This window comes from Benincasa hispida, chromosome 5 (genome assembly GCF_009727055.1).
Source record: "Benincasa hispida cultivar B227 chromosome 5, ASM972705v1, whole genome shotgun sequence".
NCBI lineage: Eukaryota > Viridiplantae > Streptophyta > Magnoliopsida > Cucurbitales > Cucurbitaceae > Benincasa > Benincasa hispida.
The window spans coordinates 59,440,924-59,513,012 of record NC_052353.1 but is presented as its reverse complement, the minus strand read 5'-3'; the positions used below and the strand labels follow the sequence as shown (position 1 = coordinate 59,513,012).

The window sequence follows — 72,089 nt, the reverse complement described above, 5'->3', positions numbered from 1 at the left end:
TTTGTAGGCTACCCCAAGGAAACAAGAGGAGGATATTTCTATGATCCGAGTGAGAACAAAGTGTTTGTCTCCACTAATGTTATCTTCTTGGAAGAAGACAACATGAGGGATCATAAGCCACGAAGTCAGATCGTTTTACGTGAAATCTCTAGTGAGACTGAGACTGCTAAGGGTTCAACAAGAGTTGTTGAACAGACCGACAGATCAACAAGAGTTGTCGAGGTCGGAACGTCTAGTCAACCAGCTCAAAAGTTGAGACTGCCTCGATGTAGTGGGAGGGTTATCAACCCACTGGATCACTACATGGGTTTGACTGAAGCCTATAAAGTCATTATGAATGATGTGGTCGAGGATCTGTTGTCTTTTAAGAAAGAAATGAAGGATGTTGACAAAGATGAATGGGTTAAGGCCATGAACCAAGAAATGGAGTCTATATACTTCAATAATGTCTGGGAGCTTGTTGATCCACCTGATGGGGTAAGACCTATTGGGCATAAGTGGATCTTTAAGCGAAAGTGAGGTGTAGATGGAAAGGTGCAAACCTTTAAGGCTAGGCTCGTGGCAAAGGGTTATACCCAGGTTGAGGAAGTTGACTATGAGGGAACTTTCTCACCTGTTGTCATGTTGAAGTCTATCCGGATTCTCCTGTCCATAGCCACATTTTATGATTATGACAAGTTCAAGGAGTATAAGGCTGATGGTTTGGGCTCTTCCTAATGCAACGTAAGTCTAAAGCCCTTGATAAGTTCAAGGAGTATAAGGCTGAAGTTGAAAACTTGTTAAGTAAGAAGATAAAAACACTACGATCTGATCGTGGTGGAAAGTATATGGACTCTAATTCTAGAACTATATGATAGAAGCATCCCAACTCTCAGCCCCTGGTACACCTCAGCAGAATGGTGTATCAGAAAGGAGAAATAGAACCTTGTTGGACATGGTTCGGTCTATGATGAGTTATGCTCATCTTCCAGACTCATTTTGGGGTTTTGAAATGGAGACTGCATGTTACATTCTGAACAACGTTCCCTCGAAAAGTGTTTCTGAAACATCTTTTGAGCTATGGAAAAGCCATAAAGGTAGTTTACACCACTTCAGGATTTGAGGTTGTCTGGCACATGTGCTTGTGACTAACCCGAAGAAGTTGGAACCGCATTCGAAGGTTTGCCACTTTCTAGCCTACCCCAAGGAAACGAGATGTGGATACTTCTATGATCCAAGTGAGAACAAAGTGTTTGTTTCTACAAATGCTATCTTCTTGAAAGAAGACCACATCCAGGATCATAAGACACGAAGTAAGCTAATTTTGCGTGAGATTTCTAGTCAGACTGAGACTGCTGAGGATTCAACAAGAGTTGTTGAAGTCGGTACATCTAGTCAACCAGCTCAAGAGTTGAGACTGCCAGGGTTATGAACCCACCGGATCGCTACATGGGTTTAACTAAAGCCCAGAACGTCATTTCCAATGATGGGGTCAAGGATCCATTGTCTTTTAAGAAAGCAATGGAGGATGTTGACAAGGATGAGTGGATTAAAGCCATGAACCCGGAGATGGAGTCTATGTACTTTAATAACGTCTGGGATCTTGTTAATCTACCTGATGGGATAAGACCTATTGGATGTAAGTGGATGGCGAAAGAGGGGTGTAGATGGAAAGGTGCAAACCTTTAAGGCTAGACTCGTGGCAAGGGTTATACCCAAGTTGAGGGAGTTGACTATGAGGAAATTTTCTCACCTATTGTCATGCTCAAGTCTATCAGGATACTCTTATCCATAGCCACATTTTATGATTATGAGATATGTCAAATGGACGTCAAGACTGCCTTTCTTAATGGTAATCTTGAGAATATCATCTACATGACTCAACCAGAGGGGTTCATAGTTCCAGATCAAGAGCAAAAAGTTTGCAAGCTTAATAGATCCATTTATAGGCTGAAATAAGTGTTAGATCATAGAACATTAGATTTGACACTGCGATCAAGTCATTTGGCTTTGATCAGAATGTTGATGAGCCTTGTGTCTACAAGAAGATCATCAATAGCTCAGTAGCTTTCCTCGTACAGTATGTGGATGATATCCTACTCATTGCGAATGATGTAGGGTATCTGACTGACATTAAGAAATGGCTAGCTGCCCAGTTCTAAATGAAAGATTTGGGTGAGGCACAGTATGTTATAGGGATCCAGGTTATTCGGGATCGTAAGAACAAGAGGTTAGCTTTGTCTCAGGCATCGTACATCGATCAAATGTTGATCAGGTACAGGATGTAGGATTTCAAGAGGGGTTTGTTACCCTTCAGGCATGGAATCGTTTTGTATAAGGATCAATTTCCTAAGATACCTCAAGGGGTTGAGGAGATGAGACGGATTCCCTATGCTTCAGCTGTAGGAAGCTTAATGTATGCAATGTTGTGTACCAGACCTGACATTTGCTATGCTGTAGGGATTGTCAGATGATATCAGTCTAATCCAGGATTCGATCACTGAACAACTGTCAAGATGATCCTCAAGTATCTTCGGAGAATGAAGGACTACATGCTCGTGTATAGAGATAAGGATCTAATCTTTATAGGATACACGGATTCTGAATTTCAAACCGATAGAGATTCTCACAAATCGACATTGGGGTCAGTGTTCACCCTGAATTGAGAGGTTGTAGTGTGGCGAAGCATCAAGCAAGGATGCATCACGGACTCCACTATGGAAGCCGAATACATAGCAATTTGTGAAGCAGCTAAGGAGGCTATTTGGCTGAAGAAATTCCTTTCAGATTTGGAAGTTGTTCCAAATATGGATTTGCCAATCACTCTTCATTGTGATAACAGTGGGGCTGTGGCAAATTCGAAGGAGCCTCGAAGTCATTGTCGGGGCAAGCATATAAAGTGGAAATACCACTTGATTAGGGAGATTGTGTATCACAGTGATGTGATAGTCACAAAGATCGCGTCAGAGCACAACGTTGCTGATCCCTTTACAAATGCTCTCACGGCTAAAGTGTTCGAGGGTTACTTAGAGAGTCTGGGTCTGTAGGACATGTGGCATCTTGTCTAGGGCAAGTGGGAGATGATACTGGGGTATACCCTAGTTTATTGTATTGTACATTAGTCTCCCGAGGCATTAGGACAAGTGGGAGATGTATGATACTAGGGTATGCCCTAGTTTATTGTATATTGTACATGTTTTCTCTTGTATTGTACATTAGTCTCCCGAGGCATTACAAGTGGGAGATTTTTGAGATTGGTATCCTAATTTTCCCGGAGTCTCGTTGTTTGTAATTATACACATTGTTTATAAATAAAATAATTGTTATTTCATTCTGACATTTACTCATATCCAATAAACTAATCTCCATGGTTATCTTATGTAAACTTAAGCATGTATATGAGATATACAAGTGGATCATGCCTTAAGTGATAACCTAAATAGGTCCGTAGTATAAGGATTAAGGTGGGATACCTGATCTTGGTGACACTACGGATATGACCCGCTTTGTAGGAGTTTATTTATTAGATATGAGTAAGTGCTAAAATTCAAAAGGGCATCCCTTGAAGAGCCAGAAGATTCTTCAATCTAATGAATTATCATGTGATGCTCGCTCTTAAGGCAAATTAATAATTAAACCATCACTAGCCAAAGTGGGAATTGAATCCCCTACATTTTTAGAACGAATCCGTGGTGATATATGTTGAACTATTAACCCACCAAGTGGACCATTTAGATATTTTATGGTATTAATAGATGCGTTCAACAGATGATCACACATGTGCTTATTATCAAGTCAAATCTTGCATTTGCAAGATTACTTGCTCAAATAATTAAGTTAAGAGCATAATTTCCTGATTATATAATTAAGACAATTCGTCTTGATAATGGTGGTGAATTTACATCCCAAGCTTTTGATAATTATTGTATGTCAATTGAGATAGTTGTTGAACATCTTGTAGCTCATGTCCATACACAAAATGGTTTAGCATAATCGTTCATAAAACATTTGTAGTCAATTGCTAGACCATTGCTTATTAGAGCTAAACTTCCTACATCTGAATGGGGACATACTATTTTCAATGCATTGTCACTTGTACGCATTAGAACAGTAGTTTATCATAAGTATTCGCCATTACAATTAGCTTACGGCCATAAGCCAGATATTTCCCATCTGAGAATTTATTGATGTACATTATATGTTCCAATTGCTCCACCATAATGTACTAAGATGAGTTCTCAAAGAAGGTTAGAAGTATATGTTAGATATGATTTCCCATCGATTATTAAATATCTTGAACCCCTAACGAGAGATGTACTGCACGATTTATTGATTATCATTTTAATGAGACAAATTTTCCAACATTAGAAGGAAGAATTAAGAAGTTGGAAAAAGAAATTACATCGAATGCATCATTATTATCTCATTTAGATCCCCGTACAGATCAATGTGACCTTGAAGTTTAGAAGACAATTCATTAGCAAAATATAGCAAATAAGTTACCGTATGTATTTATAGATGCAAAGAAAGTAACTAAGACACATATACCAGCAGCAAATGTTCCATCAAAAATTGATATCCCAACACAACAAGTTGTCACTAATGAGTCTAGAACATGCCAGAAGTGTGGTAGACCAGTGGGTTTCAAAGATAAAAATCCTCGAAAAAGAAAATAATTAATAGTCAAGAAGACTTGGTTGAGGATGTAAATACCCATGAATCATGACATGATTAATGAGCTATTAGGATTGGTGTCCTAAATCTCTCTTGTATTCTCGTAGTTTGTAAACTGTGTATAAATAAATTGTTATTAATAAAATAATTTTTATTTTATAAACATACACTCAATCTAATAAACAAAGATCCTAGGTATGTAACTTAAACACGTATGTAGAGATGTACGGGTGGATCGTGTTTAAATGATAACCTAAATGATTTGTAGTAGATGGATAAGACTGGGTACCTTATCCTGGTGACACTACAGATATGACTCGCTTTATAGATGTTACAAGTGTTGTAAAGTGCTATGATGATTTGATCCTGATCATTCATATGGAGGCATGTGAGTTAGGGTATCCTATACAAAGAGTTATATAAGACCGAACCACAAAATGATTAATCTCATTATATAACACCATTAATAATAGAGACTTACATTTCACCAGGATGACTATATGTGACATGACCTGAATTCTGAATGAGTTTTGAGCTCCTGCCTATGAAGGCGGTTCTTTAATTTGTATGAGTGAGAGTGGCTAGATCGCCAACTCAATATGCCTACCATTTTGGGATTCGTCTAATTGGGAAGCTGGGAACACAGCTACATAAAACAGAATTCACTTCTTTCCTGATGTTGGGGTAAGTAGATAAATTGTTCCATTCAGGGTTGATTCCAAGACTTGAACGATGTGGCTACACCCTCTCTTGGCCTGAGAGGGATTTGGTCATAATTGGACTATGACTTATTGTTCATTAGAAGGATCAGTGGTACTTAAAGAGTTAGTTGTAAGTATAGAGGTAAAACGATAATTTTGACCCAGTTGTACTTACGAGCAATTTATAAAGGGTTATCGCACTGTTGACTGGTTATATCCAATAAATACAAAAATATGTTTGTAGTGCAAAGAATGCAGTTGTCGGCCTTTAGTGGAGTGACCGACAGTTGATGGATGTTGGGTAATTTATTTAAAGAATTTAATTAATTATCCAAGTACTATTGGAGCTTCAACAGGTCCATAAGGTTCCCTCTGTAGCTCAACAAAGATTATTGAGAATTAATTTTGGATTAATTTGAATTGTTAACATTAATTGAGAGAATTAATTATATGTAATATATTTAATATAATGTATTCGATACATTATAATATAAAGTTTATTTTGAGAGAAATTAAATATTTGAATGTGATTCAAATATTAATATATGGATGAGATTCATATAATTAAATTTAGTATAAGTATGATCTATATTAAATGTCATGTATTATTGAGATGAATAAAACTATAGGTTATATTATATTTGATACAATATAATAACTATAGGTTATGAGTTATATTTGATATAACATATAGTTATATACAATAAGTTAGTTATTATATATATTATTATTATTAATTAAATTAAAATGTAAAATTAAAGGAAGGGAGTTACAATTCCCCCCTAATTTTCTCTCCATCAATCATGTGGCACAAGGGATGAGAAGTTTGGTTTTGACACCTTCTTCATCTAACTCTCCCCTCCCCCATAATTTTCTCTCCATCAATCATGTGGCAGAAGGGATGGGGAGTTTGGTTTTGATGCCTTCTTCGTCTTCTTCACAGAGTGTGTCTAAGAAGAGATCCTTCTTGTAATTCCAAAAGAACAATGAGAAGAAAAGTTTGTTTTCATATTCTTCTCAATTTTATCTCCCTCTTTCCAAAGATCTTAGCACAACCCATACCTCTTGCTAATTCTCAATTTCTAAAAAGAATACAGAAGGTTCATTTGTGGTAATGGCCATTTGGGATTTCAATTTTGTAAATCAAGTTCCAGACGAAAGTTCGTGACCAGATCGAGGGAATACATGAAGACCTTGTGGCTTCAAGGGTAAGTGTTACTTATTCCTAATTTCCTCATTAGCATGTTGTAATTTTTCTGATAATGCATAATATTTTATGTTCTGTAAATTGAGATTATGTGAAAAAAAAATTGGGAACGATCTTACTTTGGTTGCGGAACTTCACTGTTCCTTTACGAGAAAGGTGGAATACATAAAGATAATAATGAGATGTCAATAAACTGGGTCATGACAAGAAAAAGATGGAACCAAACTAATGTAGTTAATGACAACATTTTTGTGTATGATGTTGCTTTTTATATGATATCTAAAAGTGAGGATCCTAAATCAAAATTTGTTGAAGAATGTTGACACAGAAAAGATTGGCTTAAGTGAAAATAAGCAATCGAGGCAGAATTAAACTCATTTCCAAAACGTCAAGTTTTTGGACCAATAGTCCGAACACCAAAAGGTGTCTAACTTGTGGGATATAAATGGGTATTTGTGAGGAAAATAAATGAAAATAATGAAGTCATAAGATATAAAACAAGATTGGTTGCACAAGGTTTTTCACAAAGACCTGATATTGATTAAGAGAAGACGTACTATCCGGTGGTGGATGTAATTACACTAAGATATTTAATTAGTTAATCTGAACATGCATCTTATGGATATAGTCACAGCATATTTATATGGATCTTTTAATAATGAAATTTATATGAAAATCGCAAAATGATTTAAGGTACCTGAAACATTTAAATCAAATTTTTGAGAATTGTATTCGATAAAGTTATAGAGATTGCTATATGGACTAAAACAATCAGGATGAATGTGGTACAATCGCCTAAGTCGATATTTGTTGAAAGAGGGATATCAAAACAATATAATATGTTCATGTGTTTTATAAAGAAATCATGGTCAAGATTTGCTATTATAACTGTATGTGTTGATGATTTAAATATAATTGGAACTCTTGAAGAGCTTTCAAAGGCAATAGAATATCTTAAAAAATAATTTAAGATGAAAGATCTCAAAAAAAAAAAAACAAAAAAACAAAGTTTTGCTTGGGTTTGCAAATTGAACATTTAACATATGGGATATTTGTTCATCAATCATTTATACAATAAAAGTTTTGAAAATAGTTTTGAAAATATTTTATATGGACAGAGCACATCTATTGAACATTCCAATGAAAGTTCGTTCATTAGATGTGAGGAAAGATATATTTCGACCTCGAGATCATAATGAATATCTTTTTGGTCTTGAAATACCATATCTTAGTGAAGGAACTCTTATACAAGAGTACCTCTAAGTAGAAGCGGATCTTTCCAAAACATTGTGATAGAATTTCCACATTTATATTTACACATACAAATATGCATTAAACAACTAAATTACTGGCATGATTTCAGATACATACATAAGAGAACGAAGACTTACCAGTTGAATACTTTCTTCAAAACAAAACTCGCTCTCACACGAATGGACTCCTTGAGCGAAAAGGGTTTTCCATGAGATAGGAAATGAAAACTATTAGCCCCACACGAGGAGACTCTTTCAACAAGGCTACGAGTTCTGGCATACTTTACTTTAGATTGGCTGTCGTACTTTCCTTTATAAAAGATGTCCTACTTCTATTTAATATTTCATCGAACCCTACTTCACTCAATCAATCTCCTAATCTTAATCCTACCACCCTTACTACAACTAAACCACCAACAGCGGGAGAGCCCACATTCTGACTATAGAATGATAGATGTTCAGTGCATTCAGTAAGGCTAACAACTCATTCTCTAACAAGAAAAGCAAAGACCTCTCACTAGAACGTCAGGCAGTCGTTCAGTGACACCCTGGTCATCTACCATGAACGGCTTCGCACGAACAACAGGAAATGGGGATGCCATCACCACTCGAAGCCTTCAGTATTCTCGGAGTGAGAATCCAAAGGGTGGGCTCTGTTCGGATTTTGTAGAGGTGAAGAGGAAAAGAGATCGTGTAGAACGATCAAGCGAGTGGGAGAAGACAACGACTATCGTATAGTCAAGATGCTTGATCATTTAGGCGAGGTACACGATCATGTAGGAAAAGCTAGGCGATTGTCTATACAATCGTTTAGAAGGCTCGGGTGCTAAGCGATCGTTTAGGTAAATGTGGACAATCATTTAAAAAATGCGCGCATGGGTGTGCGATTGTTTAGTAAATCATGCACTATTGTATAGGTTCTGAATTACTATGCGATCGATTGCTAATCACACAGTGAGCAATTATGTGTATCTCATGCAAAATGAAAACCATTTTCATTTTATTCTTCAGTTACGAAAACCAAATTGAACTTCCCACTAACGCATGATTTCGGAGAAAACGTCGGGCAATTATCTCATAACTGTCCAATTAATAAAATAATAAATATAATCATATTATATTCATAACCTATAGTTTGATATCATATATCAACCGTAGTGTTTTCTCCTCTATTTGATATAAATCATATTTATATCCAATTTCCTTCAAATTAATGTATGTCATACATTTAGTCAATCATATCATATATAATTAACCAGTTCAATTATATCATATATAATCGACCCAAAAACTGATTCTCAACTTGTATCCAAGCTACCAAGGAGACCTTATGAACCTATGGCTCGAAGCACCAACGGTATGTGAATAGCTGACTAAACTTTTTAGCCACGAGATCCACCATCCGTTAACTACCAGGCATTCCACTAAAGACCGACAGCTAAACTCTTCTTACCACAGATATATTTCTGTGTCCATCAGATATAACCAATCATGAGTACGATAACCCTTCACAGATGCTCGTAAGTATAGTTGGGTCAATTTACCGTTTTGCCCCTATAGTTACATCTCACTCCTTAAGTACCACTGATCCCTCTAATGAACAATACAACATAGACCTACTATGTGTGGACACCTCTCGGGCCATGAGAAGGTGTGTGACACCACATCGTTCAAGCCCCGGGATCAACCCTTAAGGAAGTAATCTATCTACTTACCCCTGCTTCAGAAAATGAGTGAATTCCATCTTGTGTAGCTGAGTTCTCAGCTCCCAAATCAAACGAATCCCCAAAGTGGTAAGTTTGAGTCGGCGACCTGGTCATTCGCACCCATGCAAATCAAAGGACCGCCCTCAATGGTAGCAATGCCCAACTCACTTAAGATTGAGGTCATGTTACCCATGGTCATCCTAGTGAAATGAAGTCTCTGTCATGAACGACATTATAACGAGACATTAACACTTCGTGGTCAGGTCTTACAAACTCTTTGTATAGGACGCCCTCACTCGCATGTCCCCACACGAATGATCAGGATCAGACCATCTGTGGCAAGTCACAACATTTGTAACCATTCCACAAAGCGAGCCGCATCCGTAGCGTTACCAAGATAAGGTCTCCCTCCTATATCCATATATTACAGACCATTTTGGTTATCACTTAAGACATGATCCACTTGTATGTCACCACATACATGCTTAAATTACATAATGACAACCATGGATTTTAGTTAATTGGTTTGTGATAAAGCAAATAAAACATCAAATGTGCAAAGTCATGAAGTGAAGCAAATATCATATATTATACATCACAAGCGTTCGTACAAATTATTTACAAACTATAGGACACGAGACTTTAGGGCATCATCCCCGATACTTAGTGCAATTGGTGCACTTTTGTATCTTGTTAATGATACAATACTAGGTATTGCATTTTCAGTAAATTTATTAGCAAGATATAGTTATTCTCTAACAAAAAGACATTGGAACAAAATTAAGCACATACTCTGTTATCTCCGAGGAACTATCGACGTGAGTTTGTTTTATTTGAACATATCAATTTTGATCTAGTTGATTATGCAGAATCTAGATATTTATCTAATCCACATAAAGTTAGATCTCAAACAGATTATTGTTGGGTTTTATGTCCTAAAACTCGTGGTTTGTAAACAATAAACTCATTCAGTAAATCGATAAAATTATTATTCAATATATGAATTGCTTATTTCGTTTTAGAAATAAATCCAATAAACTAAAAGATCCATGACTATTACATGAGTGCTTGAACTTTATGTGGAGACATAAGAGTGGATCAAGTTCGAGTAAATAGTCAGAATGATATATAGTATATGAATAAGGTTGGGTATCTTATTCTAGTAACACTATCGGATGCGGCCCATTCTGTAGTTGTTACAAGGAGTTGTAAAGTGCTATAAATGAAGTGATCCTGATTTGTTCATGTGGTGATAAGGAGTGGGGGCGTCCTGTACAATGAGTTTGCATAAGATCAGACCAAGAAATAAGTTACTCTTACTTTATGACGTTGTTTACTATTTAAGACTGACTATTTTATAGTGATGACCTAGGTAACTTAACCTTAATCCTGAGCTAACTATGAACTCCTGTTTATTTGGGATTATCCTTAGATTTTCATAAGTGAGGATTGGCTCAACAGCGCCAGCTCAATAAGCCTCCCATTTCAGGGGTAAGACCGAGTAGATAGCTAGGGATATAGGGTGCAAGATAGAATTCACTCTTACTCGCTTTCAGGGATAGTAGAGAGGTTGTTCTCTTAAGTGCTAGTTTCAGGTCTTGAACAGGGGGTTCAACCCTCTCATTGGCTTGAGAGAGATTCAGTTTGATGATTGGATCACAAACCAATTGTTCATTAAAGGATCAGTGGGACTTAAGGAACAAGAGGTAATCTCGGGGGTAAAACATCATTTTGACTCAGCCGTTATTACGAACAACCTGTGAAGGGTTAGCTTACTAATTATGTTTATATCGAGTGGACACGATATATCTACAGTGAGGGGAGTGCAACTATTAAGCTTTAGGGGAGTGACCCAGTAGTTAACGAATGGGGGTTAATTCGGTGTAAAGAGTTTAGCTAGTTAATATTGGATCGTTGAAACCCATGATCTGTTGGTCCATTAGGTCCCCTTCTAGCTCACAAATGAATTAGCCTTAGAATAGCATGATAAGTTTATTTGAAACGTTCACATTCGAATTAAGGAAACTAGTAATTATATATGATATAATTACACGTTTAATTTAGGAATTAAACGTAATTGGAGAATCGATTAATTTATAAATATGATTTAAATATTAATTTCATGAATAGAGATTCATGGTAATGGAATTGGTGACAAATTAATTTAATAGTTGATATTAAATTAATATATTTAATTAAATTGTTTAATTAATTATTAATTTTATTAGAAAAATTGATTATTGAATTAATTCTGTAAAATTAATAAAATTTTAATTTTAATTAAGGAATTAAAATTGGAAAATGTTTGATTTTGAAAATCAATTTCAAAATCAAAAGGGAATTTGGAAATTGAGAAAAATCCCAATACGGGATTTTCCCACTTTCAAGCAATAAGGTTAGTCACCTTCTTATACATAATTCCACCACCAAATTCAAGGAGTAGTTGAAATCACTTCAAGCGATCAGTTTGCATGAGAGTCATGTAATAAAATCACTCTTGGTTAAGTGGAAAAGGAGATGTAATTGATGAATTGCTGATTTTTTGAAAGTTGAAGAAGTTGTTCTTCAACAAGATGAAAAATCAGGAAACCTCTCCTCCAATTTCCCTAAGTTCAAGCTTGTTTTGAGTACCACAACTCAATATATCTAAGGTTCTTAAATAATAGTAAAGAAGCTCTAGTGGTGGTCCACGGCCTGAATTAGAGAAGATTGTAATTGTATTTCGTTGAAGAAGAGGATCTTCAAAGGTATGTAATGAAACCCTCTTAATACCCCACGAACATACTTAATTTGATGTCAAGATTGAGGAATTAGAATGCTTAATGATCATGTTTTCTTCCGCTGTATGTTTGTATAAACCAACAGTTATATATTCACATGTGGAGGGACTGCTATACCATGGCGATTTGTGAAACATACCATAACAACCACTTCCTCAAATCATGTTGAAATTCTTGCAACCCACGAGGCTAGTCAAGAATGTTATGGCTAAGATCAATGACTTAGCACATTCGTGAAACGTGTGGTTTATCTTCTAATCAAAATCTTTCGACAATATTATACAAAGACAACACAACTTGCATGGCCAAAATCAAAGGAAGATATATTAAAGGAGATAGAACAAAACATATTTCACCAAATATTTTCTACACTCATGATCTTGAAGAAATGGGACATCACTGTACAATAAATTTATTTGAAAGATAACATGACATACTTATTTATAAAGGCATTACCTACCACAATCTTTGAAAAGCTAGTGCACAATATTGGAATGTGGCGACTCAAATATCTCAAGTGATGTTTCTACGAGGGGAGTAAATATACTTTTTAGAAGTATAAATTATATGAAATATGTAATCTTTTTCCTTTACTATGATTTTTTTTATTGGATTTTTTCCTAGTAAAGTTTTAATGATGCATATTTCATATATATAATAGGCGTCTAAGGGTAATTATTATAAATATTATAATAATAGATGTTCATTAGATGCTCATGCTTAGTGTTCATTGACCATGTGTCATGCCTTCATATTCCCAAAGTGTTGTCTATGTGTCTCAATATTACACATTATTAGTGTCTATGTAATTGATCTCATACTTGCCAAGTTGCCTATAACTAGTGGCATTTGGTAAATTTTGGAAGACACACATTGGGCAAACTCCATGCAAATTGGAGAAAGTGGAGAATTTAGAGAATTTCTTATTTTATATTTTGTTAATTTATTTTATTTTGTTTATTTATATATCATGTTTATTTTAATATTTATTTTATTTTACTATTATATTATACTATATTATTTTACTATTTGTTTTATGATATTTGTGTTCCCATTGTGTTCATCAAATTTACAATAAAAGAGTATTTTATTGGATATTTGTAATATATAATAAAATAAGGGAAAAATCTAAAATATATCACATCTGTAAAATATTTGCAAATATATAACTGTTGACTAGTCAACCTTTCAATTTTTTTCAAATTTCCAATTTTCGCCCTCCCTTGGTGCATACCTTATTTTCTTTATTTTCTTCAATTTTTGCTTCTTTTGTTCTTTTAATATATATATATATATAAATCTTTCTTTCATTTTTCAGTTTTTGCTTTTTCCCTTTTTTTTTAAGTTTTTTTCTTTCTCTGGTTTTTGCTTCCAGTTTTTATTTCTTCCCTCTTTTTTTATTTTCTTCCATTATCTGGATTTTACCTTTTTAAAAAAAAAAAAAAAAAAAAAAAAACTTTCATTTCCTTCTTCTTTCCTTCCTTTTTTTCTCTTTTTTATTTTCTTTCCTTCCTCCCATGTTTCCTTATTCCTTTTTGTTTTCTTTCCTTCCTCGACTTGGGCTTCTCACTTTTTTTTTTTAATTTTTTAATTTTTTTAATTTATTTTTTCTAATTTTTGCTTTTTCTTTTTCTTTTTCTTTTTTTTTTTATTTTCTTTCTTTTCTCCAATTTTTACTTCTTCTCTTTCTTTCTTTCTTTCGTTTTTTTAATTTTCTTTCCTTTATTTGATTTTTGCTTCGTTCTTTATTTCTTTCTTTCTTTTTTTCATAAGAGTGTCCAATTCATAAGTAACTTAATATCAACGAACCCAATCATCAAATTTGATTATTATGATGGAACATTAAATATAAATAGCAAATGAAAATGGATTTGAAAGAAACTATTTTTTTAGTCCACAAATTTGCACCAATTTTAGAAACATTTCTTCAATGTTTGAAATAAGAAATGAAAATGGTCATTAAACAGGTATATTTCTAAAAAATGAGAAATATGAACGATACCAAATATGTCAATGATTATTTTTTCTTTTTATAGGATTTTAAGAATATGAATTATATCAGAAATAAACTTGAAAAATGGCATAGACGACCCAAAATGAATGACACAAATTGAAATATTTATGTACTGTAATATTTGCGTATTGATAATAACTATTATTAGTAATATTAATTATAGAACTTAGATAGATATCAATCATATTAATATTCATGTATTAGTGATATTGAATTTAGGTAGATATCAATGGTAGAAGTCTATTAGTGATAAAAGTCCATTATTGATAATCATGATAAAAGTTTCTCAATAATAGCTATTGATAACTTTGAGTGTTAATCTTTCAAAATTGATAGTCACTAATGAAAGTTTATAAGTGATATTCACTAATATTTTCTATCTTTGATTATTTTTTTTCACAGTTAATATCCACTTATAGAAGTCTATCATTGATAGCCAACTTAGTGAATTTAATTAATAAAGTTAAATTTCAAACTAAAGTGTAAGTAGAATACCTAAAGTTATTATTAATAGCATGTTGTCAATTATAGAAGTTATCAACGATGACATGTTATTTGATGGTCAAAAAATAAATGATGGAATTGATCTCTGATGGCAAGTTATCAATGATAGAAGCCATCACCGATAACTACGATATAAGTGATATCTAATGGCTTGTTATCAATGATAGAAGCCTGTTGAGATTGGTGTCTTAATTCTCCCAGAGTCTCATTGTTTGTAATGATATACATTGTTTGATGAATAAAGTAAATGTTATTTCACTATGGCATTTACTCATATCTAATAAACAAAGCTCCATGGTTATCTTATGTGAACTTAAGCATGTATATGTGATATACAAGTGGATCATGCATTAAGTGATAACCTAAATAGGTCTGTAGTATACGAATTAAGGTGGGATACCTGATCCTAGTGACACTACGGATACGACATAATTTGTAGAGGTTTGCAAGTGTTGTAAACTATTACAGATGGTAAATCCTGGCCATTCATGTGGAGACTGCGAGTGAGGTGTTCTATATAAAGAGTTTGTATAAGATCAGACCACGAGATGATTAGACTCTATATATAACGCCGTTGATACTAGAGACTTACATCTCACCTAAACGACCATAGGTGACACGACCGCAATCCTGAGTGTTTTAGGAACTCCTGCCTTTGAGAGTGGTCCTTTGGTTAGTATGGGTGAGAGTGGCCAGATTGTCAACTCAACATGCCTATCTTTTTGGGGACTTGTCTGATTTGGGAGTTGGAAACTTAATCCACAAGATGAAATTCACTTTTTTCCCAAAGCAGGGATAAGTAGAGAGGTTGCTTCCTTAAGAGCTGATTCCGGGGCTTGAACATAATGACCACAGCTTCTCTTTGGAAAAGAGGACTCAGTCATAGTAGAACTATGACTTATGTTCATTAGAGGGATCAGTGGTACTTAAGGAGTTAGATGTAACTATAGGGACATAACGGTTATTAGCCGAGCTGTACTTACGAGCGATCTATGAAGGGTTGTCGCACTGCTGATTGGTTAAGATGAACACATAATATAGCTGTGGTAAGAAAAATTCAACTGTCGGTCTTTAGTGGAGTGCCTGGCAGTTAACGGATGGTGGATCCCGTGACTAAAGAGTTAGTTAGTTATTCACGTACCATTGGAGCTTGATAAATTCAGTTGAGGATCAGTTCTTAGTGTTGATTTGAAATGTTCAGATTGACAAGAGGTAATTCGATTATATATGATATGATCGATATGATGTATGAGATACATCTAGTGGAGGATTAATGTAAATGAGATTTACATTAAGTACCATGGAATAGAAAAAGAGCTAAAGAAAAAAAATAAAAAAAATATAAAAAAAAAAAAAAAAAGAATAATAAAACTAAATCTAAATTAGAAAAAGAAAAAAATAAACAAAAAATAAAATAAACATAAAAAAAAATAAAATATAAATGACATAAAAAAAAAAAAAAAATAGTAATAAAAAAAAGAGAATAAATAAAACAAAAAAAAAAAATGAAAATTAAAATAAAAGAAAAAAAATAAAATATAAAAAATATATGGTTTATATGTTTCATGAGATGAAATATTTAAAACTATAGGTTATAAATATAGTATGATAAGTTGGTTATCATTTATATTTATAATAATATTAATATTTGATAATTAAATTTTTTTTCTCTAATAACCAATTAAGTGGGAGGTTATTGGTGGTTTCATGGTAACTGTGAGATAAAAGAAAATTGTTTTCTTAATTTTAGTAAGGTTTTACAATGTTGACAAAATTGAATTTGAGATTTTCTCTCTCGGAAAAATAATCTCACAGAAGTTGTCAAGTAAATAGGATTTACTAAGCGACAACTTGGAGCGAGCTAAACGATCGTGTAATGTTTGTAGACAACAGACACGCAACTAAGCAATGAGCTAAACGATTGCTTAGCTTTTTGCTAGATGATCGCTTAACTTTTGATAAACGATCGGGCATCGACTTATACGATAGGTTCAGTATTCTCCCACTGTCTCAATTGTTTACATGATTGTTGATTCCTCCATCTTCTGCCTCAAACCAAGTCCACATAGAGTCCACCCTCTGGATTTTCACACCGAGAATACCAAGGTAGCCTTCTTGGTGGTGTCATACTCAACTCAACGCCATCAAGGTTCTGTGGAGGCCATTCGTGCTGTTGGGGTGTTCGTGACCGAGGCGATTGCTGAGTTCGAGTGCGTGATGTTCGTGTTGTATAGCGGTTATGCTGGACGAGCGTTTAAGATTGCTGTGTTCGAACGTTCGTAATCAAGGAGCTTGGGGATAAGTCTACAAATGTGTGTAGATTTCTCCTTGATTATTTATTGTATCATGTTGTAATTTCTGTAATGAATGCATAACCGTTTGTTTCTGTTTATGACTGTAATTGTTAAGTTCATATATGATTGTAATTTGGAATGATCTTTTTGCTGCTCGTGGAAATCCTCGTGATCGATTTCCTTCAAAGCCATCATCGATAACTACAGTACAAGTGATATCAATGATAGAATTTAGGTGATATCCATATATCGATGACATTGATAATATAAAAGCCAATTTCATTTGATGAAAGTCAATCGTTGATAGCCATTGCTAAAAGTTATCAGTGATAGCCACTGGTTGAAGTTATCAATGACAACTATAGCTATCAGTTATATCCGTATATCAGTGATATGACTTAGGTATATATAAATAAAATGAATGATATTAATGATATTGGTGATATGACTTAAGTAAATATAAGAGCTAGTCACTTATAAATCTCTTATTAATTGACTTCTATCACTTATGCTTTAAATGTTAATTTTTGAAAGATGATAGTTTCCTTTCAAAAGTTGATAACTACTTATAAAAGTCTATTATTAATATCCAATCCACCAATAGCCCCAGGTGTTAATATTTTAAGTTTGTGATGAGTGTATCAATGATAGCTATTAAAAACTGATAGCAAATTGAAAGATGATATTTCAAGTGTTACTATTTTAAGGTTGTGTTAATATTTTTCAAATTGAAAGCTATCAGTAATAGTTCTCACCTTGAGATAATCAAAAGAAGTGCGAAATGTTAGGTTGCGTGTGGGCTTTTTAGTGATTTACCTATATAGCTATCATTGATAGTTACTATCATTGATATCTGATTCTAATTTTATACCATATCCCTAATATATTTATCTCTGTTCTACATTTTTATGGTCTAATTAACCCTATTTTTATTAGAAAAAGAAAGAGAGGAGAAAAAATGGGCCGACTAAAAGCCCGATTTTGATCGAAAACACCGATACTCCGTGCACTTCTCGGTAACCTTAGAGTGAAGAGTACAATAATTTTCTTTTAATTTCTTTTTATTTTCATATTTTGAAAAATAAACCAGGTGAAAAAGAAAAAGCTTTTTCTCCCTGCGTAATCAAACACTTCTCTCTCTCTTCTTCCCGACGCATCCATAGCCGCCGCGCCGCCTCCACTTCCGCCAGCAGCTCCGCCACATCGCCGTTGTCACTGCTGCTGACGCTTCCGCGTCTGGTGGCGCTTCACAACTTTCCACCTCCAAATAGAATTGAATAATCCCAAAGGTCAGTTTCTACACCCTTAGGATTCCCGGTCGATTACCTTCAATACCACGATATCACCCTTCATTCGTCGTTTCTTATCTCATTCTTTCACTGATTACTACTTACTTTTACACTCCGAAAAACGCTTTGTTTTGATTGTATTTTGCGTCTCTCAGTGTATAACAAAATTTCATTGGATTTGTGATTTTTATTTTTCTGTCTTTTTTGAGGTGTTGAGGAATCCGATTTTTTATAGAGATAGCTGGATTTTTTAATTTTTGTTTTTATGGTGTTGATGTTTTCGTTATCTGTTTCGACTAAATTCTCAAGTCACTGAAGGTTGTTTTGGGATTTCGCTTCTGCAGTTTTTAGACTTCCGATGGCAAGAACGCCGGCTAGTAATGTACACTCTGGTGGCAAGACCGAGGTTCGTATAGTTATTGCCGGGGACCGTGGTACTGGAAAGTCGAGCTTGATCGTAACTGCTGCGGCGGACAATTTTCCAGTGAATGTTCCCCCAGTATTGCCACCGACGAGGCTGCCTGAAGACTTTTACCCGGATCGTGTTCCCACCACAATCGTCGATACTTCATCACGGTATTAGTTGCTATGTTTGTTTTGTTTGTTTCATTCTGTCCGGATACTGGGACAATAGATGAAAAGAATGTACTATTGGAGCCGTAAATACTGCCTTTTAGGGTTATGGTCTTGAGGTAACTAGTTTCCAACTTTAATAATAGGAGAATTCTGCTTCCTACGGCAAGATATCTGTACATCCCTTTTTTTTTTCCATGTACCTTAATGGGTGAAAATTATATAGAAAAAAGAGTCCAGAGAATTGGCACTTGTTCACTTTTCTTTCTGCTTTGCTGCTTCTGTATTTAAGCACGGCTACTGCTTCTGCCATTCTGTGAGAGATTTGATTGGTAAGAAACTGGAAAAGTTTTGAGGACTTTACTTGTGATATTGGTGAAATTAGTTATTTCCCTATTTTCTTGTTGCTAGTTGGACCACCATTTTCTAGTTTTTAGCTTTCTAGACTTCTAGTCTACCATTTCATTCTCGTATTTTATATGCAGCTTTAAAGAAAATCCCATCCCCCCCTCCCCCACACACCCCCCAAAAAATTCCAATTGGAAAATAAAGTTCAGTATTTCTCGCTAATGCAATTTTCCGCTAGGTATTCAATGGCACTTTTGAAGTCTCTAAGGTTCTCTTTTTGTTTATTTGTTTTTTGTCCCAGCACTGAGGATAGTGCAAAAGTTGCTGAAGAACTTAAGCGAGCTGATGCAGTGGTGCTAACTTATGCTTGTGATCAGCCTCACACCCTTGATCGGCTGAGTACTTTTTGGCTTCCAAAACTTCGTCAATTGGAGGTTAGTTTCCTCCCTCCTTTTACCTTGGTGGATGGAAAATGACTCCATAATAAAATCACTGATCTTGTTGCTAACCTAACAAGTATATCTAGATAAGTTTCTTTAATCTGAAAAGCTAAGGCTCCCTTTGCCTAGATAAGCTCAGTATTTCATATGTTATGTTGATTATAATGGTTTAAATGAGCAGGTGAGGGTTCCAGTCATAGTAGTGGGCTGTAAACTGGATTTGAGAGATGAGAATCAGCAGGTGAGCTTAGAGCAGGTTATGTCCCCAATAATGCAGCAGTTTCGGGAAATTGAAACATGCATCGAGTGTTCAGCTTTTAAACATATTCAGGTATTCATCTATCAATGAAATTATTTTCATTCACAAAAAAAAAAAGAAAAAAAAAAGAAAAAAAGAAAAGAAAAGAAAAACAGGTACATTTGTTGCTCCCTTACACATGATTGTATGAAGGAAAAAAACCATCCGACTGTTTTGCATCCAATTTCATTTATTGGTCCACCTAAATTCATTGCTGAGCAGTTTTTTCATGCTTATATGAAAATCTTTCCATCCATACCTCGTCGATGTACATTTTCACTTCCACATTTTTGCGTTGTTCATTTTAAGGCAATAGAATCACATGTTCTCAACATCGTATTATTTGATTGGCAGATCCCTGAGGTCTTTTACTATGCCCAGAAAGCTGTACTTCATCCAACAGGTCCACTTTTTGATCAAGAAACTCAGACTCTAAAGCCTAGGTGCGTCCGGGCATTGAAACGGATATTTATTCTTTGTGATCATGATAAAGATGGTGCTTTGAGTGATGCGGAGCTGAATGATTTTCAGGTCTTCCTTTCTGTCCACAATTTTTTTTGGCAAACACCTCATAAATTTTTTACTGATATATTGTTACATTTTCTGACTTCTGTAATATCTGTGCCTGAAATGGCTGACTTGACTCTATGGAGCTCTTATTATCGTTATTTTTTTTTTCTTTTGTTAATCTTGTAATCAGGTCAAATGTTTCAATGCTCCTTTACAACCTTCTGAAATTGTGGGGGTTAAGAGGGTTGTGCAAGAAAAACTTCCTGAAGGAGTGAATGATCGTGGGCTCACTTTGACAGGGTTCCTCTTTCTTCATGCTTTATTTATTGAGAAGGGGCGTTTGGAGACAACATGGACTGTGCTCAGGAAGTTTGGATACAATAATGATATCAAGCTTGCGGATGAACTTATCCCAGCTCTTGGAAAGAGAGCTCCAGATCAGGTAATGAAAATCAAAGAGCAGTCCTCTCAACTTCTGTAGAACAGGCCAACTGCACCACACTGATAATGACGTTCCAAATTGTTCTTAACATAATATATATTTAGTTTTTACATTTTATACAATTTTGGATATTTGTTCTCTCCTGGATTTTTCTTGAAACAGTTCTTTCTTTCACTTTCATGGAGCAGGCTCTAAATTATGTGGTCCATACTTTTTGAGTGGAAACAATTAACTTTTCCTGGATGGATGGTTGACTCTTGGGATGTGAAAATTTTCACTTTCTAGTGGATCGATTTTCTTTAACTAGGTTTAGGGAGGATTTCTTGTTCTCTTGTTGTTTTGTATTTATCATTTCGAGGTATGATATAATATTATTAAAAAATATTAGGATTTGGTTATTTTTCTCTCATCGGGCTTCAATTGATTTTGTAAAATCATATTACTGCATTTTGTAATTGTTTCTCCTGAAGTGTTCCATATTATTCTAATTCTAGTTCAAAATTTCTTATTTGACGGCTGTTCTTTCTGTAGAGTGTGGAGCTGACAAATGAAGCCATCGAGTTTCTAAGGGGAATATTTGAACTCTATGATGGTGATGGTGTACGTCATAGTCTGTAACTTCCTAAATTCTTAGTTTATTTGTTGATTTCTCAACCGATGGTTTGTTTGTTTTGTTGTTTCGTTGTTGTTGTTTTTTTTTTTTTAATTGTTTGAGTATAATCTAGCTTATAGATCTGTTTTCATAGCCAAGTAATTATCACAAAAGACCTGAAACTATTCATCACCTCCATACCTTTTCTTTACACACCAGGATGGTGCCTTACGGCCTCGTGATCTTGAAGAACTATTTTCTACAGCACCCGAGAGGTATTGGCTTCGCAGCATTTGGTAGTTTCCTTCATGTCAGTTTGGCATGTTAATGAGCCTCCTTGATTTCTTATGCAACATTTTCTTTGAAATGCCAGTCCTTGGAATGAATCTCCATTCAGAGATTCTGCTGAGCGAAATGCAATGGGAGGATTGTCAATTGATGACTTTTTATCACTGGTATGTTTTTTTACCAATTTTCCAGATAAGCTGATGTATTCCATATTTCCCGTACTCTTTATTACTTAAAGGTCAATGCGTACAATTCTCATTTTAACCTCCCCATCCCCCTCTCCTCCACCATGCATTTCTGAGCCAGACAGTTTTTTCTTCTAAAAGAAGTGTATTATAATTGTCTGCTCTTCTTGAATTTCTGCAGTGGTCCCTCATGACTCTTCTAAACCCAGTTTACACCATAGAGAATCTGATATACATTGGTTATTCCGGTGATCCTGCATCTGCTGTTCGTGTGACAAGGAAAAGGCGGTTGGACCGCAAGAAGCAACAGTTAGACCGAAATGTTCTTCAGTGCTTTGTTTTTGGGCCTAAAAAGGCTGGAAAATCTTCTTTATTGGATGCATTTCTTGCAAGGTTTATTATCAACACTCTATTTATCTAGTTTTTGGAGGCAATAATTCTTTAGTACTTGTTATAGAGCATGTCACATGTTAAGAAAATTTGATACACAGGCCATTTTCTGAGACTTACACTCCTACCACCGAAGAACGCTATGCTGTAAATGTTGTCGACCAACCTGGAGTAAGTGCTGCTATGTCCTTGTTTTGATTAATTGATAGAGCATGTATTCAGATTTCAAATTTAAGGTCTTAATATATCATGTGTCCACAAGTTGTGAATTGGAAGCAATTAGACTTGGAGAAGAGAGTTCATGATGATTTTTCAGATGTTACATGTTTAAAGTTGGTGAAATATGGTGTAGCTGCCATATTATATGCTTGCGTTTAGATAATTTTTGTAATTGATTGAATAACTAAAAGTTGTCTTAGAAATGGACGCTTTTTGAGAATATATTTGGTTCACACCTTTGTCAAAGATTCACCTTCTATTTAATTTTCATTGACCATTGAAGTTGTTGCACTTCTGATTATTTTTCTTTACATAAACTCAAATATCAGTTAAGTGATAGTCACTTTTTGGGATATAAGGTCAAATAATCAACTTCAGTTTTATTGTTAAGAAACTGTGATGAGACTGCTGTTATCTGATAGTTTCTGTCTGTGTACAATTTTTTATTTGGTTTAAAGGGAACAAAAAAAACCCTTATTTTGAGGGAGATACCTGAAGATGGCGTGAAAAAACTGTTGTCTGGCAAAGAGTCTTTAGCTGCTTGTGACATTGCACTATTTGTGCATGACAGGTAACTTCTTTTCTAATGGAAACGGCCATTGCTTATTAACAATGTTATGCTATATTAAGACAATAATATGTTTTGTTTCTGGATTATAAATGGCATTTGCATTTGGAAAAAGAGAAAAGCCCGGGTGACAAATTTATATAAGCTTGTGCCATAGTCTTCTTCTTCTTCATCTTTTTTTTCCCTTTTCTTTTCTCTTCTTTTCTTATAATTTCATTTCTGAGCATGTAAATTTCATTGATATGAAGAATTTGAAAGGAATGGGACCCTCACCAACCTCTTAAGGGGGATTTCAGAAAGCTAGAATCATAATCACGAAAGCACTTGGAATAAGTACACCAGGAAGAGCCATTTAATGAACTCCTAAGAGTTCAAAAAATCTAAAAGCAAATTTCTAGTCTCTCTCCAACCAATGTATTTTAATAAGGGGCTTAACCTCCGATGCCCTAGATTTGTATGTCATTGTATGTAGTGTTTACTAGTTTGCTTAAATCATTAATCTAAGAATGGTGTGCCCTGAGGTTTCAGTAACAAATTAATTCGAAGTTTTACTTCTTTTCTTTTTAATGACTGGTTATCTAGTTTCATGGACTACCAGTAGTTCTTTTTCCCCTTTTTTCTTAATGATCGGTCATTTAGGGATTAATTGGTTAGTAGGGTGGCAAGCTTCTACTTGCACTGCACATCACTAAAATCCTTCCAACACCGTGATTGATGTTTGGGATAATGATGATTTGAATATGGTGGTACCCAATGTAACACAAATAAAACATACGTTGAAATATTTTATTATGAATTCTCTTAGATCTTTTTATGGCATACCTGTTTCTATTAACATAAAAAGAAGAATTATGTATTGCTAGTATGTGTAATTGCTTATATGTTTATGCCAATGAACATTTGAATTCCTATTGTAGAGCACTAACTTTGTTTTTTTTTTCCAGCTCTGATGAGTCGTCTTGGAAGAAAGCAACTGATTTACTGGTTGAAGTCGCAAGTCATGGTGAGGATACTGGCTATGAGGTGCCTTGTTTAATTGTTGCTGCCAAAGACGACCTCGACTCATTTCCTTTGGCCATACAAGATTCTACAAGGGTAAATTTTTTTTTTCTCTTATGTACCATATATATTCAATCGTTCACATGACATTATTAACGTTTTGATAGTTACACTGAATTCCTATATAAAAAAAAATCCACTGAATCAGAATGTGATTACAGGTTTACCATAAACTTCTCTCTGACATTACTATTTTGATGAGAAAAAGCAATGTTATGTTAACATTACAATTTTTTTCCCTTAATAAGAAACTAAGCTTTCATTGAGTAAGAGGAAGGGATATGCAAAGGCAAGCCCCCAAAACGAACAGCTACCCACTCAATTACAAAAAGAGGACTCAATCTGAATGAATAATACTAAGCTGATAATTACAAGACACCCTATTAATGTTACATTTGTTTAGGGCTCATATTCAATTCCTCTCCTATAGAAACGATCATTAATTCACTATTAGAATCAGTTGCTCAAATTCTGTATTTAAACAGAAAATGTCCTTTAGTAAGTTGTATACTTATATAATTTCATTCATTTGAATGTAAATAAAAAAATAAACAATACAATTTCCTTAGCAAGTATTGAATCTGTTTATGGTTTTTCTTTGTGATCTATATTTTGCTGGGTCCATTTTCTAATAATTGTCTCTATTGGCCTGTTCATCCACCGGAATGTTGTATTTTAGTGAAATCCTGTATCTTTTAATATCACAGTCCTCATCATTATGTCCCGTTGCAATTTGGTAGGTGAGCCAGGATATGGGTATAGAAGCTCCAATACCTATCAGCACGAAATTGGGTGATTTTAATAATGTATTCCGAAGAATCGCATCTGCGGCAGAGCACCCTCATTTAAGCATCCCTGAAACTGAGGCGGGCAGAAGCCGCAAGCATTATCACAAGATCATAAACCGCTCTCTAATGTTTGTTTCAGGTATGTTGATTTCGGTAGTTTTTCCCTCCTCTCATGAAAACATAAAAACCTAATTGAGAATGAACATTGGCATGACGGCTGTTTCTGATGTTTTGCTTCATTCAGGTTGCATAAATGAGTCTGTCATCCCATGGATAACTTGTTTTTCAGAACTAAAATTATTTGTTCTTTCAAAATCACGTGTTTAAATTTTACAAGTTATTTAATCACTGTTTCGAAAGGATGTTTACATGTCTAATACCATAAGTAAACATTTCTGAAAAAAGAAAGCTCAGGCAACCTCCCTACCTGATTCAAGTGTTAATAAGTAAACTTTTCTGTATAGTCATAATCTTGTTAATTCTGGGTTCAATACGCTGCAACCTGATGGCAATGACCTCGCTCCCAGATGTCTTGGACAACTGTCTTATCTTTTCCTTTTTCTCTTCTTGGTGGTAGTGAAGAACTTTATTCTCTTGGAACATCCTCAAAGAGGATGTAATCAAGGATTCAGTGATTTTCTTAAGAATGACATTCTCGACTCAGTGACAAATTAGTAAACCTTTGTTTTTGAAAGAAAAAACTTCAATTCCATTTTAATTGCTAATGAGGTGGTCAATGAGTCGAAGTGCAAAACAGGGACAAAATTGGATTGTGAAGAGTGTTTATCTTTCTGAAACCTTGTCATGGAGAAGATTAAAAAACGACCCTCTTGGATAGGACCTTTCTCTCTAAAAGGAGGTTGGCTCTCTGTCTCATCCGATGTGTGTTGAGTGGGATTCCAACTTTCTTTCCTCTGTTTTAGTTAGTAGTTATATGTTCTACTTCACTGAATGTCATTCTTAAGAAAATCTCTTGGAACATCATTAACCTTCTCTAGATCCTTTCTAAGGGAAACAACTTGGTGAAGATTTTTGTTTCCCTTAGAAAGGATCTAGAGAAGGTTAATGATGTAGTAACTCTCTGTTTTAGTTAGTAGTTATATGTTCTACTTCATTTACAGCCTTTTACAACTGGTTAAATTGGTGTAAAACAGTACACTGCTTGTAAAACAGGGTACCTGTTCAGCAGGTCACCTTTTTGTATCCTTGACCGGCTGCCTTCCCTATAAATAGGGCCCTCTTGTACTCATTTCATTATCTTTTGAATAAAATTTCCAAGCACTCCTCACTTGTGTACATCAAGTGGTATCAGAGCCCCATCGATCCAAGGCTGAAATTCATTCAAATTGGATCCTCACCCCTCATCAACCATGGTTGCGGAAGCTTTCTCCACCTTTGAAGGTCGTCTAAATGATGTTGAGTTGGCGGTCGTTGACATCAACAAACAGCTATCCACTATCACAAGGGCCATTGAGAACCTCACGCAACAAGTTTCATCCCTCACCAACTCCAATCAGCCCGTGCAAAGAGTTCCACCTGAGAGAAGGTACCCACTGCAAGATTACTCTAAAAAATGAAGGCAAGAAAGATCAAATGACATCACTCGCAAGAAAGATCAAATGACATCACTCTGCTCGGATTTGTGGTAGACGATTCTGATTCCTCGGATGAAGAAGTCAAAATGATGGAAGAAACTCATCCAAGAATTCCAAGAACCGTGGGAGATCAAGAAACTCAAGAACCACCCAATTACAAGATCAAAATGGATCTTCCTCCATTTAATGGCCGAATGGACATCGAGAGATTCCTAGATTGGGTCAAGAACGTGGAAAATTTTTTCGCCTACACCAATACTGTTGAGAAGAAGAAGGTTCAATTGGTAGCTTACAAGCTTCTTCAAAGCAGAGCGTCGGTGTGGTGGGAGAAAATTGAAAACAATTGAAGGTATTATGGTAAACCTCCTATTCGTAGTGGCCCACAATGCTTTGTCTAATGAAGAAGCGATTCCTTCCGATGAACTATCAACAAGTGTTGTATAGTAAGTACCAACAATGTAGACAAGGAGACCGCTCTATTGCTGATTACACCGAAGAATTCCACCGTTTAAGCGCAAGGAACAATCTTCCCTGAGGACGAACAACAAATTGCAAGATTCGTGTTTGGTTTGAGAGAAGACATAAAAAGGGTTGTAAGTTTACATCCCATTGCTTATCTTGCTAATGCCATTTCTTTAGCTACCAAGATTGAGGAAGAAGAAGATTCAAAACTGGCCAAGAGCTTTCAAAGAAGGAACACATGGGAGAAACTGTCGAATACCTCCACAATCTTGATTTGAATAAAACCTCCACCTCCCAAGAAAGGAATTCATCTACTTGAAAAGAGGACTACCCTAACAAAGGAGTATCCTCGAGCAAAACCAATGAAGGTACTCACTATAGAAAAAGTACTAACCCTTACAATTGCCCCTCATTGAGAAAGTGCTTTAGGTGCGGCCAACAAGGACACCTATCCAATGAGTGTCCTCAAAAGAGAACGTTAGCCATCCAAGAAGAGAAAGAATCCGACCAAGAGAATCAAGAATACCAATATTCGGATGAAGATGCCAAGGTGTTACAAGCTGATGATGGGGAGCAGCTTCACCTTCTCTCCTCCGCAGGCGTCCATTATCCTTTTCTTCCGAAAAAAGGGAACCAACTATCTTGCATCATCCAAAAAATTCTTCTTGCCCCAAAGACCGAGAGGGACCCCCAAATAAATGCTCTTTTTAGAATCTGCCGCACGGTTAATGGTAACGGTTATGATTGGTCTTCTTGATTATTAGACCTTGCGGGTTTGGGCATCAATAACGAGGGATACTAGGCAAGTGGTTGTGACATTTCTTTTTGGATGCCTACATTTTGTGGCACATGGTCATTGTGAACAAGTCTGGCCGTGTACTTTTTTGGATAACAAGTATGGTCGTGTTACCTCATGTTGTGAAGGCACATTCAGAAAACCCTTTGAAAGCTATTTCTTTTGGTTTACCTCTTGTCTACAGTTTATGAAATACTCTGTTGGGGATAACGTCAATACTAAGGAGGATTGCCTATAGTCCTCTTTGTACTCTATTCACGCTTGGATCATTTGTCCTTTATGAGATTATTCTATATGGCTTATTTCTTGCTTTCTCAGGGTAATTCGTCATTGTTCTCTCGTCCTTTGATGGATAACAATATTTCAATTGTTTTGTTTCCTTTTCACTCCTAATTCTTCCAGGAGTTTTTTTTCCCCTGAAAACTTACCTTTTCGTCCACAAGTTTTCAAAGATAGGTTTGTTTGCATTGAGTTTTGAGAAATAGCTTTAAAAGGTCTTGCCTTTGTTTGTGACAGCCATGGAGTATATTATTTATTTATTACTTTTAATATTGACGTGACATTTGAGATTTAAAAAAAAGAAAAAATTCTCCTCTCCCTTCTCATTCTCTCTCGTTTCTCACTCATTTTGATAGTATCATATTAGATAACATGACTTCCATCTTAAAATTAATTGGCAATAAGAGTAGTAGTTTCCTATAAATATTGTAAGGTCTTTAATCTTTCCGTCTGATTTTGCAACGTGCTTACTTCAGTCGGAGCTGCTGTAACGATTGTTGGATTGGCTGCTTACCGTGTCTACCTTGCGAGGAAGAATTCTTCCAGCTAAACGATGAAGGGAAGAACGCATCGCTTTGCTTTAGATATGGTTGGTATCCTAAATCTTTATACTTTCTGCTGTTCAATGCTCAACCCTTTTGTCATATTTATCTGAGTCCAGTGGGTTTCCTGAGTTTGGGTTATTAGATATATAATAGATGACAAGTTGCAATTTTCAATCAAAAGAGCATGGTTGTAGTTTTAGCTCTCTGCTTTTTCTGTATAATAATTTTAATTTGTCAAACCCTATTCTGCTATAGGGTTCCCTCCAATGCTAGGGTTTATGGTTGTACAATCAGACCAGTTATTCAACAAGGGAAATGAAAAGTTTTTGCTAGAAAATATTCAATTGTTTCTTCATTTTTTGTTTGTTTGTATGTCTTGGCCTGTGCATGTGTAAAGTCTAGTGAATTTATTGATGGGTTAAAATGGTTTTAAAAAAAATTAGATCAAGCCTTGCTCTTCACAATCCTGACCTTGAATCTCTCTGAAACAAGGAATCTGATGGATGAGTTTGTCGAGGTTGCGAGTTTGCTGGGTGTTGTTAGATCTTCCCCTAAATGTTTTAGGAACTGTAATTTTGTTGCTCACACCCTTGCTAGGTTGGTTGATTTTGTGGATTTCGCCTCTTGCTCTAGTTTTTAGAGGTTGCGTTGTACTTTTTTGCCTTTTTCATTTTTTCTGATTGGTTGTCCCATGCTTATTGAGGACAGTTTTTTTAGTCTCTCTTTAACGAACATTTCTTAAAAAATTAAAATATAATTATAACGAGCCAATTGTGTAAAAGTTTACGTGATGCACAATATATCTTAGCTCATGTATTTCCTTTAGTAGTTGATATTCTAAACAATTTATAACATGTTATAAATATATATATTTTAATTAAAATTTTAAAATTCACATCCAAATGCAATCCGTTTCCTCTGTCACCTTTGGAAGTTATTCGTCTTTTAAGATGTTGGTTTTGACATTGATTAGCTTGTTTAGCTATCATATTTTGTCAATTGTGTAAACTATGTGGATTAAATAGAAGGATAAAATTAATTTATTTGGAAAGTTCTATATTTATGGTTTATATTTATTTATGCTCATAGCGAACATTTAAAATGTGACTTTTGGTCAATTTTTTTTGGATAATTATTTTAAATAAAAAATATCGAAAATATTTTTAAATATAGTAAAATGTGACTGCAGTTAAAAAATACAAAACAATAAAAAAAAACTAGTGGAAAACAGAGGGAAGTCAACAAATTTTAAAGGAGTCAATTTGAAAAGTAAAATTAAGATTAAACAACATTGTGATTCTACAAAAAGTTTTAAACTAATAATTAGTTGATTCGAAAGGTATAATAGCAAATTTAATCTAGTGGTTTGGAAAAAGTTAGAACTTAGTCCTTATAGTTTGATAAAATCCTTTAGAACTATGAGAGTTTTATTAAATCAAATATACTATATATGATATTTTATCAAATCATAGAGTTTAAATATTATTTTATTTTTTAAATTATAGATATGAAATTTGTAATTTTTCTGTTCGAAATCGTTAAAAAAAAATTCAGAACTGCTTTAACTCCTATAAAAGCAGCAAGAACTTTTCTATTTGGAAGGTGTCACCAAATAATAAATAAAATAAAATAAAATAAGCAAATTTTTGGAGAGAACCCAAAAACCAAATTCTCAGATAAGCATCACATAGAACTAGCATAAGGAAAACAAATCAATCATCTGAAATCTAACGATCATTATTGAATTATAAAAATTTTCCAGTGCACTTTAAACATTTCTCATTGAATCTCTGCATTCCCATCCTCCTCCTAGTACAATTTTTTTACTTTCTGGATTTAGTCTAAAAATTGAAGCTTTATAATAATATTTCATACAGCTCCAGAGATTGAACACTAAAGTAACCATGAAATTTAAGAAAATGAAATTTCATTGGGAGTGTTTAAATGGCACTGCAAGTATAGCCTGTAATTTGAGGTAAACATTTAGTTCGAGTTTTGTTACCGGCTCGATGATCGACTTGATTCTCCCCCCCAAGAGCTTCCTTTTGGAGCTGCAAACAGTGATTACTGAAAATATCTGCAGTGACATGAAGTCTGAAGTCCAAATTGAACAGAAATTCGATCTCCAAGCTATTCATCTCTTTTGTGCTCACTCCTCCAACTTTGGCATAAAAAGTATTGTTATAGCACCTGCATAGAATCATAACACATTAAGTCGTGTGTAAATATAAGGTATTGTTATATTATAAAATCTAAGAAATTGGGAGGAAATTTTTAGGCATCCCAAAATATGACAGATGAGATGCAATGATATCCGTTCAGCATCATCGAAATGAGACTCTCTGGTTGTTGATATCTTTCCAGGCAGTGTTCGTGTCACCATACTTCGTATAGAATTTTATCTTTTACACATAGGATAGTTTCACAAGTCATTGGTATTATTGAACTTTAAGGGGGCAATTGGGCCCCCAACTTGCCTTAGGTGGAGTAGGCTATTATAGCTCACCCAATATTTGGACCTCCCATCATAATAGTCTAAATTCTCAATTATTATAACTCACACTTAGCTACAATAAAACTATTTGAAAACCCTCGTCGTCTACAGTATTTACTACTTTGTAACCATCCTCTCTCCTCATTTTTAAACATAAACTCATACCAAAATAGTTTGTCCCCCAAACATAGACAATTGTAACCCATAGACTATCAATAGTCTATTGTAACTATTAATAGTATATGTGCGACGTTGTGAGTGTCTTTCCATAAGATTCACAATTCGTGGGTAAATTTTTAATTTTATAGTGAGTGTCTATTCCATCAAATTAAAAAGGATATTCTCGATTCAACAGCTAAAATATTCTTGACATCACAACATCGATTCTTCATCACTAAATTTTAGCATTTTTGTCCCAATAAAGACTTGTTAATAAAACAGAAAATCAGAAACCTTTATAAGATTGTGGACATATTTGAAAAATGAACCAAACATGAGGGACTTGATCATATATTTATACCATTTTTCACTAAAAAGATGTCAGCTGTATAAACTTGAACTTGTGGGTTCTTCTTCATATGATCTCAATTCAATGGATGGAGGGGAAGGCAACTGAAAGAGTGTGTGGTGTGAACTGAAAAAACTAAACTGTAGAATATTAACCAAGCACAAAATCTTTTCATCTCAAGTAAACTACAATGAGGCGAGCTAACTAAGCGACATTAGAACTCACCCGGCATCGATAAACTTTGCTGCAACCATGATGCTGGTGATCAGAAGGCGGTGGATGTTCAAATTAGTTAGGTAAGCATCCATCTTTTGAAGATACCTTTCAATGTATATGTAGGCAACAACTAAGCAAGGAGTGCCACAACATGTGTACTTCAAGATGCGATCGATATATTGTCCAATGCCCATGGTGGGAGCTCGGGAACCATGGAAAATTGTAACATTGTCTTTCTTTTTGAGTCTTTTCAATAACTTTTCATTTTTCTGAATCGACCTCTCGAAAACAGTGGAAAGAATTGACAGCACTCGAGGAGAGCTTGGTATAAGTTTCCCAGATTCACCCAGTCCGAGAAGTGAATCTATTTCTACTTGAAAATCCATACCATTATCTGCCACTTCTCTCATGTTTATCTAGACCTGCACATACACAAATCTTATTTACTTTAATTCATACATAATCCATAGTGAATGGTAAAGAAGCAATCTAATAATACCAGTGGGTCCCTTCTTAATCTGATACTAGAACCAACATTATTGCAAAGGTATATAGACTATTTTCCAACAGATTCAAAAGCCAAGTTCTAAAGCTGCATATATTCCTTAAAACGTATACAGAAATTTGAATAATAGAGATGAGAAAGGCGACAAAGGATAAACATGGTTCTTTAGCCATGTGGTACAGAAGCAAGACGTTTTGTAGGTAAACAAATAAGATGCCACGGTGCCACCAATTGATTCCCATTGCCAATAACTTCAAAGGGAAGAAAAGGAGAAAGGCTTCTTAGAAAACAGAAGGGAAAGATGTTTAATTGGGTTTCAGAATCCGTTACGAGCAGATCCACAGATCAGTTTATGTTATTAGAGATTCAAATGATTCCAACCATATCAGATGACAAATCTCCTCTTCTTTAGTCACTGAACTCTAAAGTAATAGCTTATGAACTATTGATTTATTCCATCAGAAATTATCTCAAACTCAAATGGAAAAAAGCTAAATCTTACCTAGAATTATTTGAACCAAATCAAGTTCTGGAGGCAACTGATCATGTACTTCAAAGAACAAAGAGGGGATGATCTTAAAGAAATCAGAGAAAAACTGTATATGAAAGTGGCAGGTAATTTTGGGCAAAGCTAGGAAGAAAAGAGGACATAAAATGCCAGAAATGCACCAGTAAAAGGGGCTTACAATTTAGAGCTTCCTCAATAACCTTCTCAATCTTTATTGCTTGAGCATACTTGACTTGTACAGGTAGAAAAGCTAGGCAGTTCCTCATGAGCAGAGAAAGAGAAAGTTGGAATCAAAACCAGCTTATTCAGAACTTTGGCCTGTAGACAGCAATTTCTCATGATTCTGGCTGGGTTCATTTCTTGGGAATATTAGAGAGGAATATGAATAAAGTAGCTTTAATCAATTTTTATTCTTTCCTTTCGGGTATAGTCACCAAGGACAAATATTTAATGTCATTTGGGTCCATTCGGGCACAATTATTCAAGCTTTCAAATCACAATGGAAAAGTGTTAGGCATTTGGAGCATTCTTCTAAGAAATCTTATAGGGGAAAAAAGTATCAAATACACACTGAGGTATATGCAGCACAAAGAAAGAAAGAAACAGAACATAGAGATTCCATTCCACCAGAATACTAAAGTAAAAAGCACAGACCAATCAATGGAGATTGTAAGTTATGGGCAGAGGGTGGAACAAACAACAACAATAATGACTTGTTGGCAGGCCAAAAATTCCAAGAAAATCACATAAAGTTATAAAGTTTCCTTTTCCTTGGTAGAAATTTGCAGGATTATCATCATCTCTTACCTTTTGGGGACCCCAAATTTGAATCCAAAATGTGGGGAAAATCATTATAAAACCGAAAGTGCGATCCAAAGTTCAAATCCAGAAGACACAAAACACAACAACAAGAATCATCACATTGCTTCAATTTTTGTAAACCTCTTCACACATTAATTATCACAATCAGAAAAAACCCATCTGGATTCGCAAGTTGGGTAAGAAGAACTTGCTTACAGATTGATGGATTCTGAGCTATCTGATCAATCGTGAGGGTTAAACGATGAAGGGGTTTGCACCAAAAGATGGAGAAACCTGTTTTTGGATCAAATGGAAATGGAAAGAAATGGTTTAAAGATTCCATGGAAATGGGTGAGTGAGGTTGATTGTAGAAGTGGTGTTGGGCAGATGAATTTTGTTTGTTTGCCCAGAAAATTTGGGGGGAAAAGGGGAAAATTTTGAGATGAAAATGAATTGGGTGGAATGGAAAATTTTGGGGTTTGATGGGTTTCTTTGGAATTTGGAGTGTAGCACAAGAAATGGGGTTTGAGAAAAAAGCAACACACGTTCATAAGAATCAGATATGGGTCGGAGTCTTTTGGTGTTTGTCGGTTTTGTCCGATTTGATTGGGTGATTTGATTGATTTCATAGAAACTGGGTTCGTAAAATACAGATGAAAGCCTTGCATAAAAATTGGTGTAATCGGGATATAATTCTATTTATAGATCAATAGGTCAATTATTTTTACTTAAAATTATCTATTTTGGTACATTTACGGCTATCTTTACTATTACTATTATTATTTCGGAGGGTCAAACGATAATGGTAACAATTGAGGTGTTACTATTCATAATTTTTCCTATATATCATCGTAACCATAATGATCCGACTTAAAATTTAGATGCAATTGGACTGAGTATGCTTGATTTGTCAATCAGTTTGTATTTTTTTTATTACAAATTTGGAAGTGGGCCCATATGTTAGTACGGATGTAGGATGCATATTACAAGTAAACAACACAGAGGTAATCAAATGGAATCGATTTTTTTACATTATCATTGATTTACTACTTTTTATTGGGATAATGGTGGTTCAAATCTTTCTCTTATCATCATATTTTTTTATTAGAAAAACAAAAACTAAATTCGAAAAAAATACAAATTATACAATTAAAAATTCTCTTATTTTTATTCTTTAAACATATCTACTCTTTTGGGAGATTTAATATTATTTTTTATTTTTCTAAAACGTTCCAAAACTATATTTATAAGTGGTGGATGAAAGTTAGAACTAGTGTATAGAAATACAACAAAAATTCTAAAAATCAAATTGACCCTTGGTTTTGTTCTTTATTCAACACCAGTTTGAATAATTTTTTTATAAAATAAATCGATTTGGTTCGATTCTTGATTGACCCCAAAACCAATATAATTGAATTGATTTTCACTTCTGGTAGAATATATTATTAATTAAAAATTTTGAGATTTACATCCACTCCAACTGAACTAAAAATAAATCTTAACAAATAAACAGGTTCAAAGAAATATGGATTAATCTAAAAGTTCTTTTGGAAAAAAAAAAACTTGAAAAATGGATTGTCCAAGAATGACTTTAAGAGGTGGTTTGTCTAGGAGAGTTTAAAATTCTCATGGAATGAGTATATGAATTACATTGTTTGGTTTACAAGAATAATATAGGATATATATCTAGACATCATGTGATGCTCAAGCATCTTAGGGTGACCATACGAGAGACATTTTAAAAGTTTTGGATGCCTGAATATAAGATATATATCCAGACATCATGAGATGTCCGAGCATCTTAAGAAGACAATGCCAAAGACATCTCAAAAGCTTTGGATGCCCTCATGATATTAAGTTTCTAAGATTCTCATGTGAGGATATTTTCTTTAGAGCAATACTTAGTGCAGCTTAAGATGCACCAATCTCTATGTATTTCACTATATTATACACATAAAAAATGAATTAAAATTTTTCAAAAAAGAAGAAGAATTTGCTATGTGGTAGACTATAATTAGACAATTTGGTTGAATGCACAAAAATAGATGTTGTCCATAATGCACTTAAGTATTTTTTTTATTGCTATTTTACCATTCATTTTCCTTGTATATATATATATTCATTGATCATTTTTCATTTTTTTTCATCGGTAATAAATAAAATGGTTAAAATACTATTTTTTTTTTAGAATATGTGATATTATTATACAATAACAAGGGGATCCCACAGCCCGGGATCCAAAACATCAAAGCACAAGCAAAGATAGGGTAACAAAGCCTACAAGATAAGATTAGAACAAAACCAACAAAAAAAAAAAAAAACAAACTTGCAGACCACTAGAGAGAAAGCCAGAGAAAAGAGACCAAAATCCCACAAAGGACAACAGCAAAATAAAGAACAACAGAAAGTACAATAAGAAAAAACATTCTTAAACACACTATATAAGACCAAGAAAATCAACCCGCTAGGAAGAAGCACGAGCACGAACCGTAGAGACCATAAGGTGAACCAGAGCTGACACCGACCTCGGTTTACTTCCATGCAGTCGCCGATTACGTTCTTCCCAGAAGTAGTATATGGAAGCACACCAGAATACACAGAATAATTTACTACGCACCCCTTACCCGACCCCACTTGACACAACCAACTCAACTCCACATCCCAACCCGCCACCCGATGCGACGAGTCCAACTGACGCAACACACCAGAACACACCTCTCTCCCAAACCCACACTAAAAAAATAAATGATCTCGCGATTCCACACCTCCCCCACACAGAAGACACTCCTTCTCTGACAACACACCCCAACTCTTCAACCAATCCCGTGTACTCCCTCACAGCTAACCACGCACAGAAGGAGAACATAGAATACCACCTCCCACCCACAAAATAACTATGTTAAAATACTATTTTAGTTTCTATACTTTGAGACTTATTCAATTCTAACCGTTATACTTTCAAATGCCTGATTCTACTCCTTACTTAAATTTAGGCATTACTACTATGTTACTGTTGATTTTTTTTTTCAAACTTTTTTTTTATTATTTATTAATATTTTTACTATAAATTATGGAAACATTTCACCTACTATATTTTATTATATTAAAAATATTATTATTATTTAATCAAATTTTTAAAAAATAATGAAATTGAGAGGTTAAATTTAAGATTTAGCAAAAATACATATATTAAACTTGAACCTTCATAAGTTGAGGGACTAAGTTAAACAAACTAAAAAATTACATGTACAAGAATAGTACTTTTAACTTAAACATTTCTATGCAATTAACTATGTTTATATTTTTCATTCACCTACATATAAAGTATACTTTATTTAAATTATTTGATATATAGCTCGAAATTTCATTTGAAATCTAAAATGAATTTATTTTAATTCCCCAGAGCGATCATCACTTTTTTTTTAAAAAAAAAAATTAAAAAATTGATATCATTCTTTTCTCATTTATCTTTATCTCAATATTGTATTAATATAATCAACTAAAACAAATATTATTAACTATATAAATTGTCCAAAATTTTGTATCAGTTACAAATCACCACAATCATTTCTTAAATTTAATGACGAAATTGACTAATTAAAGGTGGACTTGAGTTTCAAATTGAAATTAAATATATTATTTGACAAATCTCGATAATATCATGTGTTATATCTTGATCGTTGGATCAAATAAAATAAGAAGAGTTATAGCACAATATGATGTTTCATTTTGAGAAATGACAAAAAAAATTCTGAATTTAGAAAAATACCAAAATGACTTTTAGAATGATTAATTACGAATTAACTACTACCAAAATCTCCCTTATTAAAAAAAATCTAAAATTCAAATTATAACAACTAAAATTTCACTATTAACTAAAAAATAAAATATTTTTAAATCCTACCATTTTTTACTAATTAAAAAAAATCTAAAATCCTAAATATCAAGATTCTATTAACTATAGTTCTACTAAATTATATAGAAAAATATCTATAAACTATATATAAAAAAATACAAAAACAAGTTAAAATCCAACTACTGTAATACTATGTTGATTATTTTTTAAAATATTATATTTGGTATTTCTATTGAGAAAATTGAACTGTCCACCAAATCATCTTCGATCTTTAAACTTTCTATCTTATATTCAATTAAATATAACCTATCTAAATTATTCTTCCCCACTTCCATCTACTGCATACTTCCTCGTATTGATTTGGTGTGTCCAACGATTCCTCCATTGTTATCACTACTAGAAATTTCTACCATTCACTTTTCTCTAGAAAATTATCCAGTCTATTGTGGCGTATCACATAGTTAAAATTAGAATACAATTCTTTTAGCAAATATACTCTAAAATGTACTCCAAAATTATCCAGTCAATTGTGGCATATCACATAGTTAAAATCAAATACAATTCTTTTAGCAAATATACTCCAAATTTTTTTTGGCAATGTCGAGAATCCAAGACATCATAATATCGTACAAAACTGAATCATCAAAGGGATGAGACAATCTAGTTTGGTATCTTCAATCTCGTTCTACAGAGAGCGAAATTGATTTAAGATAAGAAAGATTTTCTTTTTTATAAAAAGATATATGTAACTTAATTTCATCTTGGGTGAAAAATTTTGTTTTGAGTGAATATGAAAATTTTTAAAGATTTAACCAAAAATGATTTGTTATATTGTAGGACATTTTCGAAATACCAAAAACTTAAATCACATGCTCCATGACAATTTGCTAAAATTCTTATTGAATTTCGGTTGGATCATTTTTCCAATTGAAACTTAAAATCCTGATATATACTCAAATTCCCCAATAAAATAATTTGGCTCAATTTGGTATTAATATTTGGGCTAAAGTTCAATTGAGCCCAAAAGTAGACTAAAGTTCTATTAAGCCTAGGAGTTCTCATTCATTTGAAAGGTTTAGAAATTTTACGCTCGAGCTTAGAGAGAATTCTCCCAAAAATCAGAGGTCTCTTTGACTTTTGAAACATAACATTTTTGAAGATTCAAGTCTCCTGAAGATACTAACATTCTTCAAGACTTCAACTTCAAGAATATCACGCACATCACATGCTCTGTTTCCTCAAATCAAGCGTACGCAATTTAATTGAAAGAGAATCAAACGATCAAATACTAAAAATCGAACCACATCTATACTAATCAATATAAATACAAATTTAATTCCACAAAATATGTTTCTTCGAAACCATCGTGTGAACAACTTTCTTTTAAAGTAAGTTCGAATATTTCAAATAGAGATTTAAAATGTTTAAATTCCATATTTTGTATAAACATTTCAAAATAATATAAATTAACTCACTTTACAAAATCATATGTAAAATTAATGTATAAATAATTCAGAACAAAATAATATTAAATTATTAAAGACAACAAATATCATACAAATTTAAATTATAGTAAATTAATATATAAATTATTTGAAAATATAGAAAGAATTTTGTAGAATAATACATCATTTTAAGCCCTTTTCCCATAAAAAATAAATCATTTGAATGGAAGCGAGCAACACCATTATCTAACTCCAATATCCATTTTCATTTTAAATTTATGAGCACTCTCGTTAGAAAATATATATTTTTTAACTAAAATTTCTAAATAATCTCATCATCAGCTACCTTATGATGTTTTGCTAAAATGAATTTAGTTAAGTAATAAATGACTTCTCTCTTAAAATTGGAGGTTTGATTTTACTTAAAAAGGTTTTATGATAATTTTTGCCGTGATTATTAGTTAAGATAATCTCCTATTCTAAAAAGATAAAAATTAATGTTTTTTATTACGAGAAATATAAATGTTCTCTAAATAAAAAAGAAAAAAAAATGATAAAAGATAATAGATTTCTTGTAACGAGAGTATTAAGGATGAGATTTTTGTAAGGATGTGTTGGGAATGACTTAAACTCGCAGTTCGTAAATGTTGTTAACATATTCTATTTATCCCTAAAAATATTGTTGAGTTTTTTATTCAATAAATTACTATTGATATTGCATCCTTCTATGAAAATCCAATAAATGAATCCATGGCTATAACATGAATACTTTTAACTTTATGTGGTGACATAAAAATGGATTAAGTTTTAGTATATATGTAGTCGATATGGTCTATAAGTATACAGATGAGATTGGATACCTCATATTGGTGGCACTATTGGATGCGGCCCATTTTGTATACTGATACAAATGATGTGATCCAAAGATTATTCATATAGAGACATGTGAGTGGGGACATCATGTACAATGAGTTTGCATAAGACTGGACATCGAAATAGTCACTTTTCTTTATAACAACCGTTTATTGTTAAAACTGACTATCTCAAACTCGATGACTTAGGATAACTCGATCTTAATCATGAGCTAACTATGAACTTCTGTTTATTCAGGATTATCCTTTGATCTGTATAGGTGAGAGTAGTCCAATAGCACTACTCAATAAGCCTCTCATTTTGGGATAAGACTGAATAGATAGCTGGGGACATAGCCTTGTAATATGGAATTCACTCTACCCGATTTAGGGTTAACAGATGAGTTGTTCTCCTAAGCGCTGATGCCTTGTCTTGAACAACAGGGTCCCACCATCTCATGGAAGAAAAAGTTATGATTTATAAGTTGGACTATAAATCAATTGTTCAATGGAGGATCAGTGGGTGCTTAAGGAGCAAGATGTATTTACAGGGGTGGTAAAAAGGTAATCTTTGACCCAGCTGTAAATACTGTGAATGATTGACTTACTGATTATAGTTAAAATGGACATAAATATATTTATAGTGAGGAAAGTGCAACTAAGCTGTAGTGGAATGTCTTAGAAGTTAACGAATAGTGATTAATTTAGTTTAAAGAGTTTAACCAATTAATTACAAGTCGTTGGAGTTCATGATCTGTAGGTCTATAAGATTCCTCTACTAGCTCGTAATTTAGATTAGTAAATTGAGTAATCTTGATAAGATTTGAAAATAGGGTTTAGAATTTGAAATGTTCAAATTCAATCAGGGTTTCTATTTATTGTATTCGTGATATAATTAAAATGATGAAATTAAACGAAATTGGAGAAACGTTTAGTGTTTAAAATATAATTTAAATATTAATTATAAATATTAATTTTATTATTAATTTAATATTAGATATTAAATTAACAAAATTAATTAAAAGATTTAATTAATTAATTTTATTTAAAAATTAATTAATTGAATTGTTTTTTTATAAAACTAATAAATGAAGTTAAATAAATTTATATAAAAATGATTTTAGAAATCATTTTTTGGAATTTTTTTTTGAAAATCATTTTTCAAAGTGGAGATTTCCAAAAGGTTGGAAATCTCCACTATGTATTGAACTACCTTATTCACAACTCCATTTTCTCTATGAAGTAGGAGCTGCCCTTCATGATAGCCGTGAATTTGCATGGTGAAAATTTTATAAATGGAAGTGCTGAGATGAATGATGATTCATGCTTACAAGAACTTCAAAAAGGAATTCTGCAGAAATCACCAAACCCTCTTCAAATCTCATATATATCCAGCTCAATTTAGTGTTTTCACCACACAATCCTTGCTAGAGAATAGTAGAGAAGATCTTGGTGGTTGTCTACTTGAAGATTGATTACTTTGAAGCATATTTTAAACTCAAATTAAGTATGATTAAAGTACTTATTGATTCTGTTTTTTCTCCGCTGTACGTTAATATACTCTAACATGATGCCCCCATGAAAATTAGTTCAAAGTTTAAAAATCAATGAATTTTGGCCTTTTGTTTGGGTCATCACATGTGAAATTACTACAGTGATTTAAGAATGCATACGTCTGGAGGATTTTCGTCATCGCTTCTTGCTCCTTATATCCTCCTTCTCGCTATGCTTTCCTATGGTTGTAAATCTTCTCGCTTCTCAATTTCCATTTCTCACTTATCGCTACCTTTATCATCCTTTTCAATTCGCTTTTCTATGGTAAAAAATCTTTTCGTCTCTCACTCACTCTCCTTATTTCTAAAAAAAATTATAGATTGAGTCGAAGAAGAACCGAAGAACAATCAAAGGAATCAATTGAATAATAATAATAAGAAGAAGAATTGATTGAAGAAGAAGTTGTAGATTAAAGAAGAATGATTAAATATTTTTTATTAAAAAAATTGCAATTTAGATTGAAAAAAGCACACTGCAAATCGAAGAAGAAGGAAAAAACGTACACTTGAGATCAAAGTGATAATTTCATATGATGTAAGACAAGTAGAAAACCAAAATTTATTTATTTTCAAATTCAAGACTTTTGTACCATTTTCCCATTAAGAATAGGGGCCATGGCTCCACTTTTTATTTTCTTTGAAATATATGGTGTGGTTTATAGTCATTTTATAAAATATATCTATGTTTGATAATACCAAAATGGTTTGGTTGCTTTTCTTAGAAAAAGAAGGCTTTTTTTTTGTTGTTTTGTTTAGTAGTTACATATGTATTTTCAGTAAATTATTTTAGAAAATTAATACATAAAATTTTATTTCATTTTAATTTATTATTTTTAAAAAAATATTTCAAGTTTCATTATTTTCTTATTTATTCTGAATAGTTTTACAATGATTTATTAAAGTTTTGTAATAAATATTAATCTTAATATTTTGGATGTGGAAGCTAGTATTAAGGTTGCCTTAGGGGGTTCTGTTATCTTCTTTTTGGGCTCAGGTTTATCTCTTGCGACACAAAGGGGGAGACTGAGTCAGACTGAGTCGTTTCTAGAGGTTCGTTGGCTCATTGAGGACGTTTGGCATCAAGCTTCTTCCTTTGTTTCTTGTCAATTTTGGTTCGTCCAACAAGATTGAAATGTTGAAAATTAAACATGTTTTAATTAGATAAGTTATAGATGAATTAAAAGGTGTGAGTTAATAAAATATTTTAATTGATGAAAGTTGGTAAGGTCATGTATTGGAGAGAGTTAGATTCGTTAACAAATTAAATATAGGATTTTAAAGGGTTTTTTTTTATGTGTTTAATTAAGGTGAGAGTTATAGATTTAGACTTGCCCATGATAATCCTATAAATAGAATTGATATTTTGTATTGAAATGACAACCAAGTGTGTAGAGAAAAACACACGAAAGGAATTCAATTAATATTGTGAACCAAGTTTGAAGAGTCCATTTTGTTGGAAGCGTTTGATGGACACTCACAAATAAATAACCAACCAAAGATTATTTGAGAGGAAACAAAAATAATTTTAATTGAAAGATTCTTTAAACTTGATTCACACTTCTAATTGAACTCTTTTTGTGTGTTCTTCTCAACACACTTGATTTGACCAGTTCACAAAGATCAGTGTGAGTGTGAACTAACTCTAGCAGTCTCCTTGCTTTTGAAGAAGGTTCTTGTGGAAAACTTTTCCTTGCTTGCTTGCCATAAAGACAACCTTCACAAAGTTGATCTAGATGTTTGACATATGACAGTACTTTCACCACGTTCTTCCTTGCTAATAATCTCAAGCCATCAAAGTTTAAATGCTCAAGTCTCAAGTGCCAAATCCAAGATGGATCTTTCAAACATGACTTCAAACATTTAGCAACATCGCAGTTTGATTGTTTAATAAAAACATTCTATTCTTCGTCATTTGGACTTTAGCAATCATATTATCATGATTATCCCTTATCGAAAGGCTATAATCCTTCATCAAAATATTATAGCCTCTCTCTAAGAGTTGTCCCAAATCAAAATATTGTTCTTCATATCAGACACATAGTAAACATTGGAGAAAAACTCATACTTCCCATTCTTCAAGTTGATCAAAATCTTACATTTTCCTTTAACAAAAATTTTTGTTGCCAAATATGATATTATCACCAACGGATTCATCAAGTTCCACAAACATTGATTTACATCAACATATGTGATTGCTTGCACCGTTATCAAAATACCATGCATTGTTTTCACATGTTTCTTCATATTTGTAGAAGTCTACTTAGAACAACATGTTGTGAAAGGTCAAGAAGATAAAGTCTTGAAATTAAAATTAAAGAACGCGTTGTATGGATTGAAACAAGCCTAGAATGTGGAAAGTAGAATCAACAAATATTTCCTTAAAAATGGATATTTGAGATACTCTTATGAATATTCTCTTTATATTAAGACTAATAATCGTGGAGATATTTTGTTGTTTTGTCTGCATGTGGATTACTTTAGTAATTTTTACAGGAAATTATGCAAGTATGTTTGAAGATCTCAAAAAGGCGATGACCCAATAATTTGAAATGATAGATATTAGGTTGATGTCATATTATCATGACATTGAGGTGAAATAGTCAGAGGAAGGTATTTTTGTCTCTCAAATACGATATACTAGAGAAATTCTAGAGAAGTTCAAGATGATCAATTCTAATCCTGTCACAACTTCAATTGAAATTGGGATAAAACTATCCATATATGAAGAAGGAGATGTTGATCCTTCATATTTCAAAATCTTAATTGGGAGCTTGAGATATTTGACTTGCACACAACCAGATATTCTTTTCAGCGTTGGATTGGTGAGTCGGTTTATGGAATTTCCTACAACTACTCACTTGAAATTGACGAAGAGAATTCTTCGTTACCTCAAAGGCACGCTTGATTATGGATTATTTAATTCTTCATCTAAAGAATTCAATCTTGAAGGTTATTATGATAGTGACTGAGCTGTAGATGTTAATGACTGAAAAAGTACATGTGGATATGTGTTCTTTGTTGGTAATATTGCATTTAGTTGGAGTTCTAAGAAGCAACCTATTCTAACATTATCTACTTGTGAGGCAGAATATGTTGCTGCAGCCTCATGTATTTGTCATGCAGTTTGTTTCAGGAATTTGCTGAAGATAGTTTGAATTTTGCAAGATGATGCAACTATGATCCATGTAGATAATAAGTCAACAATTGCTCTAACAAAGAATTTAGTGTTTCATGATCGCAGTAAGCACATTAATACAAGTTTCATTTTATCAGAGATTACATTTCAAGAAAGAAGGTTCAAGTTGAATATGTGAAAACTGAAGATCAAATTGCAGATATTTTCACGAAGCCACTTAAAGTTGATGTGTTTAATAAGTTGAGAACTTTGCTTGGAGCTTTTAGAAAACATGTTTAAGGAGAGATGTTGGAAATTAAACATGTTTTAATTAGATAAATTATAGATGAATTAAAAGATGTGAGTTAATTATGTATTTTAATTGATGAAATTTAGTAAGGCCATGTATTGGAGAGAGTTAGATAAGTTAGTAAATTAAATATATGATTTTAAAGGTTTTTTATGAGTTTAATTAAGGTGAGAGTTATAGATTTAGATTTGCCCATGATCATACTATAAATAGAATTGATATTTCGTATTGAAATGACAACCAAGTGTGTAGAGAATAACACATAAAGAGAATTCAATTAAAAGTGTGAACTAAATTTGGAGAGTCTTTTAAATAAAATTGATTTCATTTTCTCTCAAATAATCTTTTATTCGTTATTTATTTATGAGTGTTCATCATACGCTTCCAACATGAAATTAAGTTGCTCACGAGTTGGGCAAGTTGAGGTTTTATTATCATCTCTTTTATGTGGAGCTCTAATTTTTCAAACTGGTTCATTCTTGTTTGTAATCATGATGGAAGAAACTTTATCTCTTTGCCAAAAGTGGGTGGGTAGTAATGAAATTTTGGTGTTATCAAATTTTTAATTATATTTATATGAATGTTACAACACAAGTTCAGTCTCTTGATTTTAATAATTGATGTTTACTAGGTCCTTAAACATTTAATTTTGTATCCAATAATTCATTTAAGTATTGAATAAGAGTGTATATGGAATATATTTTTCAAGTAATTAATTTAAAAATTAAATTATTTTGAGGAAAAAAAATTCAAGTGTTTAGCAACCATTCAAAAATGAATTTTGAATAAATAAATTTATAAAATAAGTTTATTTAGAATATACACTTAAACCTGATAGAGTGACATTCAACATGTGGAAGAGATTGAGATCTTAAACACTCTAATTACATTAATTTTAGCGAATTAGTAAAATATCAAGAATAAGGTTTCAAGTATACAATCTTTGTAGAATCATTTTGATTACTCAAAATCTCCACGAATTTCTCCTGCAATCTTTGTAGTAGATCACCACAAGAGTCTTTCCTACTATTCTCAAGCCTTAGATTGGATTGTGAGATCCAAATTGAATGAGGTTTTGGGATGAGTTTTTGGAGAGATGAAGAAAAAAATTTAGAAATATTTCCTCAGCACTTTTTAGTTTTGCATAAACGAAAATTCTGTTGATTAAGCTAGTATTTACCAACCTCAACATGCAAATTAAGAGTGAAGGAGAATTTGACACTCAAATTCCCACTTAGAAAGGTGGATTAGGTGTGAAAAGTGGGAAAACCCCACTTTCGCCCATTTTTTAAACAAATTTCCCTTTTAAATTCAATTTTAATTTTCAAAAAATTCAAATTAAAATTAAACAGAAATTCAATATTGAATTTGACAAATTTCAATTTCAAATTTATTTAAAATACTTTATTTTAAATAAATAAATAATTAAATATATTTAATTATTAATTAAATAATTTAGTATTAAATATTAAATTAATAAAATACCTAATCCAAAAACATGAATCCCTAATCATGTAATCAATTTAAATCAAATTTAAATATTTTTAATTCTCCAAAAACCGTTTAATTAAACGTTTAATTATATCAAATATAATAATCCAAACCCTAAACTGAATTTGAACATTTCAAATTCTCTCAACACGCTATTCTAAGGTTTTAATCCTTTTACGAGCTAGTAGAGGGACCTAATGGACCTACAGATCATGAGTTTCAACGATTTGAGATTAATTGGTTAAACTCTTTAAATCAAATTAATCAATATTTGTTAACTACTGAGACACTCCACTATAGCTCAGTAGTTGCACTCTCCTCACTATAGATATATTTCTGTCCACTTGATTTAATCATAATCAGTAAGATGATCTTTCATAAGTTGTTCGTATTTACATCTAGGTCAAAATTACTGTTTTACCCCTGTAATACAACTTGCTCCTTAGGTCTCCACTTATCCTCTAATGAACAATTGGTTTATGGTTCTACCAATAAACTGAGTCTCCCTCAGCCATAGAGAGGGCGGGGCCCATTTGTTCAAGACCCTAAGTCAGTATTCAAGGGAACAATTTCTCTGCTAACCCTAAGATGGATAGGAGTGGATTCTGTCTTGCAGGACTATGTCCTTAGCTATCTATCCAGTCTTACTCCTAAAATGATAGACTTATTGAGTAGCGATGTTGAGTCACTCTCACCCATGTAGATTAAAGGATAATCCCGAATAAACAGAAGTTCATAGTTAGCTTAGGATCAAGGTCGAGTTACCTAGGTCATCGATTTGAAACAATCAATATTAAACAGTAAACAACGTTATAAAGTAAGAGTGGCTTATTTCTTAGTCTGATTTTATGAAAACTCATTGCATAGGACATCCCCGCTCCTCATGTCACTACATGAACGAATCAGGATCACTTCATTTGTAGCACTTTACAACAAATTGTAACAACTACAGAGTGGGCCGCATCCCTAGTGTTACCAGAATAAGATACCCAACCTTATTCATATACTATAGGCCATTTTGGCTATTTACTCCAACTTGATCTATCTTTATGTCTCCACATAAAATTCAAGTATTCATATACTATAAACTGTTTTGGCTATTTACTCGAACTTGATCTATCGTTTGTATCAATTACAAAGTGGGCCACATCCATAGTGTCCCCAAGATAAGATACTCAACCCTATCCATATACTTATAGACCGTTTCGGCGATATACTAAAACTTGCCCTACTTTTATGTCTCTATATATAGTTTAAGTATTCATATTATAGCCATGAGTTTGTTAGTTTATTGGATTTATGAATCTATGGACACAATTTATATATTCAATAACAACTTTATTGAAAAACTTTCAATAATATCTTTATTGTAAATAGAATATGTTTAATGTTTACAAACTGCGAGTTTTATGACATATAATCCAACGAAACCAACTTTTATAAAAATAAATTTGGAATTTTTAATAGTTAATCTTTCTCTAATTTGTATGAGAAACTTCGACCACCACTGTTGGGAAACTCTGGCCATGACCTCCAGTGACCATCGTTTGCTAGCCAATTCCGACCACCATCTTCGACGACCTTTGCTAGCCAATTCCGACCACCATCTACAATGACCGTCGTTGGCTACCTTCAATCACCATTTCTGATGACTGCGACCAACCAACTCTGCTTACCGCTGGTGTTGAGAAATTCGCTTATAGTAATTTGACATTAATAAAATCACTTTTAGTATATAACAAACAAAACAAACTTGTATCTAAAATACTTTTGAGAAAATGTTGCTAAATACATGTGTATTTTTATTTTAAAAAACTTTTATCAAAAGGGTCTAAATGAAAATGAATTTTTTTAGAAACATTTTTTTTTTTCTAAATCATCCCAACAAGTCCTAAGTATTCAGTCAGTTATATATGGGTGAACTCCTCCATAAGAATCACATATTAAATTATATATTCATTAGTTTTAGCTAATATTTTGTTCTAACATCCTACAATAACTAATTTATGTGAATTATCAAAGTTGGAATTTGATTTTTAGTTGTCCCCGAAGTTAGCAATAATTTCTGAAGGATTAAGATAACAAATAAATATAAGATTAAATTAACTATTAGTTGACAAATAAATAACTTTTGATTTATCTAAATGTTGTTACTTCAAAATAAAATTATCTAAATACGACATTTATTTATATAAGATTAAGATTAAATTAATTATCAATTCTTTGAAGCGAAAGTGTGTTTGACGCGTATCTTCAATATATATATGAAGGAATGGTGGAGTTCGATTGTGAAAATGGGATTGGTCCCAAATTTTTATTTTTACCGAATCAAAATTCACAGTACAAAAATTATGCATCTCAACAAAAAATATAGCATGTAATTAACAAAAAAAATTAGGGAAAAGGAAGTACTTACCCTTGAAAAACCCTTTTTCACGTAATCTCTCTTCTTCATGATCAATCACGAACATGAAACCACAATGACCACCACTATAAGAACTCCCTCTAGGAGGTATGGGCTCTGTGTTTCTTTTGGGAAGAGGGAGATAGTTTTTTTAGAGAGAATTTTCTTCTGTAAGACCTTTTTCAAAGTCTCAAAGAAAACTGTCTTTTTCTTTTCAGAGAATTGAGGAAGAAGATGAATGTATCGTTAAAAAAAAAAAAAACTTGTCCTATCACAATTCGTCGAGAGATAATTAAGGGGAGGGAGTTACTAACTCCCCCTTTAATTTTGTAATTTAAATTTAAATTAACAAGATTTAATTTAAATGATAATTATATATATATATACATATATAACTATATGTTATATCAAATATAATATATAACCTATAGTTTTTATTTCTCTCAATAATACATGTCATTTAATATAAATCATATCTATACTAAATTTAATTATATGAATCTCATCCATATAATTAGTATTTGTATCATATTCAAATATTTAATTCCTCTCGAAATAAACTTTATATTATAATGTATCAAATACATTATATTAATTATATCACATATAATTAATTCCCTCAATTAATTTGAACAATTCAAATTAATCCAAAATTATTTCTCAATAATCCTTATTGAGCTACGAAGGGGACCTTATGGACCTGTAGATTGAAGCTCCAATGGTACTTGAATAATTAATTAAACTTCTTGAATTAAATTATTCAATATCCATTAATTGTTAGTCATTCCACTAAAGACCTGTTGGAGTTAATGCTCTAAATCTCGTAGGGTCATGTAGTTTGTAATTGTTTTGTACAAACTTTGTATTTATTGAATAAAACGTGAGATATTTTATATGATATTTAGTAGCATTAAACCCACAAACGAATAAACTAATATTCAAGATTATCTGTAGCTTAAAAATGTATGTAGAGACATATAGGTGGATCATGTTTAAGTGATAACCTAAATGGTCTGTAGTGGATGAATAAAGCTAGATACCTTATCCTTGTGACACTACGAATACGACCTACTTTGTTGGTGTTACAATTGTTATAAAGTGCTACAAATGATCTGATCCTGATCATTCATATGGAGACATGTGAGCATGGGTATTCTATGCAAAGGAGTTTGTATAAGACCAAACCACAAAATGATTGATATAACGACGTTCATAATAAAGACTTACATTTCACTAGGATGACCATGGGTAACATGACCTGAATCCTGAGAGAGTTGTGAACTCCTGACTATGAAGGTGGTCCTTTGATTTGTATGGGTGAGAATCGCCAGATTGCTGACACAATAAGCCTACCATTTTGGGAATTCGTCTGATTGAGAGTTGGGAACACAGCTACACACGACGGAATTCACTCCTTCCCCGGCGCCAAGGTAAGTAGATAAATTGCTCTCTTAAGGGTTGATTCTGGGGCTTGAAAATGTAGCGTCACGCCCTTTCTTAGCCCGAGAGAGGTTTGGTCATAGTTAGACTATGACTTATTGTTCATTAGAAGGATCAGTAGTACTTAAAGAGTTAGATCTAACTACAAGGGAAAAACGTAATTTGGCCTAGCTGTATTTATAAGCAATTTGTGAAGGGTCATCGCACTATTGACTGGTTATATCCAATGGACAGAAAAATATATCTATAGTGCAAAGAGTGCAGTTGTCGATCTTTAATGAAGTGCCCAACAGTTAATGGATATTAAATAATTTAATTAAAAGAGTTTATCTAATTATTCAAGTACCATTAGAGCTTCAATCTATAGGTCCATAAGGTCTGTTCTGTAGCTCAACAGGGATTTAATGAGAATCAATTTTGGATTAATTTGAATTGTTCAATTAAATGAGAGAATTAATTATATGTGATATAATTAATTTAATTTAATTATATGTGATATAATTAATATAACGTGTTTAATACATTATAATACAACATCATTTAATTAAAAGAGTTTAACTAATTATTCAAGTACCATTGGAGTTTCAATCTACAGGTCCATGAGGTCTTCTTTGTAGCTCAACAGGAATTTAATGAGAATCAATTTTGGATTAATTTGAATCGTTCAAATTAAATGAGAGAATTAATTATATGTGACATAATTACTATAACATATTTAATACATTATAATATAAATTTTATTTGAGAGGAAATAAATATTTGAATATGATTCAAATATTAATTATGTGAATTGGATTCATATAATTAAATTTATTATAAATAGGTTTTATATTAAATACCATTGATGAGAGAATTAAAACTATAGTTTATATTGTATATGATATTCTCTCACTTGTCTTAAAGCTAGTAAGGTGTACATCATAAAAGTCACACTAATATAAAAGAACACAAAATAGTAAACTAGGCCATAATAGCGCGCCCAGTACAAAATCTCCCACTTGCCCTAGACTGAATGTGGCCTATCTTATAGACCCATACTCTGTAGGTGACCCTCAAACACCTTAGCCGTGAGGGTCTTTGTAAATAGACCAAACAATGTTGTGCTCTGAAGCTTCCCCTTGATGCACAATCTTCTGAATAAATGATACTTCGACTCTATCTGTATTCCGTGCTTGTGACTCCTAAGGCTCTTGAGAATTAGCCACAAACACCACTATTGTCACAATAAAGGGTGATAAGCTTAGACATATCTGGAACCATTTTCAGATCAGTCAGGAACTTCCTGAGCCACACAACTTCCTTAGCAGCTTCACAAGTCGGTATGTACTCAACCTCCATAGTGGAGTTAGCAATGCACCCCTGCTTGGTGTCCTTCAGACTACTGCCCCTCTGTTTAAGATGAACATTGATTCTTTGATGTGGATTTCTTTAGAATTCTTATTCAGTTTGGAAATCAAAGTCTGTATATCTTGATTTGCCTTTCAGCCTTCTTTTCAGCAAGATATTTAGGAACAATTTCTTTTCCAATACTCATCCCCATTGTAATGAAACATTTTCCTTTTGCAAACTTTATCTTGCCTTTCTTTTACAAGGAGTTTTTGTTTTTTCCCTTTTCCCTTCTTCTTCATTTGGATATTCTTATCCTTAGAAGGTTCCAAACTTTTTATCAGAAGGTTTTCGTCCCAAATGTCGATCCCTTTCTGAATTTTCTTTGGGGTAACAAACATTTGTTTCCCTTCCTAATTCTTATTTTTTCATCAGAGATTGGTAAGTCTGAAGCTCATTCAAGAGATAGTTAGATTATATTCTATCTTATTCATCACAACATTTGTTCGAAATGTTAGGAAACTCTTCGGAAGAGATTCCGATGAAATTGGACTTGCCTCTTTTCGTTTTATGACAACCGTTTGCTTCAGCGCATATGGAATTGGACCATTATGTCCAGGACATATTCTCTATAAAGGTCCCCTCTTTCATTCGGAAATTGTAAATGTATTTAATAGCATCATGTCATATAGATGAGAATGGTTGTTCAAACATCGCTTGTAACATCTTTATGATCTCCTTAGCAGTGACCATGCCTTCATGCTTCTTAGTTAACACATTAGAATATGCTAGCTAAGATGTAGGCTCAAACTTTTTCATTTTTTCTGACCACCTGTCATATGCATCGCCGAACATTTCGGTTTGCCATTGAGCTGGAACTGGAGAACATTCCTCTGTTTAAACGAACCTCAAATCATCCACGACTAGTATTGTATTGATATTTGATTTCTAGTTCGAATAACCCTCACCGTTAAATTTATTCGGAAGCTAAAAGTTGGATAATTGAATTCAACATGCTGAAACATAAACAAATTCTATCAGAAAATTGCATGTAAATCCAAATTCATTTTAGCAAAAGTAATAACTACCCAAATTTCATTATTTATTTGCAATGATACTTTAGTGAAGCCAGAATAGATGTTACCGAGGCGGCAGTCAATAATTCCTTCATTGAAGCAAGACATTTCCGACAAATACTAATTCCAGAATAACTCTTTGTTCCATAGTTATTTAGTTACCGTTTTCGATTAAGAGCTACTAAACACTTAGTAATTCTTGTAAGTTTGACCCTCCATTTTAAGATTTCATAAAACGGTATCAACAAACTCCCAAATTGGAAGACAATGTTGAAGACGAAACTAAGAAACCCTATTCATTTCTGAAGTTTGAGTTGTTCCGCTAGTGCGCTGAAAAATGGCTAGTAATGCCGCTTAAAAATGACAGCAGACACAACATATAGAATCTCACGTTCAAACTAATGGAAGAGACTTTAGGATATGTTCACACATTTCTTCACCCACTTACTATGAACTACTTCCTCTATTCACTTTTTAATTAACTTCCCTTTAATTATATCACATATAATTAATTCCCTCAATTAATTTGAACAATTCAAATTAATCCAAAATTAGTTCTCAATAATCCCTATTGAGCTACAGAGGGGACCTTATGGACTTGTAGATTGAAGCTCCAATGGTACTTGAACAATTAATTAAACTCATTTAATTAAATTATTCAACATCGATTAACTGCCAGTTGCTCTACTAAAGATCAACAACTGCACTATTCGCACTATATATATATATTTATGTGTCAATTGGATATAACCAATCAATAGTGCGATAACCCTTAACAAATTGCTCGTAAGTACAACTAGGCCAAAATTATCATTCTATCCTTGTAGTTACATCTAATTCCTTAAGTGCCACTGATCCCTCTAATGAACAATAAGTCATAGTCCAACTATGACCAAACCCCTCTTGGGTCAAGAGAGGGGTGCGGCGCCAAATTGTTCAAGCTCCAAAATCAGCCCTTAAGGGAGTAATTCATCTACTTATCTCAACATTAGGGAATGAGTGAATTCCGTCTTGTATAGCTGGTAGCTGTGTTCCTAGCTACCCAATTAGATGAATCCCCAAATTGGTAGACTTATTGAGCCAACGTCTCACCCATACAAATCAAAGGACTGCCTTCATAGGCAGTTCACAACCCACTAAGAATTTAGGTCTTGTCAGCTATGGTCATCTTGGTGAAATGTAAGTCTCTATTATTAACAATGTTATATAATGAGACTATTCATTTCGTAGTTCGGTCTTATACAAACTCCTTTGTATAGAATATCCCCACTCACATGTCTCTACATGAATGATTAGGATCAGATCATTTGTAGCACTTTACAACAATTATAACATCTACAAAACATGTCGTATTTGTAGTGTTTTTAGGATAAGGTACCCAACCTTATCCATATACTACAGACCATTTAGGTTATCACTTAAACATGATCCACTTGTATGTCTCTATATACATGTTTAAGTTATAGAAGATAACTTTAGATTTTAGTTCATTGGTTTTATGGGTTAATGCTACTAAATGTCGAATAAAATATCTCATATTTTATTAAATAAATAAAATTGTTTGTACATTGCCCACGAGATTTAGGCATCAACCCCAACAACATACACATAATATTGTTGGTTCTTGGATCTTGTATGCATTGAGTTTGTTGCAGGTTGCCCAGTGGCTTTGACCTCCAGACCGTTTCTCCCTGGTCTCGAGATTTTCCAAGCTAACCAGCATAAGAGATCCTTGCACCAGTATGGTGTTGAGCTTACTACACTCCAATACTTAAGTTAGTATAATGAGTGACTAATTAAGTTAAGCACATAAAAGAGTATGATTGGGTCTCTCCTTTGGAGATTACTTTTTACTCTTCCATTTAGAGGGTTGAATGAGACTATTCATAAGCCATTCCTTTCACACACGTCTATGGTTGCTATTCATAAGCCACTCCTCTCACACACGTCTATGGTTATATGTGACATCAGCGATGTTAGAGACGTCTCTAGTGCTTGAGGTTCTAACATTTCAGTTTGACCTAGTTTCGATTATTTTTCGATTGGTATATATACACCGACTCTATTGGTCGACCTAAAACACGTGGGATTTATATTTTCCTTTTATGACCTACACTCTCTTATGCCTTTTTCGATATCATGTGGGATTGAGGCTGCCCGTCGGCAACACTCGACAATATTGTTGAAGCAACTGAAACAAGTTCTTCTACTCTTGACCTATTTACCTGTAACAGAAATAAAAACCCTTTTGTTAGCAACTATATTTCTTTTATTACTGTTGTAAAAATTAGTATATAAAAGAAAGATCAAATAGTTGTAAAAGAAGCAGTAAAAAATTCCTGAGAAATTTTTTTGTAAAGAGATCTAGAATCTGAGAATCCTTTGTAAAGAGAGTTGAGAGAAACTTATATAAAAATGAAGCTAATTTCTGAGGGCTTTGAGAGTGGATGTAGGTGAACCTTACTAAACCACTATATATCATAGTGTTCTTTTTCTTTCCCTTGCTCAGAATCTTTGATTTCTCTTCATTTTGTTCATAATACTCATCCAAGCAACACTCTGAAACAAGGAATAAAAAAAGGGAAAGGTTAGAGTAACTCTTTCTTTTTCTACGTTTTTTTTTGTTGAAATGAAAGAGGAAAAAAAATCAGAACGATTCCTACCACATTTTGATTTTGGGATTAGGTGGTTGCTTCCCATCCTCACACGTCAACAACCTTCTTCTTTTAATTCTTGGATCAAATTAATCCTTTGAGCCTCACTTTCTTTCTGGTTTAAAAAAGCTCAATAACAACTGGTATCAGAGCCAGTTCAACCCATTTTGATGGTTTGGAGGTCCGGTTCAAGTCCGATTTGGGTCGGTTCGTGCGATCCAGAAGTGTTTTGGAGTTGGTTTTGCTAATCACTATAATAACTTAGGTCGTTTGCTTACTTTAAATGTCAAAACTGGTCCATATCAGTGTGTATGTTTAATTATTTGTGCATGTGATGTATGTTATAATTAAATAAATCTTCTATGTGCATATAGTATGCTATATAGATTTAAAAATCCCACCATAGGAAGCATGTTGCATGTATTGAAAGTATGTTATAAGGAGTTATAATATATAGTTTGCATGTTTAAGGTTTCAAGTGTTTATATAAGGTGTTATATTAAATCACAAAATGCTTGATGATTGTTATGGATACAAAGCATGTCTAAAAGTTTTATAAGTTGTTATAAAATTGGATTAGACATTTAAAATCCATAACAAAGATAAATTGCATGCTCATGTAGGTTAACCGCTTGTTTTAATAGTTAAAATAGGTCGTTATCTTGTAAAACTGCGGTTACAAACTCAACCGTTGTATAATCCTATCTATGCCTGTAGGTACTTAAGTTGACGGTCTACAAAACAGCTCCTACCTGGGGATTATGGCCAAATGATTGAGTGTTGTGAATCTGGTTTTATGAGTATAGGTGAGTGGTATGAGGTTTTAAAGCTAGTTTATCACCTAGACATCATAGGTTAAATGTAAATATAAGCATTATACTTGAAAATCACTTAGACTTAGGTTGTTTAATTAACCAGAACATACCTAAGTAAATATTTACCCAAAAACAAATAGAACAGTTCAGTGGGAGGATAATAATATATACGATATGTTGTTCTTAGCCCTCACGTCCCTAAGAGTTTAGACCGTGAGATCCATACAACACTTCATATCACCCTGGGAGTAACCTCCATTTGGAAAGTGTTTGCATGAGTCAATAACAAGGTGAATAGGGGAATTAGTTCATAGTAAGTGTGTGAAGGATGTGTGTCAACATGTCCTACAATCTCTTCCATTAGTTTGGGTCGTGAGTGTTGGGGTTGATGCCCTAAAGTCTCGTGTCTTGTAGTTTGTAAACAATTTGTATGAACGCTTGTGTTGTTAATATATGATATTTACTTCACATCTTGTATTTTTGCTCAGTTGCTTGTTTTATTTTCTTTACCACAAACCAATAATTATAAAATCCTTGGTTATTTGTATGTGACTCAAGCATGTATGTGGTGACATACAAGTGGATCATGTCTTGAGTGATAACCAAAATGGTCTGTAGTATATGGATACAGGAGGGAAACCTTATCTTGGTAACGCTACGGACGCGGTCCGCTTTGTGGAATGGTCACAAGTGTTATGACTTGTCACAGATGGTCTGATCCTGATCATTCATGTTGGGGACATGTGAGTGGGAGTGTCCTATACAAATAGTTTGTATAAGACCTAACCACGAAGTGTTAACGTCTCGTTATATAACACCGTTCATGATAGAGACTTCACTTCACTAGGATGACCATAGGTAAAATGACCTCAATCTTTAGTGAGTTGGGAACTCCTGCCATTGAGGGCGGTCCTTTCATTTGTATGGGTGCGAGTGGCCAGGTCGCCGANAAATTTATTTATTTATTATTAATTAATTTCAATTTCAATTTTGAATTTTAGGGAGGGAAGTACCCACCCCTGGTCTCAACGCTCATAATCAGTGGGAAGTTGTGTGAGATTTTGGTTGTTTTCTTTTTCTAGAGAAAATTACATAGAGATACATAGAAGTAGAGTTCTCCGTAATTTCCCAGAGATTCCCCTTTTCTCTCAATCCTTCCCTCTCTCCCATAATTTCAAGAGTCCACAACTCTTTTAATTCTCACCTAAAGAATACAAAAGTTTCCAATTGGTGGTGGTCATTTGGATTGTTCGTGACCAAATTAGGAGAAGAGGAAATTCGTGAAGACTGTGAGTTCTTCAAAGGTAAGGTTTCCTAGAAACCCTAATTTTTCCTTCTCTCAATTTTTTGGTATGCTATAATTCTGTAATTTTGCATAATTTTTATTCTGTATTTTTCAATTCTGTGAAAACTAGAATTGGGACGATCCATATTTTCGCTCAGGGCCTTCACAGGTTCCTTTAAGAACGGCAGCTGCACTCCTTGCACTACAGATATATTTCTATGTCCATTGGATAAAACCAGTCAACAGTGCAATGACTATTCATAAATTGCTCGTAAGTACAGCTGGGCCAAAATTACCGTTTTAACCCTATAATTACATCTAACTTCTTAAGTATCACGGATCCCTCTAATGAACAATAAGTCATAGTCCAACTATGACCAAACCCCTCTTGGGTCAAGAAAGGGTGTGGTGCTGCCCCGTAATCAACCGTTAAGGGAACAATTTATCTACTTACTCTGATGTTGAGGAAGAAGTGAATTCCTTCTTGTGTAGTTGTGTTCCCAGTTTCCCAATCAGACAAATCCTTAAAATGGTAGGCTTGTTGAGTCGGCGATCTGGCCACTCTCACTCATACAAATCAAAGGATAGCCTTCATAGGTAAGAGTTCACAACTCACTCAAAATTCAGGTCATGTTAGTTATGATCATCCTCGTGAAATGTAAGTCTCTATTATTAATGGTGTTATATAATGGGACTATTTATTTCATGGTCCGGTTTTATACAAACTCTTTTATATAGAATACCCCCACTCACATGTCTCTACATGAATGATCAAGATCAGATCATTTATAGCATTTTACAACAATTGTAACATCCACAAAGTGAGTTGTATTCATATTATCACCAGGATAAGGCACCCGGTCTTATCTATCTACTACAGACCATTTAGGTTATCATTTAAATATGATCCACCTGTATGTCTCTACATACATGTTTAAGTTACTGAAGATAACCTTGAATGTTAGTTTATTGGTTTATAGGGTGATGCTACTAAATGTCGAATAAAATATCTCATGTTTTATTAAATAAATAAAATTGTTTGTACAATACAATTACAAACTACATGACCCATGAGATTTAGGGCATCAACCCCAACAGTTTATTTACTGAAGAAGTCCCTATATGGGTAGAATCTGTTGCTAAACATTTTGATCGACCTAAATTTAAAGCTCAGCTTTTATATCAATTAGCATATTACTTTTAAGAGGAAGGAATCTCCAAACTTGGATTCTAAAACACATGGCATATACCTTCAATGGAAAGAGGGACGATGAAGAATGATTTCGAATAACTCATACTTCAACAAGGATCAATCCATGAACTCCAGATTTGGCTCCTCTTCAACGTGTGTTTCCCTTTTCTTTCTTTTTTTTTTTTTTTGGTTGAGATTTAAAATCCTAAATTAATATTTTTACCATTGATTTTAACCCAACCCAACTCAACCCAACTAGTTAATTCTTAATCCAACTTACCAACTTATCTAATTGTTTATTATTTTTGTTCTGTCAACTCATCTAATTGTTAACAACCATTTTATAACATGGACTATTTTTAAGTTTTATAAAAAAATATAGAGACTAAAATTAAATAAATAAAAATACATGAACTAAAATAGAATAAACTTAAGAAGAATTTTGTTTTAACCAAAAAAAATTTTAAACCAAAGAATGGAAACAAAGAATACTTAAAATTGGGAGGCAATAAATAACATTTTTAAGTATAAAATAATATTCAACTACCTGTCACACATCACAATTTCCAAAATAAAATTGACAAATGATTTGAAAAGAAAATTTTCACCAAATCAATTACAAAAAAGAGAGAAAAAAAAATCAAAATACGAAATGCTTATCAAATCACCATTTAGATATTTTGCCACTAGTTTATTTTCAAAACAAGAATGATGAGTGCTTTGTTTTGTCCGTCATTGTAGACTTTTCCCCCCTCATCTCTCCTACAAGCAAGCTATAAACAGAGAACAATAAAATGAAAATCGATTTCTTGTTGGATTATAAAACTCGCATGCCCGACGGATATGGGTCGATGATTGGTATAGTTTATTTAATCGCATGCACCCTTATTCATATACTAAAAATAAAAACAAAAACAATTCAAATTTTCCTGTCACATATTAAGTTTTTATTGACTGTATGGACAGTAAAACAAAAGAATTTATATAGCTAAGTTATTTTTCATTGAGATGTGACCTTTTTTTTGTTTTCCACTATTGTAGTGGACAGTGCAAAACAAATTAAAAAAATATTCTTACTTTTCAAAAATTTCTTGATATGAAGTAACCCATTGTCAAGTTATTGTTCGGGTCTAATGAAGTGGTTAAAATCATTTTGTTATGTTCAAAATTACTCCAAGACACGCTTTCAATCACTTAAAATTAATTTAAAATTTAATTTTATACTTTTGAATGCAATTTTCATTTCATCAAAATTGATTTTAAATTATTAAAAACATGTTTCGGAGTAATTTTGAAAATGTCAAAAGTGATTTTAACCATTTCAAAATCACTGATGAACGGGGGTTTTCTTTGAAATCGTCCACCCTACACCCACTCGGCAAGTATATACTTCAATAGGAATTAAACAATAATAGGTTGAGACAATAGAAACCTCCAGTAAAATGCACACCAGGATCCTAACAGATAAAGATTTACCTTATATAGCCTGTTTTACGAATTGACGACTTACCCATTCAATAACTTGACAATGGACGTTCCAAAAATAGGGCATTGTATTGGGTCAGTAAATTCAATAATAGATGCATGGTTGACATTTCAGTCTTCCTTCTCCTTTTAGGACCTACCTGAAAGAGAATTTAACTTTTAAACATACGTTGCATTACTGATTTGAAAGAGGTTGATCTTTGGAAGTGGATTTTTTTGTGTGTTATTCGGGAACCCCTGATTTGTTAAAAAAAAATGTCAACTAATAATAAAGAGATCTCTCTCTTTTTTAGACTAAGTATCTATATTTAGTCTTTAGTATTGAAGTACTTTTTCAATTTAGTTGGTATTGTTAAAAAGCTTGTATTTAAACTTTTCTTAGGTTAGTCTCTCATCAGTTGGTTAATAATAAACTTACACAACAGAATATTTAAAATGTCAACCAAACGAGATGATACAAGTTTTTAATTCCCCCACCAAATTTATAAGACATTAACAGAAATTTCTAATTTAGTTTTCTAAAAGGATGTTTTTTCCTCCTTTGAATTTCTATAATCAGGTTAATACATCTTCCATTTCATATCATACTTTCAAATAATTCTTAAATTAGTCTTTTAAAATTAATTTAAATTTTTCATGAAAAAAAATACGGATTTGGATATAGTTTTACAAATTATAAAAGAAATGCTAAAAAAGTACCGAAAAGATTAAATACTAAAATATTTAATAAAAAAGATGTTTACGTAATGGAGCTAAGATTTAAAAATTTTGTATAGCAACGTCAGAGTCAAAACCGAAACGGTTATGGGTTGGGGGCGGCTTGTTGATCGTCACACGATGTTCGGGCTGTGCGTGGGATATGATGCGGATGCAATGCACCTGAATTCAAGCAAAACAAAAGGGCACACAAGTTTGCTTTGACAGATCTCTTCCCGAGAAAACCCTTCTTTGGAAGGAACCATATGGCGTCATTACACTCATATTTGTCAAGTTGAATCAGAGTTTGATCAACTTTCATCTTAAATATGGTTGGATTTGGCCTAACCGACAGGAGTGTTCACGGTTTGATTCGATTTGAAATTCAAATTTAATCAAAATGCAAATTTTAAGAAGTGTGTTTTCTGAAATCAAATCGACTGGTTTCACGATTTTCTTTGTTTTTTTGTTTCTTTTTAATGTTTTATGCTTTTCATATTTTCTAAATTACAAGTGGTTCAGTTCATATCGGTTTCACAGTTTTTTTGTTTTCATTTTCTTAATTTTTTATGTTTTTTCATGTTTTTAATTATATATAGGGAAATTATTTCAAATGGTAAAACTGTTGAAAATATTTACAAAATATAACAAAATTTTAAATCTATCAATGATAGATAAACTTCTATCAGTGATATTAATAGACACTTATGGTGATAGAAGTCTATCAGTATCGATCAGTATTTATCATTGATAATTCTAAAATTTTGTTATATCTTATAAATATTTTGGTTTATTTTTCAATATTTAAAAATAGCCCTTATATATATTGTTTTTAATATATTTATTAAAAAAGTAGTTCGATTCGGTTTCAAATTGGTTTTCAAATTTAAAACCAAACTAAACCACAATAATCCGGTTTGAAAATATATCAAACCAAATCGAACCACATTAATTCGGTTTCGGTTTGGTTTAACACTCGGTTTGATTTTAGCAGTTTCAATGATCACCCCTACTAATCGATCCTATATGCTTAACTTAAGCTCTAATGTTCTACTCCCAAGGTAGATTTTATGTTTTAAAACAAAAACAAAAACAAAAACAAAAGTTACCTTTTTAGTCATTGAGTTTTGAAGAATATATGTGTTTAGTCTTTAAGTTTTCAAAACATACCTTTTTAGTCCTCAAATTTTTTAAAATATGTGCATTTGGTTCATGGGTTTTCAAAATGTACTTATTAGTTCTCATGTTTTCAAAAATAGGTTTAAATGGTGGTAATTTTTTTAATTAGAAAATTAATTTTGAAAAAATTACCTCTTCTCTTTAATATTTTTACTTTTAGGTTAGTTTTGTAATTTGAAATATCATATAATTATATAAAATAACACAAAAAATTATTCTAGGGACCTTTTAAACCTGTTCTTAAAGTTTGGGAGACTAGGTATGTTTTGAAAACTCAGGAACTAAACGTACTTATTTTAAAAAATTCGATAACTAGAAAGGTATATTTCTAAAATCCAAAGACCAAATATATCTATCCTTTATAACCCGGAGGTTAAAAAGATAATTGCAAAAAAAAAAAAAAAAAAAAAAAAAAAAAAAAAAAAAAAAGGCAAGGACTAATAAGATTGATGAAACTTCAAGTGTGGAAGAAAGTAATAGATACTTATAAAAGTTAAAACAAATAGGTTTTGTGCACATATATTAAATAAGTGGGAATCTTACTGTTAATTCAACTCATAGTATTAAATTTTCGTCAATCTCTTGGTATTTTCATCGATATTTCTATATTTTTATAGGTTCAAAATTAAGATGAGGAATCGATAGGTCTATTATATCATCACTAATGTAAATATATTGTAAGTAATAGACATATTAACTTATTTAAAAATTATAAAAGATCTATTTACTATTTTAAATTTATTTTCATAATTTTTGTTTTTATAATTTTTCTAGAAATATCCATCGACAATGATATTTTCATCGACATTTCTGTAAAATTAAGACCTCGATATTTCCATAAACATCGACATTTTAAATCTTGATTCAACTCAAGAACAAGACAAAATGCTCAACACACAACAATTATTTTTAAGGAAAGATTTGAACCTCCTAAAAAGGATGAGAACATATGCTCGAGCTATTTAAACTTCAAATTCACAATAACATTTTAGATTTCAGAGATTTGAACTCTTGACCTTCTTGATTCATAATAGGCTAAATTATTTTTTTTTTTAAAAATCCTAAACTTTACCCATTATTTCCAAAATACCTACTTTAAAAAGTTAGAATATTACTTCTAAACTTTAATAAATGTTTCAAAACTACCTTTAGAATATTAGACATAAATAAAAACTTGGACTAATGTAACGATGACTTAAAAAAAATTTGGTGATCCAATTTTCATTTTAGGTCACTGAAACACCATTGAGGTATCGATTTTCATTATTAAAAAAAATATATCTAAAGAATTTCTACAACAAAGTAGTTTTGAAACATACATGAAAGTTCAGATGTAATATTGAAACTTTTAAAAATATATGAATATTTGTTAAACCAAGAGCAAAATTAAATAGGATTTTCTATCTAAAAAATAATAAAGAAATTGGGTAAGGTTTTTCTATAATTTAATCTTCATAATATATGCCTTAATGAATTGAACTATGATATTATTTAGAAAAGTATCACCATATTACTAATATCAAATATTCAACCAATGTTTGAACTTCATTAGAGCTTTTCAACAACAAGGAATTGTTTTGGACTTTTCTTTTTATCCAAAAATCTATAATACCATTGCTCACATTCTAAAACGTAATGCACGACAAACTCAAGCCTCCGGTGTTTGGCTTGAAGATCACTCCTCATGGATCAATGTCACGGTGTCTAGTGCTTTGATATCTTATTAATTTTGTTCTTCTTTGTTTACTAAAAAAACTCAATATTCAACTCTATAATTTACTAACATATTTGATCCTACGTTTTATTCGTTATCTAGACTGACATTTACACACAAGTATCAAAGGACCAGGACTATTGTGATGACTTCTTTTCAACTTTCTAGAACAAAAATTCACTAAGAAATATAGTTATTTTCAAATATAGTAAAATGAACAAACTTATTTATAAATATAGCAAAATGTCACTATTTATCAATAATAAAACTGATAGATATATAAACACCAATAGATGTCTATCACGATTAGACATTGATATTTTACTATATTTGAAAATATTTTCAACCGTTTTTTCATATAAAATAATTATCCTAAAATATAATTGATTAACCATTCACATTATCTGCTTATTAAATAACTGGGCCTTTTTCTGTTAAAAAAAAAAATAATAACCCTGCTGAAAATTGTACAACAGCGTCATTCCAATTTAAAAAAAAAAAAAAAAAAGGTTTTTAAAAATCGATTATTAATTCATACACGATTTGCAACCATGTACGTCAATCATCGCTAAAATGGTGAAAAAGAACAGTACAATGTACATACAATCGCAACAAATATATGGTCTAAAAAAAGTCACCCTTCCACTTGTTCGTAAGAGAAAGTTAGATAATAATAATTAGTACTATTATAACAAAATAATAGTCACAATAATAAGCCTTTACATTTAAGTCATAAGGGTCAGGTAGCCTACAAATACAACTAAACACAGTATCCCCCATTTTGAAAACGTTGATTACATCACAAAAACTACTGGGGAATCACTTGCACATCCTATGACTTCGGATTTTCCCCGAGACAACGACGCAATCAGTAACAGCCTTCAGCTAAGACAATAAACAGTTAGCATATGAATACGAATTTATCACAATATCTCAAACTTACGAATTTATCACAATATCTCAAACCGGTCTAAATCTATGTTAGCTTACAGGAAGCAATCGTCTGTGAGACAACCAGTTCTATCATTCAGTCTCCCGAACTAGCATTGTCATGCGCTGCAGGCGACTTGGTAGCGCTGGAACTAGAACTGCTACCGATCTTTGAAGTTGTCCTGTAATTTCTCACTAGTGGAACCAGTGACTGGACAACATCAGCCATCAGTGGCCTGTAATCTGCCTCCGGTTGTACACACATTGCTGCAATTGCTGCCACTTGAACAACATCCTTCATGGAGTACTGACCCTCCAATGCAGGGTCCATTATATGCACCACTCTCTCCCTGTCAGTCAGCCTCGGCAAAGCCTGTCCCACCAATCGTCCAAATGTAACGAGAAATAAGTATTGAAGTTAAGAAATTAGAAACTAAAATTCTGAGTCATCGAGGTTAGTTTGAGAATTTTGATCAAATATCTACTTCTTCTTTGGTCATAAGCATAATTTCATCACAGAAATTTTCAAAAGTTGAAATGGATAAGGAGCTCACCCAAGAAACAAGGGAAGCTTCCCCAGGAGTTCTCTTCATATCAACTGGAACTCTGCCAGTGAGCAGCTCCAAGAGTACAACCCCATAACTATAAACATCTGACTTTGTTGTTAAATGCCCTGTTAGTGCATACCTGCAAGAAAAAAGTGACCTTGTACTTCGAAAAAATCTGAAATACAAAACAAGCATCAAATTTATCGTGAAAAGTTCTTACTCAGGGGCAACATATCCTTGTGTCCCCAAAACTCGAGTAGAGACATGACCCCCGGCTTTGTCTGAGCCGATTTTTGCCAATCCAAAATCAGAAACCTTAGCATGAAGATTTTTGTCCAACAGGACATTGCTGCTCTTGAAATCCCTATGAATTACTGGGGGGCATACGTGTTCATGTAAGTACTCCAAACCTTTGGCAGCTTCAAGAGCAACTCTCAGCCGTGTTTCCCAGTCCAACTTAACGCTGATGGAATTTGAACCTAAACTTAAAATTTCACAAATTGAAATTAAAAAATTAAAAAATTAAAAAATCTAATGCTACATTATGACTCCAAGGTCAATGCGCCTCAACTCCAGAAAGAGAAACCTCTTTCCCTTTCCATTGAAGGCATGTGGGAAAGACAACTAACGAATAGGTCCAGTTAAATTGAGTTATGTTTGTTAAAAGAATCAATTTGTCAAACAAAACTACTACTTACTGCTAACAGGGTATAGATGCTCTTGCAGACCGCCATTTGCCATGAACTCGTATACGAGCAATTTATGATTGTTATCTGAGCAATACCCGAGCAATGCCAACAAATATGGTGAATGAAGCCGACTTAACAATTCCACCTATTGACAAGGTTATCAACTAATTAATAATCAACTTCTAAAGCCCAAATAACAAGGCCTAGATGTTTTGTTTAATGTACCGAATGCACGTGACAATCAGGATAAAAAAGAATTTTTATTTACTGGTCTTTCTCAAATAAACAGAAAAAGCATACAACAAAACTGCAAATGGTCCAATCATCACAATTTAGAAGGAACTCAGTATTATATTAGTGTTCATAATAAGTTCAACAGTCTTTTGAGCCCATTTCTTCTAAACAAGGAGAGCCAAAGCATACAAAATGAGTCCATAGGATTACCTCCACTTTAAATTCGTCTTCTCCCTGCTTCCCCGCTTGATCCATAAGCTTAATTGCAACCTTTCTCCCATCGTTCAGGACTCCTCGATATACATGCCCAAAGCTACCATGCCCAACCACATTTGACTTGCTAAAACCACCGGTTGCAGAGTGTAGCTGCTTGAAAGTGAACAATTGGAGACCTTTCTCAGTTGAAAATTCTTTAACATTTTCAAAACTACCTCCATCTTCAAGATCAGCCCCTTCAAGAATTGAATTACCAGCACACAACTAATACCTCATCAATTTTTCTGATATATGCAGAAAAATTAAAGTTTAAAAGCTAAAAACAAGTTCAACTAAGAATCAAATCATTTGAAGCATAAAAGGAAAAGCTTATCGAAACACAAGAAACACAAATAACAATTATTTTGCAATATCAACAGAAATTACAATATTTAATTGCCTGTCGAGCAAGCTATACCTCTCCTACAATCCACCCACTATGGATTGACTTAACAAAATATAACTTCCCGCTCACATCCCTAGCTCCCGCTATTTATAACTAAGATTCTCTAGCTAATTAACATGGTAATGGTACTAATAATTCCAATGACTTGCATAAACACAATCATTATATAGTATATCTGAGGCTTAATATAGCATAGCAGTACATCTAAGTAACTAATGTTTTTTTTTTTTTTTTGGGTGGGTGGAAGCTGAGTGAGAAGGCAACGAAACGAGGGCGTTTTGAAGTATTTCAGAGTAGGATTGGGATGATATGACATTTGAGAGATTTATCTATGACAATTTCTTGATCCAGCTCAAAAAATTATTACAAAATACGACAAAATTATATACTTCTGTCAATTTCCCCTTACATACTTTCAAAAGTTTGAATATCCTTATACTACATTAACTATTTCACAACCATCCTTATTCCTTGCAATTAATGAATGGCGTCAAAGGAAATATACAATCGATGCATTAATTACACAACAATAAGAAGAAGCAGAAGCTCCAATGGACTGGACTGGACCACATAACATAACACAATATCCTCCTTAGTCAATAGCCATTACTGTTGTGCCGACCGACAAGTTTTTGTTCATATCAAAGAGGCAACAATTTACGAAACCAGAAAAGAAAAAAGGCCTTAATCTGCATCTACAGTTAAGGAAATCTTGAAATGATCCTTTTAACCAATTTCAAGGCGATCTCTAAAACGGTAAAACGGCATATACGAAGAGAAAAAAGGCAATATAAAAAGGGGAAAATGGTAGGAAATGAGGCGTACTTTTGCGGATCTTGAGGCGCTTGGAGACCTTATTGCTGATATAGCAGTAATAGCTAAAAGCAACGAGCAAAGAAACGAGAGCGAGAGAAGCTAGTACAACGATTACCAGAAGAACGAGTTGCTGTTTTCTTCGGTAGTCGTCGTCTTCAACTTCCATTTCTGAGATCCAAACAGCAAACCCTAGGCAATTTCAATTAGGAATTTGGAGGAATTTTGATGGTGGTGGGGGCGGAGGAGGAGGAGCAGTGACTGAGTTTTTGGAGGTTTTCGAAGTTTAGAGTGTTGGAGTGTACTGACACTCACTCACTCACTCTCTCTGTTTCCGTGCTTTGCCTTTTCTTTTATGGCGCGGAGAGTGGTAAATGTTTAGACGTTTTTGCATTCGGGTCCTGTTTTTCTTTCATATTACTGCTGTGGCCCTACCCCTTTCTTTGTCTTTTCTTTTTTCTCTCTCTTTTTAAATATAAAAAATAATCACACTTTGTAACCAAAAGTTTTAACATGTACTTTTGAAATTTTTTTGTCATAAAATCTAAATATTTTTAATTTCTCTTTTTTTTCTTTGATGGGTTAAAATATCGAGTTGATATATTTTAAATAAATCTTTAATTTAGTTGCTACTTTAGTTTTCATATAAATCTTTAATTTAGTTGCTAAGTTTTTATTTATTTTTTCAAAAAAATATATTATACTATTAGCATTTTTACTAGAAGTTTTACTAACATATTGATATGTTGTATTTTTTATATAAATTTATAATTATATTATTATTTAATGAATTTCGATAGGAATAATGTATATAAATTAAAATTGAATAAATCTCAAAACATGGACCAAAATAAAATTTTATGTATTTATTTTATTTTCATTTTCGATTATTTATTCATCAAAGTTGGTTACAATAATAGTTTTGGCCTATCAATTTTGATGGATGGAATGATTTAGATCCTATTTGGTATCGTTTAATTTTTTTAATTTTTGTTTTTTAAAAATTAAGTCTCTACACTACTTTCCCCTCCAAATTTATTTCTTTATTATTTATTTTTTTATTTACTTTTTATCAATAATTTAAAAAATCAAGCTAAACTTTGAAAACTAAAAAAAAATGTAAGCTTTTAAAAACTTATGGTTGTTTTTAGAATTTAGGTAAGAATTCAATCAAAACGTAAATCATTATACGAAATTGGAAGAAAATAGGCTTAAAAAAAAAGAAAAAAAATTAGTTGTCAAACGGGGCTTCATTTTTTGTTTTACTTCTACTTCCAAATTTCTTCATTATCTACTTTTTACCAATAGTTTAAAAAATCAAACCAAAATTTAAAAACTAAAAAAGATAGCTTTCAAAAAGTTATTTTCGTTTTTGGAATTTGACTAAAAATTCAACCATTGTAATTAAAAAAAATGCAAATCATTGTAAGAATTGTAGATGATTTAAATTTTAAAAACAAAAACAAAAAAATCAAAGTGTTACCAAATTGGGTCGAAATGGTTACAAAATGGGCCTTAGTTTTTATATTTTTAAATTTGTGGCAATTTAGTCTCTAAATGTTAATAATTAACCACTTATTATTTGTTACGAAGCATATTGTTGAGGTTTAATGGTTTTTAACATACGTAGACTGTATAAATTGATTAGAGACCCATTTGTGTCTATAAACTAAAACCATGTACGATAAAATTTGACGTATCAATTTGATGAAAATTTCTACGTAAGAAGTTAAATTGTTGTTTATTTTAAAGTATATAGACTAATTATTATCTATTAAAGTTTGATGAACAAATTATTATATATTTAAAAACATGGAGACTGAATAGTTACATATTGATAATCATCATTAGTATAAGTAATTAAAAAGTTTATTATGCTTCTTAACCAAATAGTCAGCCAATCATGCATTTCATACCCAGGTTTCTTAACAGATGTTAATAATATTCTTCTTGTACCTTGAAAAAAAGAGGAAAGTTGTAATATACTCAAGTTTTAAAAGGTTATAATTTAAAGAGGAAAACTTAAAAATTATTTTAAATGATTTAAAAATAATTTAAAGAGGAAAGTTGATAATTTAAATGATTTAAAAATAATTTAACGAGGAAAGTTGATCATGTGGCAGTTTGTTTTTATTTTTAAAAAAATCATTTTTTGGTGTGTAGAGAATTGGGGGGTATGGGAGGTTGTTCTAATTTAAATTACTTTTACGAAGTTTTGGTTTTTTTTTTTTAATGAGTATCTAAATTAATTTAGACATTGTAGGACTCATCTTTGTTTTCATCATGGGACAAGCCATAAATTCTTAGAGAGAGACAAAAGTTTACATTTTATTATAAATATGTTAAATTAGTTATAATGTAGGTTGTCAATGTGCCTCAACATTACACACTATTAATCCACTTCCTAGTCCAATTGCCTATAGACACATATTAGTGATCAATCCAAAAAATTCGGAGAAAGTAAGAAATTCATTATTGGTTATTTTATTTATTTTATATATTTATATATTATATTATATTTATTTATTTATTTTATTATATAGTATTATTATATTATATTTTCTTTATATCCATGTTCTCGTTGTGTTCCTCAAATTCCTAATGCATTCTAATTATTTTAAATACACAATCATTCAATTCTGAAAACTTAAAGAGGACAAAATAGGAAAAATTGTCAGAAATAGCTTCTTCAACTTTTCTTCTTTCAAAAACTAACATCTTTTTAAAAACTCGTTACAATAGTTTTTCTCAGTCCATCTCGCTCGAGATCGACCTCTGAGATTTAACATAAAAATTTAGCATTTTCTAACTGTTAATACAACAATTCTATCAGTATTTCTAAATATTATGTAATATTTCCAAATTTTATATCAAATCTTATCTAATCTTCTAAATCTGTTGGTCCAAAGTTCAAATTTTACCAAAAAAAAAAAAAAAAAAGTAAGATATGGGAGATATAAAGAATGTGGGTGTATCTTGGGCAAAATTAACACTGATATTTTATGGCTACGTTTCACACTGAGTTAGTTTTGTCAAAACCTCATTTGGAAAAAATCTTAACTATTTTTTATGTTTGGTAAAACATATTTAGATTAAATTTGTTAAAATCACCTTTAAAAATTATTTTTTATGTTTGGTAAAACATATTTAGATTAAATTTGTTAAAATCACCTTTAAAAATACAGTTAATTTCACTGTTACTTTAAAATAGTGTCCTACTAGCTTTTAGATTCTCCTAGATAAAATTTTTAATTAATGTTTTGTTTTCAATTTTATACTTTAAAAAGAATATGTATTTTATATATTATCTATTTCTCACTTAATCAAGTATATTTTTCATTTTTCATGAGTTAAATGCATTAGTAAAAAAAGTATACTATGTTGATTTTTAAAATAAATCTATTTTCCTTAATATTTAAAAATTAATATACATCAAACAAAATTTATCACACTTAACAATTTTTTAAAATTTTAAATTACAATATATATTGATTATAAGTCTATTATAGTTATCATCTAAATTAAGATTTTTTTTTTAATTTATTTATCAAAATCTCTAACTTACATTTTCAAGTTCAAGCTGAAATTTTGCCAAACATTGTTTTACTTCTTTTCACCGTTGATTTTTCTGAAAGCACAGCTGCCGACAATGATTTTAAAAGCTACATCAATCCCAAATGAAGCCTATATATTTAAATTTTTCTAAATATTATGTAATCTTTTCAAATTTTATATCAATTTTTGCCTAATTTTTAAATCTTTAAGCTCAAAGATCAAATTTGCCAAAAATCAAGTAAGATTTGGGAGATATAAAGAATGTCGATATATCTCTACCAAAATTAACACGAGATTCTATATATTTGGGTTTTCTCATCGAAATCTCAGGTAGATTAACACCGATTTTTTTTTATATATATTTTCCCAAATCTTAATTTTTTATTTGAAAATTTTGATATTTTACAAAATTTAAAAGTCAGAGTGCACTTGAGATTCATATGAAAAATCATAGTTGGTAAATTCATTTGGAATTTCAAAAATTCATATAATTGTGGAAACAAAAATTAGGGTAAAGATTAGAAAATTTATGTAAAAAATTGATAAAGATTTAGTAAAAATAACCAAATTTAGAGAAATTTGAAAAGATATAAGATTTAGTATAAGATTTGAAAAGATTATATAATATTTGAAAAATTAGTAGAATCTCAATGTTAATACTACCTGAGATTTCACCGAGAAGACCCAAAATAATAGATAAGTTAGGAAAAGTTAATCTTTTAACTAAATCTCGGTGGTCGATCTCGCTCGAGATGGACCGAGAAAAACTAGTTTGACGAGTTTTCAAAAAACGTTCGAGTTTTGAAAAATGAAAACCTAATAGTATTGTTTTCGACCATGTCCCATAAATTAGAGGAAAACTATAAAATTTGAAATATTTTATATACTTTTTGAATTTATGACCAATTAAAAAATGTGCCTTCCTTTCTTATTTGTCTCACCCTTGAGATGAGATAATGGCA

General features: G+C 32.5%; 3 protein-coding genes across 7 annotated transcripts; 1 reads left to right on the top strand and 2 right to left on the bottom strand.

The window, feature by feature from the left end:
• The first annotated feature begins 18,176 nt into the window (after positions 1 to 18,176).
• Positions 18,177 to 29,131, top strand: LOC120077915 (mitochondrial Rho GTPase 1-like). Its single transcript, XM_039032017.1, has 15 exons — positions 18,177 to 18,401; positions 18,746 to 18,977; positions 19,624 to 19,756; positions 19,944 to 20,093; positions 20,415 to 20,591; positions 20,761 to 21,012; positions 21,544 to 21,612; positions 21,824 to 21,879; positions 21,978 to 22,059; positions 22,259 to 22,470; positions 22,569 to 22,638; positions 23,145 to 23,257; positions 24,199 to 24,349; positions 25,054 to 25,240; positions 28,710 to 29,131. Exons 2-15 carry the CDS (start codon positions 18,760 to 18,762, stop codon positions 28,781 to 28,783), a joined length of 1,944 nt encoding a protein of 647 aa, XP_038887945.1. The 5' UTR covers positions 18,177 to 18,401; positions 18,746 to 18,759; the 3' UTR covers positions 28,784 to 29,131.
• Positions 29,132 to 30,493: 1,362 nt separating this feature from the next.
• On the bottom strand, positions 30,494 to 34,337 carry LOC120077109 (cyclin-P3-1). 5 transcript variants are annotated; one of them, XM_039030990.1, is made up of 4 exons: positions 34,027 to 34,336; positions 33,004 to 33,327; positions 32,006 to 32,418; positions 30,494 to 30,968 (listed from the first exon to the last, which is right to left on the bottom strand). In XM_039030990.1, the coding sequence occupies exons 3-4, from the start codon at positions 32,404 to 32,406 to the stop codon at positions 30,719 to 30,721; spliced, it is 651 nt and encodes a 216-aa protein (XP_038886918.1). In that variant the 5' UTR covers positions 32,407 to 32,418; positions 33,004 to 33,327; positions 34,027 to 34,336; the 3' UTR covers positions 30,494 to 30,718. The 5 variants fall into 5 exon arrangements, with proteins under 5 accessions (XP_038886918.1, XP_038886920.1, XP_038886922.1 ...); XM_039030992.1 differs by lacking the exon at positions 34,027 to 34,336 and having other exon boundaries at positions 33,004 to 33,097; positions 33,188 to 33,765; XM_039030994.1 differs by lacking the exon at positions 33,004 to 33,327 and having other exon boundaries at positions 34,027 to 34,337.
• Positions 34,338 to 64,400: 30,063 nt separating this feature from the next.
• Positions 64,401 to 67,925, bottom strand: LOC120078805 (probable serine/threonine-protein kinase PBL7). The gene is made up of 6 exons (XM_039033131.1): positions 67,585 to 67,925; positions 66,309 to 66,550; positions 65,874 to 66,009; positions 65,396 to 65,654; positions 65,182 to 65,314; positions 64,401 to 65,000 (listed from the first exon to the last, which is right to left on the bottom strand). Exons 1-6 carry the CDS (start codon positions 67,739 to 67,741, stop codon positions 64,725 to 64,727), a joined length of 1,203 nt encoding a protein of 400 aa, XP_038889059.1. The 5' UTR covers positions 67,742 to 67,925; the 3' UTR covers positions 64,401 to 64,724.
• Between the last annotated feature and the right edge of the window lie 4,164 nt (positions 67,926 to 72,089).

Bases quoted from the DNA above. Each gene is read 5' to 3' on its own strand.
- LOC120077915 (XM_039032017.1), top strand. From the start codon at position 18,760: ATGGCAAGAACGCCGGCTAGTAATGTACACTCTGGTGGCAAGACCGAG. The intron at 19,757-19,943 runs GTTAGTTTCCTC...TTAAATGAGCAG, and splicing joins CAAAACTTCGTCAATTGGAG to GTGAGGGTTCCAGTCATAGT. The intron at 21,613-21,823 runs GTACGTCATAGT...TTTACACACCAG, and splicing joins AACTCTATGATGGTGATGGT to GATGGTGCCTTACGGCCTCG.
- LOC120077109 (XM_039030994.1), bottom strand. From the start codon at position 32,406: ATGAGAGAAGTGGCAGATAATGGTATGGATTTTCAAGTAGAAATAGAT. The intron at 30,969-32,005 runs GTGAGTTCTAAT...GATTCTATGCAG, and splicing joins GCAAAGTTTATCGATGCCGG to GTGCTATAACAATACTTTTT.
- LOC120078805 (XM_039033131.1), bottom strand. From the start codon at position 67,741: ATGGAAGTTGAAGACGACGACTACCGAAGAAAACAGCAACTCGTTCTT. The intron at 65,315-65,395 runs GTAAGAACTTTT...TTTTTCTTGCAG, and splicing joins CAAGGATATGTTGCCCCTGA to GTATGCACTAACAGGGCATT. The intron at 65,001-65,181 runs GTGAGCTCCTTA...TTGGTGGGACAG, and splicing joins AAGCTTCCCTTGTTTCTTGG to GCTTTGCCGAGGCTGACTGA.